The following is a 71,634-nucleotide window of genomic DNA, read 5'->3' on the forward strand; positions in this document are numbered from 1 at the left end:
CCAATCTGAACAAGGCCCTGAGTGGACATGGGCTCCCTGGTAAGGGGAAGGGTGGGGGAAGAAAGGAGGCTGTGGACAGGAAATAGTTGGGGGTAGGGGGGAGGCGTATTTCAATGCGGCAGCTGTATGTGACTTGATGCTGTCACAATGAATTAGCAGCACTCACACAAAGCCTTCCTCCTCTCGGCTCTGTTGCCAACACAGAGGCTGCCCAAGGCAAGCAACAGTGGTTCGTTGCCCAGAGTGCGAAGCGCCAATGAACACACACCAGGGTGGAGAAGCAAGCAAAGTTTATTTGAGATCTCAAAGCGGTGCAAGGAGACAAATGCCTCAAATCATGCACCATTACACAAGCGGCTTTTCCCTTTTTATAAGTTTTTTTTCTCTTTCTTCTTTCTCCCCCCCCCCCCCCCGTAGCAGTTACGTAAGTGCAGGTGCATTAAGTAATCTTGGCTGCGGCAGCTCGTTAGTAAGTTTTCCTTCTGCAAGTTATCTTGTCCTTCTGCTAAAGGTGCACAGGCCTTATCACTACTGCTTTAGCCCAGTTTTAGCTGTGCTGCAACTGATAACTTACTGTTACACATTTAATTTCACAGCTACTAGCATTCTAGATCAAGTAGAGTTCAACATGGAGGAGCTTTGGTTCACTGAGGCCTAGATTTTATGCCTAGTGGCACCAACACCTCTAAACTCTCCCAGGGCACTAAACATCACTTGTGACCAAATCTGGTAGGGGGGGATGTTAGAGAACGAAAAAGTAAAATGCACAAAACTTTTTGCCCCAAATAAACTGATCAAGTGCAGGTCTTGTCCCAGAGCGCCCTGCATGAAAAATGGGTTGAGCAGCAGTTGGTCATTGCTAGAGACAGCTACTCTGCACAGTATTTCAAAGGATCCCTAACTCCACCTGCTAACCCCACGCAAGGGTCTCTTCATCCTCCTTGTTGCTAGATGTCGTGAAGCCCAAAAGCATAACAAGGTTCAAAAAAGAATGAGAAGTTCTTGGAGGATGGGTCCATCAAAGGTTATTACCCAAGATGCTCAGGGACACAACCCCGTGCTCTGTAGTCTCTAAACCTCTGACTGCCAGAAGTTGGGAGTGGAGGACAAGGGATGGATCACTCGATAACTGCCCTGGTCTGTTCATTCCCTCTGAAGCACCTTCCTCTGGCCACTGTCAGAAGACAGGATACGGGGCTAGATGGACCATTGCTCTGACCCGATATGGCCTTTTTTATTTTCATATGTGGAAGTTGATGCAACCACAAAATGGCAAGAGAGTACCAATGACCAACACTGCTTGGTGGCACGGTGGTGAGCTGTGCTCTCAGGAGATGTTAATATGGAAGGTTCCATGGACTAGCAAACTAATTCACTAAGGCTGAAAAGCTGGGACAGCTGGTATTTTTCTGTAGTCTATTTGCAGCTGGATGTCTTGGCCTAACCTGCTTAGACTGTGGCGACCCTGATATTGCAACACCGTTGGTGTCCCCATTGCTGATCACTTAGCTGTGCTAGGGCTTATTTTCGTTCCAGTATGTACCTGTTTAGAGTCAGACTGACTGGATGTGTTACTCCAGTAAGAGGAACTTCGTTGCTTACTTCCAGCCATCCTGAACTAAACTGTTTCAAAACAAGCTCCAGCTCTCTGTCTGTCTTGCTCTTCTAGGGGATACTGGTATGAAGTTAAGAAAGGGCAAATTTAGGCTGAATATGTGGCAAAACATCGTGACAGCGCGATCTTTTCTATTATGGAATCCCAAAGAGAGGGGTGGAAGCTTCATTGCTTGGGGTATTTAAAAAGGGGCACAATCTTGCAGTGTCCAAGGGGAAGTGGATTAGATGTGATGTAAAATGTTTCTTCCATCTGAAACATCTCAAATTCTTATAAGTCTTGCTCCAGTTTGAGGCCTAGTACTCTGGGAACTCCCGTAGTTAAACTTAGCTGTCCCCATTGCCTAAATAAAGTTCTGGTGTTACCCGCGCTCAGCAACTGGACCCTGCCTGCTCAGAATCCATGTGGCCCTGACTGATACTGCTTTCTAATGAGGTCTGAACTGAAGCCCCAGGACTCCTCCCCATCCCAAGTGTGTGATCCATGCAGATAATTCACTCAAAGAGCTACAGTTAGTGCTGAGCTGACTCTCTATTTAGAAACAAAGTCTAAGTATTTCCCAGGAAGGGTACTCACGAGGAGTCTGCTGCATGCTGCTGCCTCACTCCCTGGTTAGGGGTTTGAGAAAACCATTTGTTAGCCAAACAAATGAATTGATTTCCCTGTTCCCTCGCCACTTCTCTCTGATACCTGAATGTCCTGGGACAGACTTGCTCATAACCTTGGGGGAAGTACTTTTGTGGGAGGTTTTTTTTTTAATGTTATGTACCCTGCTGCTTTGATCAGTCCAGGTACCTTGTGGTTTGGTTCTCTTCCCCTCCTCCCTGAGTGTTTTCTCCCTCTCCAATTTTATTTTCATCTATAAATGGAATGAGGGTTGAAGCCACCATAGGGAGGCTATATTGGAGCTCAGGAGTGCTTTCTTTAGTTTAGCTGGTCAAAAAAGCCTCTGGAAATCCTGAGTCCTGAACTTGGCTTGGGTATCAATGTTCACTGCTTGAAGATGTCACCATGGCAAGCTGTTGTACAGCCTGCCCGGAAGTGCTCATTGGGGGTCCCTGGACTATATTCGCTTCCATTTCTCTGTTCTCTTTCCACTCTCTCTACAGAGCTCTCTCTCCCCGTCTTTCTTTCCCTTCACCCCACTATCGCTATTTTTCTCTATCCTCCCACACCCCTCTTATTCTCTCCCTCCCTCCCGCACGTATTTCGTAATCACAGGTTGGTGTGTTGCCTTTGACCTCTTGATCCTGACTCGGGGCCAGGTACAAGTAAGCAGGGCTGGACACCTGGTGCCATTGCCGCCTTATTGCTTCTGGCCAAACCCGACACTTTCACTTTCCAGGTGGAGCTGCCGACACTCCTTGCGCTTACATGACTTCTGCTGCCTGTGTCAGAGGCTTTCCCTTTGCTGTACACAGGTTTTCCTGGCTGTCCTTCAGCAGCACTGTGATTCCAGAATAAGGCATGGTCAAAATCCACTGGAATCCCCTGTGGCCAGTATGCCGCAGTCTGCCATTGGCTACTGGGGTCAGCTCTTGAACTGCCCCCAGCTTGTTTGTTCTTCATTGGAATTAACTGAAGTTAAGCAAATAAAGCAGCAAAACCTATTGGTTAGAGCAGGGGTCTAGGAGTCGGGCATTCCTGCGTTCTGATTCTAGCTTTGACACTTGCTGAGGCAAGTCGCGTCTCCTTTCTCTGTCTGTTTCCCCCCATCTGTAAAAGGAGGGTAATAATGCTAATGATTTATTATTGTCACGGCAGTGGCACCCAGAGGCTGCCAAAGAAAGCTCAGGCCCCCATTGTGCGAGGTGCTGTGCATGCATGTGACAAAAAGATGGTCCTTGGTCCAAATTGCTTGTACTGGCCTCCCTCGTGGGAGGCGGGGGAGGTGAGACTTAAATTCCTCTTTGTGAAGTGCTTTTGAACCGTAAAGTGCTGTGTGTTGTTATTTAATGTGCAATGACTGGGACCAGATTCCTCGATGCCTGTTTGTCCAATAGCTGCTATAGCGCCGGACAGCTGGTGGGCATGGGAAAACAGGAAGCTGAAACCCACCACAGATGTACATGGCTTGTGGATGTATGAGGTGAAGAAAAATGACTCAGGCTTCCTCATACCTTCCTGGATTTAAAATCTCTAACTAGGGACAGTGAGGGTGGGGAGGGGAAATAAAGATCTACTTTTTAACTCAGTCTGAATATTTAAAATGCTCCTTACCCTTCCTCTGCCAGTGTGTCCTGCTCCACCTCTCCTTACGTTTTCTTCCATTCTATCAGGAAGAGGGTAGGTTTAGAAGATAAAATAAAAAAAGAGCAAGTAAAAAATCACTTAGAAAAGTTAGATGCCTGCAAGTCACCAAGGCCTGATGAAATGCATCCTAGAATACTCAAGGAGTTAATAGAAGAGGTATCTGAGCCTCTAGCTATTATCTTTGGGAAATCATGGGAGACAGGGGAGATTCCAGAAGACTGGAAGGGGGCAAATATAGTGCCCATCTATAAAAAGGGAGATAAAAACAACCCAGGAAACTACAGACCAGTTAGTTTAACTTCTGTGCCAGGGAAGATAATGGAGCAAGTAGTTAAAGAAATCATCTGCAAACATTTGGAAGGTGGTAAGGTGATAGGGAATAGCCAGCATGGATTTGTAAAGAACAGATCGTGTCAAACTAATCTGATAGCGTTCTTTGATAGGATAACGAGCCTTGTGGATAAGGGAGAAGCAGTGGATGTGATATACCTAGACTTTAGTAAGGCATTTGATACGGTCTCGCATGATATTCTTATAGATAAACTAGGAAAGTACAATTTAGATGGAGCTACTATAAGGTGGGTGCATAACTGGCTGGATAACCGTACTCAGAGAGTAGTTGTTAATGGCTCCCAATCCTGCTGGAAAAGTATAACAAGTGGGGTTCCGCAGGGGTCTGTTTTGGGACCGGTTCTATTCAATATCTTCATCAACGATTTAGATGTTGGCGTAGAAAGTATTAAGTTTGCGGACGATACCAAACTGGGAGGGACTGCAACTGCTTTGGAGGACAGGGTCAAAATTCAAAATGATCTGGACAAATTGGAGAAATGGTCTGAGGTAAACAGGATGAAGTTCAATAAAGATAAATGCAAAGTGCTCCACTTAGGAAGGAACAATCAGTTTCACACATACAGAATGGGAAGAGACTGTCTAGGAAGGAGTATGCAGAAAGAGATCTAGGGGTCATAGTAGACCCCAAGCTTAATATGAGTCAACAGTGTGATACTGTTGCAAAAAAAGCAAACGTGATTCTGGGATGCATTAACAGGTGTGTTGTAAACAAGACACGAGAAGTCATTCTTCCGCTTTACTCTGCGCTGGTCAGGCCTCAGCTGGAGTATTGTACCCAGTTCTGGGCACCGCATTTCAAGAAAGATGTGGAGAAATTGGAGAGGGTCCAGAGAAGAGCAACAAGAATGATTAAAGGTCTTGAGAACATGACCTATGAAGGAAGGCTGAAGGAATTGGGTTTGTTTAGTTTGGAAAAGAGAAGACTGAGAGGGGACATGATAGCAGTTTTCAGGTATCTAAAAGGGTGTCATCAGGAGGAGGGAGAAAACTTGTTCACCTTAGCCTCCAATGATAGAACAAGAAGCAATGGGCTTAAACTGCAGCAAGGGACATTTAGGTTGGACATTAGGAAAAAGTTTCTAACTGTCAGGGTAGTTAAACACTGGAATAGATTGCCTAGGGAAGTTGTGGAATCTCCATCTCTGGAGATATTTAAGAGTAGGTTAGATAAATGTCTATTAGGGATGGTCTAGACAATATTTGGTCCTGCCATGAGAACAGGGGACTGGACTCGATGACCTTTCGAGGTCCCTTCCAATCCTAGAGTCTATGAATCCCAGGTCCCCGCAGTGCCCTTCTTAGCCCACTGTTCCACACTCACACACTCTGCGTCTTAAATCTGACTTCTGCCAAGCTCCTTTGGGCCATCCTTTTAAAGAAGGGCCCCAAAAGGAGTAGGAGAACTTGTGGTGGCAAGATTGGGAGGCTAATGCTTTAAATAAACAGACAATAGAGAATACACTGGGAGATCCGGAGGCAGGCTTGAGTTTTAGACTACCAGCTCCTGGAGGCAGGGACCACATTTTCTGTTGGGTCTTGTATAGCACATTATCATCATTTGACTAATAATGAATAATAATAATAATTAATAAATGTATTGTGGTAGTGTCAGGACTAGAGCCCCATTGTGTTTGGCACTGTACAATAATAATAACACAGAAAAGAGAGCTTGGAGAACACAGAGTGGAAAAGGTCCAGATCCTCAAAGGCATTTGAGGTTTAAACTTCCACAGAAATCAGTGGACGTTTAGGAGCCTAAATACCTTTGTGGATCTGGGCCAAAATAACTATTTTGCTAAACAGTGGGCCCATTCTTCCTAACCAGGGACAGTTTGCAGCATGGACTTATGTCTCTTCAGGGCTCTACCACTCTCCCGCAGGATGACGTACCCTTTTTTTAAAAGCCACCAACTCTTATCAGATCGATAAGGCCCAATCAATGGTCTTCCCTTCTAACGATGTGTTGGGTTTGTTATCTGGGCAGCTGGCACCTAACAGGAGGCAGCTTCATATCTGTTTGTTGTAAAGAAGGCGAAGCAAACTGCAGGCTGGGGACAGGCGGTGGGATGTTTACTGTCAATACAGCAGGAGAGAGAAAGGAAATATAAGGAGCAGAGGCTGTGGACTGCAACCCAAATGAGTGATCTGAATGTAAACATAGCAGTACAGCTACAGAAGGAAAGTGGGTGGATTGACCTCGACAAGGGAGTGTTTCTCTGTGTTTTGAAAGGGTTAATAAATGATCTAGTTAAGAGTTAGAAAACAGGGAAATGTTTGTGGCAATCAGAAAAAAATGCTGGGCAAGAAAGCTCTGAATCCCCAACCGAGTCTGAAAGGTGCTTCGAATTCAGGCCAAAGGCAAAGCAGTGTTTGGGATTTTTTATATATGTATATATGTTAAGAATCACCATTTTAAAATAATAATAATAAAACCAGAGCTTGAAAAAAATAATTGGACATATTTTTTCCTAGTAAGTTGAAACACATTGTAACACAAAACGGAAAAAACAAGCAAACCTCCCAGCTTGTCTCCTCTCTTCTCCATCCACAGAGGAATTAGGTGGTCTTGGGTTTGCAAGGCAAGGAAGGCTGCAGACCAAAAGCTGGAAGTGGTTCTGAAACACTCATAGCCAAGCAAGAGAATAAAATTTAAATTTTGGAGCACAAGGAAGAACATCCTACCATGAAACCATTCACAGAAGAAGATGTGGAATTTTACATCCAGAATAAGGTAAGTCTTTGAATGTATGCCTCTTCTCTGTCTCCACAAGTAGGGATGCTCTTGAAAAGTTCAGAATTCAAGGGTTGGATGCTTGTCTGACTCTTGAGTCTTGGGACAAAATGAGGCTTAAGTATCATGATAATAAGATTTCTAGTGACATTTCCAATGCTTCCCTTTCAGAATCTTAGCAAAGGGTTTGGTTTGGTGGCCTCTTAGCTTTTCCCTACATGGTCATCCTGTCCCACTCAAAAAACAGTTTGTGTTTTGGGCTCTGTCCTCCAAACTTGGAATTTCAAATGTGGTCACGGCTGGAGTTGTTTGTGTTTAGACCTAGGAGAGATTCTGGGGCTCATCTTCATCCAGCCAAAAGCCCAGATTTGATAGAAGCAGGGCCAAAAATATAGCAGCAAGGTAGTCTCTAAGAAAGATAATGCATTTGTTCAATAATTAGGGGAGAGGTGGATAAAAATAGAACTCACCTAATCTTTTTCCTAAACCTCAAATGCTTATCTAAACAAGCCATCTAACCTTTTTAAGAGAGCTAGGCAGGAACCAGGTTTCAATTTCATGGGAAATGCTCCAATTTTTGAATTTTTTTCTGTTCTGAAATGGACCAAACCCCCCCCAAAATTGAAATTGCCTGCACAATGAGAAATTATTTCAGGTCAATCAAAATGTTTTGTTCCAATTCAACTTATATTATATACCCAAATTCAACAAAAAGTCATATTAAACAGAAAAGCGAGGCTTCTGTTTCAAAAAGGTGGAAATATTTTGCCCTTATCAGAACTCTGTTCATTTTTTTCTAAACTAAGGATCACTGACATCAACATGTTTTTGCAAAATGTTTCACTTTTGACAAATTGGTATTTTTCCAATGGAAAAATGTTCCATCCGAAAATTTCCAGCCAACTCTGCCAATTAGTACTTCTCGCTGTAAAGATTTCTGTTGCAGGGTGACATAGGAGCCGGAGGGCACGGTTGTGCTTAGAGAGATTTGTGGTAGTGTACTGCCTCATATGCAGTGGTACCAAGCACCAGAGGTAGCATTTAAATGAGGCCCAGAGAATTTTAGGTTCCACCAGAAGCTTCTCATCCCACAGAGAGCGACTTCTTTCCAGCAGCCTCCTAAGTGAGAAAGACGAGGTTTCAGTTAATAATCATTATTATTATGTATTAAATTATGTCCCTTCACAGTCTGTTTGTTAAAACTTATAATCATTCAATGAGCCAGCACAGATACCATGTAATAATTTATGCATGTTAACTTAAATGGCTTTTTACAACTGGGTCTATTAAATGTATGGATATTTCTATCCACTCCTCGGTCATTGATCTTCCTCCCAGGGGGACAGGGCAGGAGCCAGCCACCAGCCTGCTTGCAAGCTACTGCCTGCTTTTTTTCTGAATCAGTGTTGTTAACCCACTCCTGTAGCAAAGAAAAAAATCCAAATATGTATTGGATGGAGATGGAGGATGAATTAGACCCAACCCCAACTTGGTTCCAGATCCCAAACCAAACCTGTTTTTGATATCCAAAATATTAATACACCAGTGTTCAGTTTTTAACATTTGCTTTGACACTACCGAAGCTTGGATCTGGAAAGGGAAACACCAGTATATGGCAAAAGAGGCTGTTCGGTGCAGTGTTTTATAACTGTGATGGGAAGTGGCAAACATCAGAGATCACACAGGAAAGCCGCTTCTCCCAAGACCTCCATCCTGTTTCTGCAGACCTAAGAGATTCTGGAGCCTGAGGTTCATCTATTACTAGATATAGTAATAACCACCATGGCCCTGGTGAGTTTTCAGGCACATAGTACTCTAACGAAGAGTGAATCAGTGGCAGCTAAGGTGCAGAGGTCAGAGGAGGTGACTGGGAGAGTAGACCTGGCTTTTATTCTTGTTTCTGCCAGTGACTTACTGTGTGGCCTAAGGGGAGTCACTTCCGCTCGCTGAGCCTCAGTGCTGTTACTTCAAAATGTTGCGATTTCAAATCTGCAAATCGTTTGGTTGGGATTTTTGGCTGCAGGTTCTGGTTGGTTTCATTTTCTCCCAATTAGTTCTGCTAACGCTGGCTGTTGAGTTTCTGCTGGGCGTCTTCCTAACTGTCTCTATCCTCCTCCTATAAGATCAGGCACTGGGATGAAGGGAAGTGCAGTGAATAGTTCTCACCCATCATCCTGCATAATCATCCCTGGCTGGAGGAGTAATTAGGCATATGTTAATTAACTTACTTAGTAGTAGCAATGAACTAGCCTCAGAACGGTTCGGTATGGATTAGCCTGCATCCCATATTGACAGATGTGTGAGGATCATGTGTGGAATATGCCGGTGTCCTTCACTAGGCATGGTCTTGTATTTCCTTCTGTTAAACCCTGAATAATTGACTCTGGCCTGTATCTGGTATCATCCCTGTATGACCCTTGCACTTGTGCTGGTGTGGGATGGTTCATATTGGTTCTTATTTATCTGGTTTGCCCATCCTGCACCTCAGTTCATCCTCTACCTCCTCTGTTTCATTGAAACTGGTGATAATCAATATTTTGGCTGATACTGCTTGACTGGAGGGAGAGTACAGCAAGGCATGAACTTCCCGTGAGAGCTTGTGGTTGTGGTTACCGCTGAGATCAGCACAGAGGAGGAACTTCAGCACCCTTTAGGAATGGAATTGCTCCTATGCTTCACACATGCCAAGTTCAGACCAGTCAGTTGAGCTGTGTCAGCCTACGCCAGTGTTTTCTGTCACAGCATCAGTGGGCTTGACCCAGCAGAGAATACTTGAGCTACGCAAGCTCCTAGGAGACTGCAGTTCCTGGATCAGTGACTGGCTAGCCTACACAAAGGAAAAGCTGGGTAGTCTTAGGCCAAAACCAAAATCGGCCAAAGAATGGAAAAATTCCAAGATAATGAATTCTCTGCCTACCCTTCCATACTGTAATACATTGCTGAATGGCCTTATCTACTTTAGAACCTCCAGCCAGAGCTCCATTATCACCAGATGGAGTAAGCTGGCAATTATCAAGAGAACTCTAAACCTTTATTGCCCAGAGTTCTGTACTCACACGCGTGTGCACACACAGGCGTACACATATTTCAAAATGCCCCAGGTTCAGGTGATCTCTTGGCTGGAGATAGATTGTTTGCAGTCAGTCATGATGTAAAGTTACTTGCTTGATGTCTACAGGTGGAACGGCGACACCACCTGGTATCTAAGACAGTGGATGAGGTGCAGAAGATCATCCAACAGCTGACCTCAGCAATCAGCTACAGGGATACGCGATTTCAGGCCATCTCCAACTCTGGTGTGCACAACGAGAATTTTAGGGTAAGGGTGAAAGGTTAAGTGTACCGTCTGGTGAGCTGCATGCAATGAGTTGGTGGTTCACCCCTGTTCATAGTGGGCAAGTCTCCCTATCACAAACAAATACCATAATTGGCACATTGTCATCTTTGCTGGCAGTCTCACCAGAGAAGCCACGGTCTGAAGGGACTGTGGAGACTGAATTCCCTTGTTACTGCTACAGGAGGATCTGGCAAGGCAAGATTAAGGAGTTGGATAGTTTGCCTTGCTACTGCTGCCGTGTGTAACATGGATAACCAAAGGACTTCTGTCACCAGGGGAGGTCTCAGAGATTTTACTCATAAGCTGGAATTTTTCCATTTTCATCATGATGATGTAAGTTTGATGGTGTTGTGACAAAGTTCCTCCTCTACCTTGGTGGGTCCTGTGCTTATTGACAGATTTGCTCACCTCAGTGATCCTCCCCACAGTCTGGATCAACTCCTCCTGTGTCTGATCAGGAGTTGGGAGGTTTGGGGGGAACCCGGGCCCGCCCTCTACTCTGGGTTCCAGCCCAGGGTCCTGTGGATTGCAGCTGTCTATAGTGCCTCTTGTAACAGCTGCATGACAGCTACAACTCCCTGGGCTACTTCCCCATAGCCTCCTCCAAACACCTTCTTTATCCTCTCCACAGGACCTTCCTCCTCGTGCCTGATCACGCTTGTACTCCTTAGTCCTCCAGCAGCACAGCCTCTCACTCTCAGCTCCTTGTGCCTCTTGCTCCCAGCTCCTCACACACACTTCCTCTCCTCTGGCTCCCCCCCTCCCTGACTGGAGTGAGCTCCTTTTTAAACCCAGGTGCCCTGATTAGCCTGCCTTGATTGGATGCAGGTGTTCTAATCAGCCTGTGTGGCTTAATTGGTTCTAGCAGGTTCCTGATTACTCTAGTGCAGCCCCTGCTCTGGTCACTCACGGAACAGAAAACTACTCACCCCAGTGACCAGTATATTTGCCCTCTACCAGACTCCTGTACCCCACTGGTCTGAGTCTGTCACAGTGGGAAAAGTGAAACTTCCCCCTGGATTAGACTGTCAGATACCCACCAAAATAATAATGTTCACTCTCAACTCTGCCAGTGTGAAGACTGGTTATTTCACGTGGCTCTTTAAGTCAAAAATATATCAGTTTAATAAGGAAAGAATAATAATAAATTTGAACAGACCCTTTCATCGGAAGAGCATTATGTTACTATAGTTATGCATTATAGACCCCATTACTGAAATGCAGCCACTTCTAGGGTGGAACAAAGCAACTGAGTAAAAGCACAGAGGAATCTTTGCAATAGTTTGGGGCAGAAAGTGAAAAAAAATACTGTATGTAATTGAAGCTTCAGTGGGCATTTGGGGAAGCGGAACATTATTACCTGAGTTGGAATTTAGCTATGCTCTGGGGCACGCAGTCTTAGTCATTCTTAGGTCATTTTTGAAATACGGCATCTCCAGCAGCACAGTACTCCACGGCAACAGTATTGATCCACAGAGAAGAGTGCAACATTCTGAACCACAAACACCACTTGGTGCATCATTCAGCTGCTCCCCCATATTGACCTAGATGAATTCCGCTTAACGTGTGAGATGTGGCAAGATCCCAGTCCAAGATGGAATGACTGCTGAAGCCTGCAAAAAAAGCAAGATAATCTTTTTGGGGGGAGTAATCAGGAATTACTATAGGTAAACTTGATCTGCCCAAGTGAGACCCTGAAAACTTAACTGTCTATAAAGTGGCCAGTGTATCATCCATATTTAACTAAATCCAATGCTAAAAATCTGCATGTTATAGTTAAGTTTGGGGCGGGGGGAAGGGGATGTAGCTGTTTGTTAACTATATTGTGTAGGAATGGAGTTTTAAAAGATGTATTTATAAGAGATTACAGTTAGCTCAGGGCACTACCTACTCCTGCTTCCAAAACAAAGCCCATAAAGTTATTGCTGTGACTGCCTCTGGGAGAGTAATATGGTTGAAAAGATGTCAGAGCACATGCCAGTCTGTGTTTGATGCTGGGAGTGGACAACGGGATGGATCACTCAGTGACTGCCTGTTCTGTTCCTTCCCTTTGAAGCATCTTCCACTGCTGGAAGACAGGATATTGGACTAGATCAAAATGGACCATTGATCTGACCTAGTATGGCCATTCTTATGTTCCTTTCAGTAGAACTTTTGGGAAGTTGCTCTTGGGAAGATCTAGACATCCATGTTGTACTTTAAGCATTCCTAACTGTGTTCTTCCAGAAATAGACCTGGACAAGAAACTGTTTTCCTGTCTTGGGAAGATTTTTTCAGATTTCCCATCCTGAATCAGGACAAAAAGTCAACGTTTGCAAATGTTCACAAACTAAAAATCTGGGGGGAGGGAATCAGTTTACGTCAACTGAAACATTGATAAAATAGAAGATTTGTTTTGATTTTGACCTTTTTATTTTAAAAACTATTTTTAGTGTACATGAACTTCAACCTGAAAATGAAAAGTCATGTTGAACAAAAAAAATGGAACTTTTCATTTCAACAATTTCAAAACTCTTTCAGAAAAATTTTCAAGAGGAGGAATTTGTCGAAACTGACCCTTTCTAGTTTTGACAAATTGGCATTTGTCAAATGATTTTGTTGAAGAATTACTAGTCAGCCCTACCCAGAAACTGTTCAGTGCAAGTATGTCAAAGGCTCTTGCCAAAGCAAATCTCATCTGCTCCCAGTAGCCAGATGCTCCAGTGTGGACATGGTTTATTCTTCAGAAAAGGGCCTTATTTTCATCTCCCTGCCCAGTATTTACATTGTTTATTTCCTGTGCCTGCCAGTGGGAGTTCTTCAGAGATAGCAGCTATAACAGGCCCAAGAATGTGACTTTATTACAGGTCAGAATTTCAGAAAAAAACAATTACAGGTAAGTAATCACCTCATATACCCAACGAAAAGGGAACATACTCCATGATTGTCATCAGGAAATAGTACTCTAGTGACTACATCTGTCCAGTTGGTGGATTGCACAGGGAGAGATTTAATCAGGTCTCAAGCCTTTCACATACAGGGTCACTGATTCAGATATTATTGCCTGTACAAAAGGAGTCCGAGGTCTCATTTCAGTTCCTAGTGGTGAGATTCCAGATTGCAAAACCACCATCACACAGTTGACACCATATTGGTGGCCTCAACACAGTTCCTATGGATTGAACAAGCTGTAGACATGGGACTCCCTTCCCGGAGTCGGAGTGATCAAACTGGGGCACATGGGACAAGCTTGAGGGGCGTTGGTGAGGCAGAGTTGGGCAGCTTAGCTCCCTCTCCAGAGCTATCAGTGTGGCACTTCCCACCAGTGTATTAGCTCTGTGGACAATAGCTGGGCAACCTTTTCTTTATTATTAGGCTCGGCGGAAACTCCAAAATGCTGCAAGAACTAACTGTATGGCACATGCTTTCTCTCCATGTTCTGTATACTTCTTATTTTCCTCTCTGCTTCTCTCAGGATCAGCCAGCTTTACTGGCCAAGTGGTCCACTCTGCTTCGGGGGAAACGCCCATTCCACCCATCTGTCCAGGTACAAATACCTCACACCGACTCCTCCAAACAGTTGCCCCCATGCCTGCTTCATCCTCACCATCCCTCTTCTCCAGATACAAGATCCCTCACCCACATAGCCAGCCTCTCCTCTGACCTTCCCAGCCTCCTTGCAAGGGAGCTCGGAGCACAGGACCTTTGTTTCTAACTGACTACTTCTCCTTCTTGCTATACCCTAAGGAATGCTTTGCATTTTGCCTGGAGCCCAAGGGCTGGGCTGAATCTAATTTGCATAACTTTAGCAACTGTTTTTAATATAGAGGAATGGGCCACAGACTACATGTGCCAGCATAGATTGCTCTAGTTTGCTCCCAGTGACTTTGCTCAGATAAAAGTGGCACATGGCATGCTGAGGCTTGTAGTACATACAGGCTGCACAGAAGGTCCATATGAAAGACGAAGGTGGGTGTGAGTCCTATTCAGCCAATGAGCTGAAATGTGAATGCACCTATTCCGTTATTGCTTACTCTTGGGATTCTGTCTGGAGTCTTTTGATATTTGGTGTTTTCTGCTAAAGCCCCATCTGCAGGAGTCTTGTGATTCCATGAGACTCCTAGATTTCATCTGAAAAAAGTACATTTCTAGTGCTCACGGTTGTAGAGAAAAGCTTGAAAACACGAAAGGCAAATATAAAGAACCCCCCAGATCATTACTATTTTGTTTACATCTCATGATCTCTTATGGCTCGACTCATGATTTTTGAAAGTTTGGCAATGTGGTTGTTCAATATACTGGGGCTTGCTCACCCCATCTCCAGCCTTCTGAACAGTGAGATTGATGTATGATGAGCCAGCACAGATTCAATGCTGTGTCATTCACTGAGGCCCTGCTGTTATTTTAAGCCCAATTTTTGAGGCAGGAGTGATCATGTGGCACAAAGCAGCCTTGCCCAGAGGCCATGCACGCACAGATTCTCTCCTATCCAGGACAGCTTGAAGAAGTGAGATTTTAAAATATCTCATTGAAACACACCACAGGAGAATCCTTCATCATGAGAGAGAGAGGCTTTACAACACTTTAAGAGTAATTCGAAGTGATGAGGGAATCTCACTTTGATTGAGCAAGGCTTAAGCTGTGGCTGAGTTCATATTAGGATCTGGACCTTTGTCTTTGGCTCGGATCACTGGACCAGTTTTTCCTAGCCTGAGGATCGCTGATAATTCATTAGGAAAGGAGCATTTGTGGTTCCCAGGTGCATCAGAACAATTACGTTACAATCAGTGTGAGCAAGTAAAAGTAGACATCCTAGAATGGAAAAAGGCTGCGAAAAATTGATTCTGTCCTGCATGATTTTTTTCTGTGCAGATGTGATTAAGGAGATGCATTGTAAAATAAGCCAGTCATCCCGTGAAAGCTGCTGCATTCTGTTCTTATGGAGTGTAGCATGTAGATCCTAAATTGGCTTAGCTGATTTCTCAATACCCAGAAACAAAAATATTTCTTGTGGGGTCCATTTTATTCTGAAATTTCCTGTGGTGACTGTCCTCTTTCCTCCTCCTGTCTGATGAACTGGATTTGACTAAACAAAGGTTTCCACCATTGCATTTGCAATTTCAATGCTTCCTGCTGGTGGGCTTTGTTTAAAAAGACCCGACCGTGTTCAGCAGCAACACCCTAAGTCAGTGGAGCTACCAACAGTGTTACGACAGTGCTTTGGCTCATTACTGCAGAATGGCGTAGTGTTTTGTTTAGCTTGGGGTAACCACCTTCCAGCAATTGCTGTCAGTTTAGATTCTGTTTCTCTAGTAGGTTTTCCCCTAATAATGTCAGGCTGAGTTATGATTACTGATAAGCAAAGCTGAAAAGCTTCAGAGTTCAGACTGGTAAACGTCTGGATGTTTTAGCCATGTTATTTTGGCCAAGAGAGCCAAAATGGTTCAATACTCCAAAAACAGTGTTAGGAAACAGTTGTTCAAATTCGGAGTAGCTAATAGGTTTGACTATGTTCATTCCCCTGCTAATTCACTAGTCATAAAGAATTTTTTATAGGAAAATGGTTGTTCTTCATATGAAGACTATATTGATATGCAAGCAAGACTAGTGGCTATTGGTTATTTATCAACTTGTTTATTACACTCATGTTTTAAAAGTTTGTCACCCAATCAAAGAGCAGAAACAATTCCATGTGACATATGTGACCAGGCTACTGGAGTCTCTTCCCGGCTCTGCCACTGACTCACTTTCTGGCCTTGGGAAAGTCATTTCACTTTTCAGCTGCCCCATCTGTCAGATGGGGACAATATTTCCCTACCACAAAGCAGTCTGTAAAAGGCTTATTTTACTAATGTCTTTAAGGGACTTTGGGATTCGTGGGTGAAAGGGGCTAAAGAAGTGAGCATTGACATTATTATTACTACTAACAATCTCAAGGCCAATCTCTAGAAATAATACTTAGGTAATAATTTACACGTATCTTGCCTTCTGTCCTAGCATCTCTCTCTGTAACTGCATCTTTTGCAATTGCAGATCTAACCGTGGAAGATTATGGCTCCAACATAGGGTGAGGAGGGGAAGGTAACAAATCAGCCAACGATGTTCCAATTTGACGCTGATAGCATTGCCCATGATGGTCACTTCAGCTTCCTTCTAATGACAGTTTTCTCATTTTGTGAACCTAAATAGCACATGGCTGACACATTCTAGCCTCCAGCCTTATTCTAAGACAGTGTCCTAGCCAGATAGGCTCCAAGTGGAACCTATCTGCACTGAGCTGCTTCCATTCCAGTGTGACTTTCCCTTTTTCTCAGAAGCCCCAGTGATTCTACCTGCTGTGACCATGTTCCCCGTATCCATGTTGTAAATCTGCCCTCATTTCCTCTCTCAATCTCTCTGAACTCTTCCAGGTCTTAGCACCCAGCCACTTCCTCATCACAATCCCACTGCGTGGCCTGACAGGGTACCGGGAGCGTCAGGTACGGCACTGGCGGTATTACACCGTACATGGGGCAAAGCTCCTTTCCCCGGTACGGGACCCAGAGGAGCTTCAGCAGTGGCTGGAGGTGGAGCAGTTCTCAAAGAGCCTGCAGCAGTGGCATGAGACAGAGGTGAACATCGAAGGTGACCTTGTTCCAGCCAAGGTCCTTGCCATCTTCAGGGAGTTGATGGAGAAGTCAATTACCTCCTGTAACCTCTCCAGTGAGTTGAGTGGGAAAGGTGTGAAGGGAATCCGCCTCTCAAGCGCAGTCCTCTGATAGGGGACTGTGATTGCTATCCATAGCGGGTGTTTGGCCACTTGCCTCACTCCTTGTGAACAGAGATTGGCTCACACACCCCAGAGCTGAGAAGACACTGACCCATGATGAAGATGAGGTCCATTTGCACAAGTAAGATCTCTTGACCCAGGTTCAGATTACAAGCTCTCAGTGCTCAGGGATGTTCGGATTCTGTTATGAATTTGGACCCCGTCTTCCCTCAGCACCACCCCAAAAAAGCAACCAACATTGTCTTTTGCCTAAATTTTCAGAACCTGCTTTTCTGCTGGGCCAGAAACTATGTGGGTCCAATAGGCCTTCTAGGCTTCTCCAGCCCAAACTGCAGAGCTTCCCTGGGGTGTCCTTGTGCCCTCTGCAGAGGGCAAGCACTGGTACCTCTTGCCTGCAAATGTCTTTAAATGAAGGCAGCTGAGGTTGAAACCTGTGTCAAAGGCCAGCTGGTGTTTAAGTCTGTTCCTTTCTGGGCCTAGACCAATCAGAAAGACACTCTGTGATGGTGTGGATGAAGGTTAGGACAGTGAATGGGGAGAGGATTGGGAATGTTACTGGGAAGCAGGGGCATACCCAGGTACTTTTGACATGGTACACCCCAGGGCTCCCTGCTGCCCTCTCCCAGACAGCTCTCCCATGGGGGCACTCACCGCAGCTCTTGAGGCTGTCGCTGAGTGTGTCCTGTGGGCAAAGCAGAGGGGACATGGGCTGTGTGGGGTGAGGCTGGGTAGGAGCCTGGTGCAAGAGCCAGCCCCGTGGCAGTGGTGAGCAGAAGCAATGCTGGCTGCCATGCTGCCCCTTCAGGTTTGGCCCCATGGCCACTCAATTATGGTGGGGTTGAGAGTGGCAGGGCCAAAAATGAGTGAGTGACATTGTGACCTGGTGCATGGGGGTTGCAGTGCCACTCAAGTTTGGATACAGGGGTTGTGGGGCCAAACCTGAGTGGTGCTGCAACCCCCGTACACCATGTTGCAATGCCGCTCACTCAGTTTTGGCCCTGCTGCCCTCCCTTGATGATGCAGGGATGATGGGGTCAAACCTCAGTGAGCAGTGGGGCAACCAGCAACCAAGCACCACTGCTTGGAGGTGAATATTCCCCAACAGAAGCCTGAGGCTTTCATAGCTTTGCAGCTTGTGATATTGAGCAGCTGGGTGGCAGATCTTCTCCTTTGAGCAAAACCCTTTGTTATCTTTATTCAGACTTTAGACCAATACTGGCTATGCCCAGGCTGCTCCCACCCCATCCTGCTTTGAGGCAATGTCATGGGGGGTCACTTGCAGCAAAACTGATGCTACCTCTCATAGGCAGCTCCAAAATATGTGTTTACATTCCAGCCTTCCATACAAAAGAAACTGAAGAATTGATTGCAGATGTGATGTGCTTTGTGCTGTGTTTTAAACACTCCTTTAGAACTGTGGCTGCAGTCACTTCTAACTGCTAGCTTAAGGGAGGCCACCTTAATAATAATAATAATAATCATACTTCGCAATTGTCATCTTTGAAGCATTTTACTGGCTTCAACTTATTAAACCCACACCCTCTGGTGTGAGTAAGTATTATTATCTCCATTCTTTAGCTGGGGAAACTGAGGCACATTGGTTGTATCTTGTCCAAGGCTGACCTCAGACCATGCTTTCTGTCTTCTAAGGATAACTTTACCTTTCAGTGGGATGACACTGCATTCCAGCATTGCAAACGCACAGATGCAACTTTCCCTACACAGATGTAACTCTGGATTTTGATCTTGCAAGATCCTGGAGAGACCTGTTAAAATCAATCTCAGTGTTCAACCAATTCATTTAGCAACTCATTCCTATAGCAAATATTTATTACTGTTGAGGGGGATGGAATAGTGAGAAATAAAAAATACCACCACCAAGCAGATGCTATGGCTTGGCAGAAAAGTCAAATGTTTTGTTTTCTTGCCTCAGATATTTTACTTATGTGGAAAGCAACGTGTCAGGGTGAAAACCTAGCATTCTTTAAAGGAACAGCTCCCAAACTGTTGGTTCATCAAAGATGTCTGGGCATATGGTGCTGTCTCCTCTGGAACATGACAGATGGCAGAAGAGATGGACTGAAGTAGGACTGTGTGCTTAACTGTTTTCAAATAGGACAAACTCTGCCAAAGACAGCTTAAGTTACCCGAACACTTCCCTGATTTCACTGTTGCCTCTTTGCTGCGCAGTAGCAGATTTGGAGGCTTTGCAGTGCCTCAGTTTGCCATTGTCACTTCACACGGGTCAGACTGTCCACTGGAGTTGGCTTCCATGTAAGTTCCCAGCCAGACCAGAGTATGCCTAACTCACACAATATCCTTAATAACCACTGGGGCAGAGATAAGCCTCATAAGAGAGTTCATGGATCTGGACTTCCCCTAAAGATGAGGAGGTCTTAGAAGCTGAGGTTTCAGTTGAGACCCTTCTCTACTCAGACTGTGGCTACATCTACACTACAGCATAAAATCGAAATTACTGAAACCGGTTTTATAAAACCGATATTATAAAATCGATTTTATGCGTCCACACTAGGGCACATTAATTCGGTGGTGTGCGTCCGTGGTCCTAGGCTACCATCGATTTCTGGAGCGGTGCACTCTGGGTAGCTACATTAAAGGAATGAGACCAATAACTTCGATTTCCGTCCACACTAACCCTAAATCGATATAGTAATATCGATTTTAGGGTTACTCCTCTCGTTGGGGAGGAGTACAGAAATCGATTTTAAGAGCCCTTAAAATCGATTTAAAGTGCCTTGTAGTGTGGACGGGTACAGAGTTAAATCGATTTAACGCTGTTTAAATCGATTTAACTGTGTAGTGTGGACCAGGCCTCACTGAGCTCCCTTGCTTCCTCTTGTGTCAGTGGGTTGTTGATGTTTAGGTTGCAGCAATTCTGCTCCTCTTTATCTTAGGCTGGTCTTACGGTTTGCTTGGCCCCACACAAAGGGTCGAGGTTGAGGGGGAAACAAGATGTTGAGTTGCTGCCTCCTCCTCCTCTTGTCCTGGTGCCCCAGGGGGATCTAGGTGGTGAGTTGTTTTCTTTGGTCCCATTGTTGGAAAGTGAGAGTTGAAGCAGGCCCCTGAGCAGCAGGGTTCGCAAGGGATACAGAGCCCCAAACGGCCTCTTGCTTGGCCTGAGCAGAAGGTCAGCCGTGTCTTTATCATCTCCTCTCGTCGTTCCTTCCCAGGTAAAGTCAGTATTCTGGAGAGTTTCAGCTCGGTGGTTCGAGTTGCTGTGGAGACACCAGACTCCCAGGTAGAGGTGGAGCTGGTCCCTACTGTGGAAATCCCAACCTGCTGGCCTGAGAAAGCCCGGTGGCCCCGCTGCTTCAAGCGCTGGCCTCCCCAGGAGAAAGTGCAGTGCATCAAGGTACAATGCAGGGGGTGCAGGAGGGGGACTTAAAGGGCCAGTAACGCTGTGAAAGGTCTGACCATATTGTCGAAAACCTCTCACAACTGGGAGCTGGGAAACCTGCTGGAACTCTCAGAAGATATCAGTGTTAAATGGTTCTGAGCAGCACAGAGGCCGAGGCACACCCTTGTCAGGGTGGCTTGACTCAAATCAGAACAGCAGAATTTTCTACCTGCTTGTTACTCACTTGGCACAGATGTAAGTAATGACAAGATGCAAAACGGGGAGAACGAGCCTTTTATGGGGAGGATGAGACACCATTTTCCATCAGGCACTGAGAGCTTTGTTGACTTCCATAGTCTGCAGCTAATGCTCCCTGGAGGACGATGAGTGCCAAGCCGTCAGTACTGGATTTCCAATTAGTGGCATCAGTCTCTTCCTAGGTGGGTCAGTCTTAAGGTTTCAGATCGCCCTGTTCTGTATCTGTCTAAAATGATCTTCCTGACCTGAAATCAGACCTTGAGAAAGTCATGCTTCTTAAATGCCCGGAAGGGCTACTTTCTTTAGTAAAAACATCTGTATACTTAGAAATGCTTATAAGTGTACTAGTTTTCTCTAATATTAGTGTTTGTGAATCCTGTGCAGGTTTGATAATGTATGGAACAGTATAGACAGATGTTGTGCAAGACTCTCCATGCCTCTCCCCCCCCGCTCTGCCAATGCCTCTCAGTCCTGACCAGCACTATCCTGGTAGTTCTGGTCTTATCACTCTGCCTCTTACTGTCACACACACCCCCGCCCTTCTCTGCACATGCCCCTCAGTCTCGTCCTGCCCTGTACATGGTGAGTCCTGTCTTACTCCACTGGCAGAGCTCTGACCACCTCGGTCCTGATGTAGTGAATCTCCTCCTGCTGTTCTAGTGCAGGATTTCCCATGTAACTCAATTGTCTTTTCATCCTGACCTGCAGTGGGCCCTGCTGTGCCATTACCACATTCCCAGACAGTTCTGCCAGTGCAGCACTGCTTACAGCTCTCCCTTCTCCTTTGGAGCTGGGTCTCTCTGGGGTGAGGAATAGCCACATGTGAGGAACTGGCCTGGTTTGATGTGGACAGACATTCACTGGGAATTAGGAAACCCAAACTTGCTGTCCCTTGTACCTCAGTCCATAATGCACAACCAGGTCTCAAGAGGTAACAGGCAGGTGCAGTGGATTCTTCCCTTATCCTCCCTTCATGCTGCTCTGAAGATAAGTTTGCATCCCCCCCTTCGTAACTTTTCCCCCATTCTTCTGCAGTCATTTGGCTTTAATCTCCTGGCCCGCTCCAATTACCACTGGCAGCTGGACTTCTCCCGAGCCGAGCGCATGCTGATCGAGGGCCTTGACGAGGACGGTGGCTGCCGCATGAAGTGCTTCCGGGTCATGAGACAAATGAAGGAGGATGTCTGGTGTACAGGAAATAAGCCAATCCTGACGACCTATCACCTACAGGTGTGTATAGCAGGCAAGAGTGGTGAGGTCAGCAGAGAGGAGTTTAGGACGGGGTGGGGGAATATACTGTCATTAGGAGAGAGCAGCAACCAAACAGTGTCTTTGCTGGGGATGCCTGTAGCAACAATTGTAATACAATAATTGGCCTAAGTGACTATAGCTCCCCCTAGCTAACACCGAAGGTAACAACCCTCACCACATTACTCTCTTTTCCTTACATGGTGTGAGAATTGTTGTTTATCTATATTCCATACAAAAATATTATGTTAAAAGAACATTGTGGTTGCACGGTTACAGGTAAACACACAAAAGTCAGGCAGTCTCAGCATTAAGGCTGCCCATGCTACCTTAAATCCACATATGCATTACAATACAGTTTTCAACTGCATGATCACACACTATTTCTTGGCCAATATAATATATTATACTCTATGTTCCCTGCTACAACCTAACCCACTTTGCATTTTTACTGAGACTTCTGTCTGAGGAGCTCAAAGTTTCTACTCGGTCATGCTCACAGCACCCTCTCTGAGGTAGCAAGGTAGGTACAGAGGTAGGAAACAAGCACAAAAAGGGGAAGTGGCTTGCCCAGGGTGACACAGTGCATGCCGGTGGTGGTGGTCACTGGATCCAATCCTGCTGAGGTCAGTAGTGACTGAAAATTGTTCCCAATGGATGGCTGTTTGTTGGCCTCGCTAAATGAATTTGGTGGGTCTCACTCACCAGCCCGTGGTGAATTGGTGTCCACATAGTAAAACCCATCATTGGTATCCTTGTTGGCATGGTAATTAGAGAGGAGGGCCAGGATTGATTTAGCATGATCCCTCTGTGTCGGACGCGGGGGTAAAGTGACAAGAGACGCTTGCGTTGCCATTGCCTTCAGTCTCCAGGGCGTCACTCCAGCACTTTTCATCAGCAGTAAAATTACCTTTGCTAATTGTGTGAATCTTTGGCAGCATCCCAGTAACATCTCTCCTTCCTCCTCCCCTTCAATCTGCCTCTTGCAGATGGTGCTGTTCTGGACGTGCGAGAAGTACCCGCATGCCAAGGACTGGCGCTGCTTCTGGGAAGGCTTCCTGCGCATGGTGAAGAAGCTGCACAAGTGCGTGAGCCAGCACTTCCTCAAGCATTACTTCATTAGGGGCACCAACCTGCTCAAGTATGCCAACACCAGTGACCTGGACCTAGTGGCTGGCAAGCTCGCCGTCTTCCTGGAGAACCCCGTGCTCTGCCTGGACTGAGGCAGGGAGAACCTGATCTCTCAGTCTTGTTTTACACCCTAGTCCCTCTTGTTGTCTGTAGTTGTTCTGCCCTTTCAGTAGATGCTGTGACTTTGAACCTGAGACATGTGGCACGTGCAGTATGGAAGAGACGAGTCAAACTGAAAGCAGTGAGAGGACAAAACTATCTAGAGGGTTTGCTTGATGCCCAGTCATTGCAATTTGCTTTCTACAGCTTGAGCTGCCTGTCTTGGAGTCATTGCCATCCAGATCCCCAAAACAAGCCAGACCAGATACTGCCCCACTGTTTGTTACTAGTCCTGTGGCTCATAGGCCAAAATGCAGAGTGGTCTAGTGGTAAGAGCCAGGGAATAGCAACCAGGACACCTTACTCTGCCACCTACTTGCTGTGAGACTTGACTCCTCTATACTGCCTCCTTGCCCATCTGTAAAATGGAATTAATACCTACCTACCTGACAGCATTGTTGTGAGACTGAATGAATGTTTGTACAGTGCATTGAGAGATGCAGATGGAAACCTCGGTACAATCACAAGGTGTTATTGTTACAGCCAGTCTGTCTCACCTCCCTCCACAATTAAATGTGGGTCCCGCCCTCACTGTAAAGAGAGTTTAATTGGTAAGTGTTGAATAGTCCAGTTACTGTTTTTTGCCTTTCCCTCATGGTCTTTTTCTCTCAAGTTTTTCTTGGGGCAGGCTCCCCGGGTTTGCCTTTGCCACCTGTGCTAGTGCCATGCCGTCAGCCCCCTGGTGGTGTTTGCTGTGACAGAGCTCTCAAGCACACATGGCTCTGCCCAGCTGTCTGGGGGATGAACTGATCTCTCACCTTTTAGCACCTGTATATTTTTGGGTGCTGTTAGAGACAGAAGGAGCATTTTTTCAAAGGTTCCTAGTTGCAGAGGATTCCAGAGCTTTCTATATATAATATATATAAAAAAATAAAGTGCTAGTGTTCTGAGAAAAGAAACAAAAAGAGTTCTAAAGTGAATGTTGTGTTTAATGTTATTAAATTACTCAAATTACAATAAAGTGTTTTATTTTCTATTACCGTAAATTGCTGGCTGGATTATAACATGCTCACATAATTTAAAAAGAAACCTTCTCTTAGCTATCATGGCCAGGGAATCATCCTGAGCTCTGCTCTAGCCTCTTACACTCTTTTCGTGTGATTTGGATGATTTAGTTGGTGTTGGTCCTGCTTTGAGCAGGGGGTTGGACTAGATGACCTCCTGAGGTCCCTTCCAACCCAGATATTCTATGATTGTAAGCTCTTTGGGGCAGGGTCTGTCTTTTCATGATGAGTGCATACAGCACCCAACACAATGATCCTTGATTGGGGCAGCGAGGCCTACCACAATATAGATAATAGTTAGGGCTGTCGGCTAATCGCAGTTAGCTCACACGATTAACTAAAAAAATATTAATCATGATTTTAGAAAGTAATCGCAATTAATTGCAGTTTTGATCGTACTGTTAAACAATAGAATACTCATAGAAATGTATTCACTATTTTTGGATGCTTTTCTACATTTGCAATATATTGATTTAAATTACAGCACAGAATACAAAGTGTTACAAATATTTGCACTGTAAAAATGATAAACAAAAGAAATAGTATTTTTCACCTCATACAAGTACTGTACTGCAATTTCTTTATGGTGAAAGCACAGCTTACAAATGTAGATTTTTTTTGTTACATAACTGCACTCAAAAACAAAACAATGTAAAACTTTAAAGCCTATAAGTCCACTCAGTCCTACTCTTGTTCAGCCAATCGCTAAAACAAAGAAGTTTATTTGCATTTGCAGGAGATACTGCTGCTGGCTTCTTATTTATGTCACCTGAAAGTGAGAACAGGTGTTCGCATGGCACTTTTGTAGCTGGTATTGCAGGTATTTACATGCCAGATATGCTGAACATTCCTATGTCCCTTCATTCTTCAGCCACCATTCCAGGGGACATGCTTCCACACTGATGACACTTGTTTAAAAAAATGTGTTAATTAAATTTATGACTGAACTCCTTGAGAGAGAATTGTGTTTCCTGCTCTGTTTTACACAAATTCTGCCATGCATTTCATATTATAGCAATCTCGGGTGATGACCCAACATATGTTGTTCATTTTAAGAACACTTTCACTGTTGAATTGACAAGATGTAAAGAAGGTACCCATGTGAGATTTCTAAAGATAGCTATAACAATTTCAGAATCTGAAGTGTTTTCCAAAATCTGAGAGGGATGAGAGGTGTGGAGCATGCTTTCAGAAGTCTTAAAAAAGCAACCCTCTGATGCGGAAACTACAGAATCTGAACTATCAACAAAGGAAATCAACCTTCTGCTGGTGGCACTTGACTCAGATGATGAAAGTGAACATGCATCAGTCCACTCTGCTGTGGATTGTTATTGAGCAAAACCCGTCATCAGCGTGGACACACATGCTCTGGAATGGTGGTTGAAGCATGAAGGGACATATGAATCTTTAGCACATCTGGCACGTAAATATCTCGCAACACCGGCTACAGCAGTGCCATGTGAACACCTGTTCTCACTTTCAGGTGACATTGTAAACATGAAACAAGCAGCATTATCTCCTGCCAGGGCCATCCCTAGCTATTCTGGGGCCCTACGCAACCCCTACCCCCCGCGGGGGGGGGACAGGCCTCCGTGGGGGAGGAGTGGGCCCCAGGCCTCTGGGGGGGGTGGGACCACCTCCAGCACTCACCAGCGGCACAGCTGGGGTTAGGTTGCTGCACATCTGATGCTGGTGACTGCAGCCCTGGCCCTACTGCAGAGCTCAGGAGAGTGGGGGCGGGGCTGGGCAGGGGTGGGAAGAGGTGGGGCTGGGGCAGGGGCAGAGGCCCTGGGGAAGAGCCAGAGCAGGGGCTGGAGCAGCACGCAGCTGCGTACTTTGGGTATGGGTAAGGATGATCCTGTCTCCTGTAAATGTAAGCAAACTTGTTTCTCTGAGTGACTGGCTGAACAAGAAGTAGAACTGAGTGGACTTGTAGATTCTAAAGTTTTACATTGTTTTATTTTTGAACTCAGTTTTTTGTACATAATTCTACATTTGTAAGTTCAATTTTCATGATAAAGAGATTGCACTATAGCACTCATGTTAGGTGAATTGAAAAATGCTATTTCTTTTGTTTTTCAGCACAAATATTTGTAATAAAAAACAAATACAAAGTGAGCACTGTAATTTAGTTACAACTAATCAGGAAAGAGATCTTGGAGTCACCGTGGATAGTTCTCTGAAGACGTCCATGCAGTGTGCAGTGGCAATCAAAAAAGCAAACAGGATGTTAGGAATCACTCAAAAAGATATATCTTTTTGCCCTTATATAAATCCATGTGTAAAGGAGTGGACTCACCACTGTGGCGCCTCCTGCTGCTCTGTTCCATGAATTAGCTTGTTCCAGCTCCGGAATGCCCTCTGCAGGCCGGTGATCCACCTGTCCTCTGGCCCCCGTGTCCCTCCCTGGACTCCACTGTCTTTGTAACTGGAGTGCTGCCCCTGGCAGTACCCATCAGTCTTAGGGTCTCCCCTCCCCGGGGAACCCCCACCCACTATTCCCACCTCGCCTCAGTATAAGGCTACTGCCAGTCATCGTCTAGTCCCCGCGCCCTGGGGCAGACTGCAGTATCAGCCTATTCATCACTGGCAAGGTTGGGTTCGGACCTGCTGCCTTTGCCTACCCCTGGGCTGCCATCTGCAACCCCCAGTACCTGTTAGTCCAATGCTAGGCCACTCTTATGTTCTTATGTACACTTTATATTCCATGTTGTAATTCAAATCAATATATTTGAAAATGTCGAAAACATCCAAAAATATTATGAACAGTGCGATTGTGTGATTAATCGTGATTAATTTTTTTAATTGCTTGATAGCCCTAATAATAATCTGTTTCCAGCTCCCTCCCCTCTCTCTCTTTCCAGTCCCTCCTTCTCAAAGGCCATCTCTGACCCAGCTCTCTCTCATATCCAAGGCTGCTTTTCACCTATGTCTGGCCCTCTCACACCCTCTCTCCCAAACTCTCACTTCAGTTTTAACTTTGATAACATCACTGACATGACAAGGAATACAAGTGTCATCCAAGCTAACAGCCCTGAGTGTCTGCCTCGAAGGAGGTCTCATGGATTTGATAGGCTCATTTTTGTATTGCTGTCCATTTCTCAGGTGGTAGCAGGATACCATCATTCTCTGTCCTCCAGTTCCATCCTCCCACCCCAGATGGCTCTTTTTCACTGCCAGCCCCTTTTCCCCAGAACTTGTTCTGTCTTGTTTAAGGCAGTCCCCCTACAGCACCTGCCTGTCTCTCACCTTCTCTCAGCACTCATGCTGGGAAGGGAATTCAATATGGGTTGGATAAATCAGGTCTCCGTTACCAGGACCAATGAAGATGACTCTGCCTGATGTGATCACTACACTCGGGGAAAATTTGTTTCATCTCCATGATAGGTCCTTCCCTGTGGGTCTTTTCAGACCTTCCCCCTTCAGCATGCATGGTATGCACATCTCATGCAAGCATGCAGCTTCTGCTTATACAGGAGTCATTACTGCTCCTTCAGTGTTTTTCTTGTCATCTCCACCACCCTTTATAATTCTGCAAAGCTGGGAGAGGGGTTGTATTCAGTTACAACCCCTCCTCTGCCCAGTCCCCAGTTGGAGAGAAGAACGGAAATGGGGAGCTTCCAAAATGGCTATAAAGAGACCTGTCCATTCACCACACTGGCCTCTTCCCCCATCCTACAGTCACCCACACAGTGAAGATGAAGAGAAGATGACAATGGGGCTGCAAAGAACTTGAAAAGTGATGTAAGGGGCTGGAGAACACCAAGTTTCCACCTATATTGGTAATTGTGGACTTGCAGCACCCTCTATCATCAAGTTGTGGTGTGGCCAGGAATTCTTCTTATATAGGCCTTGGCTACACTGGTGATTTACAGCACTGCAATTTTCTCGCTCAGGGGTGTGAAAAAAACACCCCCTTGAGCGCAGCAAGTTACAGGGCTGTAAAGTGCCAGTGTAAACAGTGCCCCAGCACTGCAAGCTAATCCCCATGGGGAGGTGGAGTGCCTGCAGCGACCACATTCGCACTTCAAAGCGCTCCCGTGGGAGCGCTTTGGAGTTTTGAGTGCAGCCAAGCCCTAAGTCTGTGTTTTCTCTCTCCTTGATTTAGAAATGGAAGCAACGCACCTTTGAGTTTGTTCAAGTCTCATAGATCAGAGCACAGGGTTGAGAGTTTGGCCGTTTATCAAATCCAGTTCCCTAGCCTTTGAGGTTTGCCCCATGCCTCTTTCTCAGACAGGGCCGGTGCAACCATTTAGGCGATCTAGGCGGTCGCCTAGGGCACTAGGATTTGGATGGCGCCATTTTCTTCAGCAGCAACTGCGGCAGGCGGATCTTCAGCTGCCCCGGTTGCCACCAGAATTTAGGCGGAGGGAGCTGGGGCAGGGGAGCGCAGGGAGGGCTGCCTGCAGCAAGTAAGGAGGTGGGGGCAGCATGCAGGGGAACTCCCTGCCCCAGCTCACCCCTGCCCCGCCTCCTCCCCAAGCATGCCGTGGCTGCTTCACTTCTCATGCCTCCCAGGCTTGCGGCGCCAATCAGCTTAGGTGCCGCAAGCCTGGGAGGCAGGAGAAGTGAAGCAGTGATGGCGTGCTTGGAATGGAGACGGAGCAGGGGTGAGCTGGGGCGGGGGGGTACCTCAGGGCGGAGGAGAGGAACTGCTGGGTGGGCGGGGGCACAAGGTGGAAGTTTTGCCTAGGGTGCGAAACATCTTTGCACCAGCCCTGTTTTCAGAGGTGGGTAGGAACTACTTTTCCTATCCAATGAAATCTCAAAAAGGTTCAAAACTTTTTTTTCCATTCAGCCCTGGGATGAAATCAAGAAGTTTCAAAAAAAGAAAAGACACCCAGCGCCACCCCATCAGAGTTTGATTCAGCACAGGGATGTGAACATGGGTGTCATACAGTCCAGGTGAGTACCTTAGCCATTGGATCACAGAGTCTGTCCATTGCTTTTTGTGGCCCAGTGAATATTTTAATAATTTATACAAAATAGAACAACTCCAACAGGAGTGATTGATCAGGCCCCACTCCAGAATAGCCTTTTGGTTAGGGCACTCCTCGGCATAGGAGTAGTGGTGTAGACCAGAACAGTGCAGGAGAGGTCATGTTAAGCGGCAAATGCCATTTGGAGAAAGCCATTTTGTTCTCCATGGAGTAAAAGTGAAGGTATGCCATTGCAGTGCAATCTGGCCCCACTACAGCCCAGTCTAGAAGAGAGCCAGGTTCAAGTCCCTCTTCTGTCTGGCTGACAGGAAGAACTTGAAGGTCTCCCAGGTGAGGGTTCTAATTACAAGGTATTGCCTAATCTCTGAGATGCGCTCTGGTTTTGACCAGAAATTCCACCCTGGACCCAAGGCACCTTCCCAATGGAAGTTGCATCAAAGCAAATATGTTTCAAGCAAAAAGTGTCAGTTTTGACGCATCAGCGTTTTTTGTCAAAATTTTTGTCCAAAAGTTCCCAATCAGCTCCCACTCATTAGCCTTTAGAAGATTGCCTGGGTGCCACATGGCTGACCCCTGTGTTTGGAAGGCTTGTCATGCAGGAAGCACTGGTCCCAAGTCAAGGAAGGCTTGTATTAGTATCCCATGAGGCAGCTCAGAGCAGGGGTTTGTGTGGGGGGAATCAGGGCCTGTCCCACATCTCTGGTGCTAGGAATGAATTCTGAGAGCCACGGAGCTAGGCCAGGGGCCTCGTACCTATTGTACCACCACCCACAGAAGACGGACGTGGCATCTTGTGGATGAAGGGCTTAGTGGTGGTCCTCTCCCTTCCCCCACCACTCATATGGAGCCTCTGCTGCTACGGCACGCAGCAGCGGTTTACCAATACGCACCACTGCCATATGGTAATTTATGACAGGAAGTGAAGCAGACTGAATCCACTTGAAAGAGTAGAAGGGAGTTTAAGTAAGCAGAATGTTGGCCTGAACAATGGACTCTGATTAGGAGACCAGATTTGATTGTACTACTCTTATGAAAAGTAACTGTGGGATAACCTGTGATGCTATATGGAATATGGGAGACATTTCAGGATATTGTTGATGCCAATAATATAAAATTACAACGAATCGGACCAGATATGCTGTGTAAGCTATCTGTGAAAATGTCACGATTTGCCAAGTATGATAACCTTGTTTGTATGTTTGTATCACCTTTGTATTCTGAGTTATAGATATCTAGGGTATCGCCGTATTTCCAAACTTGTGCTGTGTTTCTGGGTGACACCCCCAGACAGATTGGCATCAGCACTGCCTAGCCGGTTCGATGGCCCATCAAGGCTCATCAGCTGTACGATGAACCCATTGAAAAAGCCAAGGACTGCACCTTATGAGTCAGCAAGACATGCAGGGGAATGCCTGCCTCTGGACAGAACTCTAGGCTTTTCCATGCCATGTGCTGTGAAGCTTGTGTTTGGGCCAAAGGCCACATGGCAAAGGATATAAAAAGGCACCTGCATCTTCTCCATTTTGTCTTCATTCCTGCTTCTTACCTCTCGAGGAACTTTTCTACAAACTGAAGCTCTGAACAAAGGACCAGCAGTGCAAGTAGGGCGGTCCAGTCCTCTTCACCGTGCCGTATCAGCAAGGTATTTATAGCTGGTACAGTGTACTGGAAAGACACAGGAGGGTTTGAGCTCCTCTGATGTGGCTTTACTGCCCCCTGCCCTTCCACAGAGCTGCATCCCTCTATCTGTACAGCAGCAGCCCTGCTGGAGGACAGGGTTAGGGGGCGAGGCTGGGCGTGGTACTGCTGCCGGAGGAGCTGCCGATGTTGTGCTCCTTTCCCTGCTGCCCGTCCCAGTGGAGAAAGGGGCAGAACCTCCAGCCTCCTCTTCCCCCACCCCCGCGGGGCTGCTGCTATACAGATGGAGCTGGAGGAGATGCAGCTCAGTGGAAGGGCAGAGGGCAGGGCTAGGGGTTCTGCTCCTTTCCCTGATGGGACGGGCAGCAGAGAAAGGAGCAGAACGCCTGGCAGCTCCTCTGGCAGCAAGAGGAGGTCAGAGAGCTCCTCCAGGGTGATGTGGGATGGATCATGGGGAGGGGACAGGGAGAGCATGGGGGCCCCAGGCTGGGGGCGGGAAGAATCACATGGAGGGTCATGTGGGGAGGTCACGTGCCCCCCTGTAGCTGGTGCCCCCCCCTTGTACCAGTAAGAAATGAATTCTACTTGCACCACTGCAAAGGACTAAATGATCCTTTCAAACTGTGGGTGTGTTCTAGGGTGACTTTCAAGCCAGCAAACTCACCAACACTGCTAAGAATCTGGTATATGGACTTTGAAGTCTCTGTATGTATGTGACTGCTTTACCATTTAACAACGCTCTTCTTGTTCTTTCTTTTATAATAAATCTTTAGTTTTAGACACTAAAGAATTGGCTGGCAGCCTGGTATTTTGGGTAAGATCCAAACTAATATTGACCTGGTAATGTAGCCGGCCTTTTGGGATCAGAAGAACATTTTGTATAGTGAGCAGAGTTTCAAATAACTTCTGCCTGTCCTGGACCTGTGTGCTGATTGGGAGTCCAAGCATTGGAATGTAATAAAGGGGGCTGTGTGATTTCTTTTTTGATTCTTGATAACCAGTGTGGGGGATCAGGAGCACAGCTTGTGACTGGTTGGTGAGTTTAACTTGAGTGTTAACCAGACGTCTTTCAGAGAATCTGCTCTCCTTTTTGCAGCCTGCCCTGCCCTGGGCATTTTCAGTGAGGGCTACCCAGGCACCCTGGGTCACATGAACACAATTGGCCAGGACCCTAATTTTACATCACATCTGAAAGAGGCCAATTATGCTAGTCCACGAGCTCCATTCTGGGGTAGTAGTTCTATACTCACGCAGTGGGAGGAGTAAGGAATTCCTGGCACTATTTCAGGCGGCTGCTGGGCTTTTCTTGAAAGTGAGTCAAAATCTTACCACGCCCAGCTTGACTTAGTATATGAGTTTTGATTAGATTACAACCTGTGCTATTATGGCTGTGGGGTGGATTGGCTCCATGTCTGGGGTTAATCAACACAGCTATGCTGACTGACTTGAGTTGTGGAGGTGGCCCAGGCCCTGTGTATCCCAGGGCACAGTTTGGCCCTGTTAAGTGGTGAAGGAGGCAGAGGAATAGCCCATTAATGAAGGTATCTTTGAGCTGGCCAAGATCTGTGGCAGACCCTGGCCTCTATCGCAGCCACTTCTAAAAGAACAAATCACAATTATCAAGTCCCTCCAAAAGGGTTTTTATACCCACCCTGCCCCTGGATCTCTACTAGTGACTGCAGCACATGAAAAAACAAAATAGCACCAGCCTTCTAAGTTGATGCCTGATGATAAATATCCAAAGAACCTATCCTTATTTGGAAGGAAGATAAATTCTACTAGCCTCCAAGTTCACATAGCAAATTATCAAGCTTTGCTAGTGAAATCTGATCACCTTGGATCAGACAAAATCTTCCAGTTTGTGAACAGACTTACACAGGACTCAGAAAGAGGAAGTCCATTTATACTGAAGGTCAGTTGATTGCCAAGACAGTGTTGTTTGTAGCAGCAGATGCTTTTGACATAGCCACAAGGACAAGGGCTACTTCTGTCACCATGCACAAGGCATCCTGGCTGCAACCATTAGGCAAACCAAATAAGGTTCACATCACAACTGAGACCCTACCATTCAGAGATCATGATCTTTTTAACTCCAATATTGACAACGCACTCCACTCCACTTGAAACCAATGGGAGTTAAACACCACCTTTGAGTATCTGGGTTTAGGCCTCTACACTCCAGCCCAGAAGAGGTGGGTTAGGCCTCAGACCTTTTACAGGAAAGACCATCCTCCTTATATTACCAAAAAAAGTCCTTGGAGGGAGAGAGAGCTGAGTGGTTTGAGCATTGGCTTGCTAAACCCAGGGTTGTGAGGTCAGTCCTTGAGGGGGCCATTTAGGAATCTGGGGCAAAAATCTGTCTGGGGATTGGTCCTGCTTTGAACAGGGGGTTGGACTAGATGACCTCTTGAGGTCTCTTCCAACCCTGATATTCTATGAAAACTTCCCAAGAAAAGACCTCAGTACCAGAGAAGGAGAAGTTCAGCCTCAACTACTACTGCTGATCACACAACACCTGGCCTGAGGAGCAAGTTTGAGTCTGCCCCCATATGGCAGCCATCTTTCTTTCTGTTTTGTATCCACAACGCAGCACCTTCACAGAATGAAATGAACAGCAAGAACAAGAGGACACTCAATGAAATCTTGTCTCCTTCATTAATTAGATGGTTAAAAGTCAGTACATTACCCAGTGAAGTGCTTGTCTACTTGGCTCTACAGATCATTACAGTTTGGCTTTTCCATGGCACCAAGAGTTTTTATTTAAATGCCTATCAATCTTAGCAGCTCATTTGTGAAGACAGGGACTGCGCATTTACCTATACCTCAAAGATTGGCTGATTTGGGGCAAATCCTCTCTTTGGGTTCCCAGTTGTTGACAAATTGTATAGCCAATTGCTTGACCACACTCTGCTTCATTATGAAATACACTCAAGAGACCAAATAACCAATATCAGTCAGGTTTATTGCTCTAAGCCAATAATAATATCGTACAGGAAAAAAGTTCTATTCGATACCAGTCTCTGGGAAGCCATCTTGTTCCGCAATGTTACATTTACCTTATGCAGAAGGTGAGCTCCCAAAGTTACACAGTTCAGACAGGACTAGTTATTTTACGAGTTATAAAACTCTTGACACATCACTAAAATCCAACCCATCAGTGCCTCCCAGTTCCTTGACTTATGTTCCTTTCCTCATTTGTTCTGGATATTAGCATTCCAGATACTGGTCTGTGAATGTATCTCCTAGATTTGTACCAGAGTAGAACACACATATATCTTGTCCTTTTCCTTTGGGACATTCCAGTACTGATCTGTGGGAATAACTCCCTAACTGTTGCTATTGTAAAACACTCATATATCCTGATTCTGACAATTTTCCTATCTACTTAAGCCAAAACTTACTTCAGCTAATGCCAGTTATTATGGGATACTTAGAACAGTTGTACAGAACTATGAAAGATATAGGCCAATTTGGGCTATATAACTGTTGTTAACAGTGTGTGTGTGTGTGTGTGTGTGTGTGTGTGGTGTACAAGGTTAAACGGTGAGCTGACGACCAAACTTCTCATAGTAAAGAAGGAAGGTGCTGATTTGGAAGAGTGAGTCGCTGTGCTAAGGACCGGCCTAAGAGAAGCAAGTGAGAGAGAAACAGTTGCAGAGCTGCATGGCACTGGTGGAGCAAACTGAGAGAGAGATGCAGCTTAAATTGGATGATAGAGAAAACAACTTGAGAAGGAACAACATCAGAATTAGGGGATGGCCTGAAAACGCTGAAGGAGGATTCCCAAACTGGGGTGTAAACACCTTAATTGTGGAGTTGTTACATCTGAGCTCCCTGGAAGAAGTAAAAGTGCAGAGAGCACACAGGGTACTGCTTCCCCTGCCTGGGCCTTGTCGTCGTCATCATCACCATTAGCAACCCAAAAACCTAACTGTGAAATTTCATGTCAAATCAAATTATGAAAAAAGCCAGAGAGCATTCAGAGCTCATACACATAGGCCACAAGCAGCACATTTTTCCTGACCTCTTTGACCTAACTTTAAAAAAGAGAAGAAAGCTAGAGTAAATTACAACAACATGCAGGAGAGCATATATCTGCTACAGATGAGGATTCCCACTGAAACTCTCATTCGGCTTCCAAATCAGTATTCTACAGTAAGAGACTTTAAACATGTAAAAGTCCAGTCCAGTTGCTTGGGATAGAAATCCAAACCTCGGCTGTACAAGAAGACTGTCCGGAAGTCGTGACTACAAATAAGCTTCTGAAAAACTTTTGGGTGGCACACGGTGAAACCCAGGAAAAAGAAGGTAGGAAAGAAAAGACAAAAGACTTTAGAAACCGTACTGACAATGGTAGGAGTGAAGCTGAACAAGAGACCTTGGATACCTGAGGAGTAACCTAGAGACTAGCCAGAAAGAAGTTACTTGGGATGAGGAATTGACCAGTAACTATATTAATGTCATAGAGAAAACTGTATGAAATTTGCTTTAACTGAGGTGATCTGTAATAGCTGTGTTCTGTATTTCAAAATGTAGAGGGAATAAAGGACAATGAAGGGGGGAATGTAGAGGGGAATTCCAAGGATGAAGGATAATGAAGAAAAGAGAGAGGTGATGTGAAAATCCCTCTGGGTTCGTGCGTCTGACGAAGTGGGTATTCACCCACAAAACTTATACTGCAATATGTCTGTTAGTCTATATGGTGCCACAGGACTCTTTGTCGCTTTTTACAGATCCAGACTAACACGGCTACCCCTCTGATACTTTATGGGTTCAGTGTATTTTGATAGCTGGGATGGGTCTGTGTGATGTTATCTGATTACAATCTAACCATATAGATCATTGTTGCAACCATTGTTATCTATTTGCAGCAAATATTGTACAAAGGTTGTTGAGTGAGGTGTCCATGAAATGGTTATGATTTGCTGGTTATGATTCTGCTATCTATATGCATGTATCATTTTTGTATGTGTAGTTATAAGTATTGGATCTATACTTGGATTTCAAATGTTTGCTCCTGGGGTAACACCCATGAAGTAATTAGTCAGCACATCTTGGAGGGACTATTAAAATTGAGTGGCCCATTGAAAGAACATTTAATTAGCAGTGGACCATGGGAGATGCCTATCTACACTTAATGAAATTTCCTGCTGTGACTAGGCTAAATGCATGGACATGTGACATGATCATGTGACTCCAAACTCCATCTTGTTGCTGTAACTTTCCACAGTAAGAACAATGGGATGCTCTCCACCTGGCAAAAGCTATAAAAGGCCCTGGAAACACCTCCATTTTGTCTTCAATCCTGCTTCTTACCTCTGGAGGAACTTTGCTACAAACTGAAGCTCTGAACAATGGACTGAATGACCAGGGCCGGCTTCAGGCACCAGCGAAGGAAGCAGGTGCTTGGGGCAGCCAATAAAAAGGGGCGGCACATCCGGCAGCAATTTGGTGGTGGGTCTCTCAGTCTCTCTCTTCCTCTTTGAGCTGCTGCTGAAGTGCCGCCGAAGAGGAAGAGAGCGGGTGAAGGACCCGCTGCCGAATTGCCACAGAAGAATGAAGCGGCACAATTCAGCTGCCGCCGAAGTGCCACTGATGGACTTTATCTTTTTATTATTATTATTTTTTTGCTTTGCCGCTTGAGGTGGCAAAAAACCTGTAGCCGGCCCTGTGAATGACCCATCCAAGCTTTGGATGTACTTCAACTGTGAATATTTGAGAAGGGATGAAGGCAGCAGGCTGGGAGGAGCTAGATTGGACTTCCCATTAAGTGAACTAGCATGGGGATTCAAACGGACCCACCAACAAATAGATGCCCAGATGAAGGGCCAGCAGTGGAACCAGGGCTCAGGTATGGGGAAGGAGATAGCAGGTACCTGTTTTATGTCTCCTGTCCTGAAGGCCAGGGAACTTAAAGAGTGGTTGGAAGCAGCAGAGCATGAATTGCAATACCTCAAGTTCGAGAAAGAACAACTTGCCACAGATCCCCCGTACACCCAGGAGGAAAAAGGACGTTTACTCTTCATGGTTCATGAACTTGAGACTGAGGTAGAAACTCTGCATGCAGAGACAGAAAGGCCTAAGCATGCAGGGACCTTGAATCCAGGCAGCAAAGATAAGACTGCATGTTGCCCGGTGAGGCTGGGGATGTGATTTTGCTCCCACTGTATAAGACTCAGGTTGACAGGAACCATGGGATTGTGATGGAGGGACTATGCTAGGGTTCTTGGAACTGGGAGAACAGTGGTATGTTAAAAAACTAAGAGGAATGTTTTGGTTGGTCTGGGGGAATATTGGGGTCCTAGAGTGTGAAAAACAATGTTGTGTAAAAAGAACAGAGAAAAAACCTGGTCCTTGTAAGTAGAACTGGACCCTGCACCGTATGTCAGAGCAGGTGAGCCCAGTCCAGCTAATTAAATGGGGCTAGGCTACACGTTGGCCTATAAAGGGCAGGAAATGAGAGGTGGAGGGAGGAGTGACTGAGACATGCTGTGCTTTGGGAAGGGAAGCCAGAGTGGAATGGAGTCTGGTGGTGGGTCCCTGAAGCAAGGGGCCAGGTGCACAGGGAACCAGCCCTGGGATTGCTGCTCTGGGAAGGGAGCAGAGCTGACAAAAACTGGGAAGCTGCCAGAAGCAGGAGCGCCAGAAATGCTTGGGATGGATAACCCTGAAGTCTGCGACAAGGGAGTGAGTTTCAACCCAGTGGCACTTTGCAAAGTGAAGTGCCATTTTCTCCTGGATTTCAGTTGAGAGCAACTCTCCGGACAACCCTGGCACCACTACCCCCTGCTTGATGTGGGAAAAAGGCATCCTGCATTGATTTAATAAGGGACAGGCAACTTTTTATATAAATAAGGAACATCCCTTATAATACAGAACTTCTGGGAGCCCTAGCCATGTGTGTCTCTAATATGAGTGCCCTTCATTTGGTTTTTGGCAAGCAGCTCTTAAACTGGTTGCAAACGCAACGCTCCCATGAGGGGAGCGTTATCTGCATTGCTGTTATGTCTCTAACCTAAAACTGGGATAGGGAGGATCATGTACTTGTCTCACTCTTATGTCTCTATCCAACAACACAGGAGGAGTATTTGCAATGCTGTGATTTCTCTAATCCCCCGCTGTTGTCACGGCTCTAGCCAGACAGGAATGGCAGTGACAGAATGGTAGTGTATGAATGGCTGCTATCTTGCAAACTCACCACAGGGTGGCAATATCTCTTCACTGCGGTGACACATCTAAACCAGCATTTTGGGCTTGGCTACACTGGAGAGTTGCAGCGCTGTAAACCCACCACCAGCGCTGCAACTTACTCACCATCCACACTTGCAGGGTACATACAGCACTGCATCTCCCTGGCTGCAATGCTGGCTGTACTCCTGCTCTGCCTTGGGTATAAGGATTGCAGCGCTGGTGAGGCAGCGCTGCTCCGCAAGTGTGGCCACCAAAAGCACTGTAATTGGCCTCCAGGGTATTAGGAGGTATCCCAGAATGCCTGTTCACAACAAACCGGAAGAGTGGCTAAACTCCGGGCTCCCCAGAGCTGCTTATCTAAAAAACAAACACAGCTCCTGTTTGCTCGAGAAGAGGCAGGCAGGGGAATTGCTTTGGAATGTTCACAGCTGTTTGCTTGAGTAGGGAAGCCACACGGCGGAGGGGGAGGGAGGAGTCCGTGTTGGAGCAGCTGCTTATGTGGTCTGAAGGCTATTTAGGAGTGCATAATTTGCATTTAGTGAATAAGAGATGGGTGGGGGAAGGGGTCGAAACTTTTAAAATGATTGAAGGTTGGTGCTGTATATCTTCCAGTCCTTAGAACTTGCAAGGCAGGGAGCTGACACAATGTCAGCTCCAAAAATCCACTCTGTCTCCCCCACGCTCCCTGTGACACTCCACCCCACCCCCCTCTTTTGAAAAGCACGTTGCAGCCACTTGAACGCTGGGATAGCTGCCCACAATGCATCACTCCCAACAGCGCTGCAAATGCTGCAGATGTGGCCACACTGCAGCGCTGGTAGCTGTCAGTGTGGCCACTCTGCAGCGCTTTCCCTACACAGCTGTACGAAGACAGCTGTAACTCCCAGTGCTGCACACCTCCAAGTGTAGCCAAGGCCTTTGTTGGCAGTTTCTGTGTTACTGTTATGTCGCTGTCTCACCAAGGGGTGGCCCTGTCTCTGCGTTACTGCTTTGTGCCTAAGCTTCTGAGCAGGTGCATCTTCTGCATGGCAGTTACATCTTTAATCTGCCACAGGGAGGCCATCCTCCCCGTGTTTGTGGTTGTCTCAGGAGCGCAGTTTCTGCCTTGCTGTTTACTCTAATCCACCCACATGGGGAGAATAACTCTGCATTGCTGTTTTGTATCTAATTCAGGGGTTCTCGGGACAAATTATTTGGTGGCCTCAGAGTGCAGCCACCAACTCTTGCTGGTGGCCCCTCTCACACTTTTTCCCCTAAAATACTTAATTAGCTTTAGGAAAAGCAAATACATATGCACATCTACACGTCCAAAACAACGCTTCCTCAGCTCTCGTTCACTCACGCCCCTTCTCTACCTACGCTACATTGATGACATCTTCATCATCTGGACCCATGGGAAGGAGACTCTGGAAAAATTCCACCATGATTTCAACAGCTTCCACCCCACCATCAACCTCAGCCTGGACCAGTCTACACAGGATGTCCACTTGCTAGACACCACGGTGCAAATAAGTGATGGTCATATTAACACCATCCTATACCGAAAACCTACCGACCGCTATGCCTACCTTCATGCCTCCAGCTTCCATCCCGGGCACATCACACGATCCATTGTCTACAGCCAAGCACTGAGGTACAACCGCATCTGCTCTAACCCCTCAGACAGAGACCAGCACCTACAAAATCTCCACCAAGCATTCTCAAATCTACAATACCTGCACGAGGAAATAAGGAAACAAATCAACAGAGCCAGACGTGTACCCAGAAGCCTCCTACTGCAAGACAAACCCAAGAAAGAAACCAACAGAACTCCACTGGCCATCACATACAGTTCCCAGCTAAAACCCCTCCAATGCATCATCAGGGAATTACAACCCATCCTGGATAATGATCCCACACTTTCACAGGCCTTGGGTGGCAGGCCAGTCCTCGCCCACAGACAACCTGCCAACCTGAAGCACATTCTCACCAGTAACTGCACACCGCACCATAGTAACTCTAGCTCGGGAACCAATCCATGCAACAAACCTCGATGCCAACTCTGCCCACATATCTACACCAGCGACACCATCACAGGACCTAACCAGATCAGCCACATCATCACCGGTTCATTCACCTGCACGTCCACCAATGTAATATACGCCATCATATGCCAGCAATGCCCCTCTGCTATGTACATTGGCCAAACTGGACAGTCGCTATGGAAAAGGATAAATGGACACAAATCAGATATTAGGAATGGCAATATACAAAAACCTGTAGGAGAACACTTCAACCTCCTTGCCACACTATAGCAGATCTTAAGGTGGCCATCCTGCAGCAAAAACACTTCAGGACCAGACTTCAAAGAGAAACTGCTGAGCTTCAGTTCATCTGCAAATTTGACACCATCAGCTCAGGATTAAACAAAGACTGTGAATTGCTTGCCAACTACAAAACCAGTTTCTCCTCCCTTGGTTTTCACACCTCAACTGCTAGAAGAGGGCCTCATCCTTCCTGATTGAACTAACCTTGTTATCTCTAGCTTGCTTGCATATATATACTTGCCCCTGGAAATTTCCACTACACGCATCCAACGAAGTGGATATTCACCCACGAAAGCTCATGCTCCAAAACGTCTGTTAGTCTATAAGGTGCCACAGGATTCTTTGCTGCTTGTCCAAATCATTGGAATTTATTTATTGCTAGCTAGTAAGTCTGTTGTGAAAAGTGATATTTACAAATGTAAGCAGAGTCAGGATAAGCTCTACCCTGACATCTTGTGGAAAGAATTTCAGAGAGTGTATTTGCATAGGCACGCCTACCCTATCCCAGACTGCTGAGCTGTGGCACTGCTCGGTGACAAATGACTCACCTTCAGTTGGGTGGTACTTGCTAGACAAGGGTCATGGGTTCCAAACCCAGTGAATTGAGAGAGGCTGGGGACAGGTTTCTGTGCCTGGTGGTGCAGTCTCCTTGTGGAGCCAGAAGCACCAGTTCCACCCCCTTCTCTCTCCACTGTGGAATGTCAGAGTTGATTTTTTTATTCCCTCAAGAATCTAAATACAGGTTACTGAGCTGAATTCACTTTGGGCTAATGGTGCACTAGCACTGGGGCTCCCCTACTAAGAGCTGAGATCACTAAGAGTTGAAATCACTAAGAGCTGAAATTACTGAGCTGAGAGCACTGAGTACTGTACTAACTAGTGGGGGAGCCTGAAGCTATACTGTGGAACAGAGCAGCTGGCGGAGTGGAGCAGTTTTGAGGACGGCAGATCACGGGACAGCTGGTGGCAGCAGAGCGGCTGGCAGAGCAGAGTAGCTGTGGGCTGGGTGGAGCGGCCCACAGAGCGACCGGAGCCGAGCAGTTTGCAGAGAGAACTGGAGCAGCTCATGGAGCAGAGCAGCTGGTGGAGCGGAGCAGTTCCTGAGGACGGCTGGAGGAGCAGAGTGGAGCAGCTGGTGAAGCGGAGCAGTTCGTGGAGAAGGCGGAAGCAGAACCCACGGAGAGGCAGGGCAGTTGGCCCCTGACCACGTAAGGTGCCCCTTTCTACCCAGGCTGGGGGGAGGACCTCTACAGATAAACTCTCGAACTCTGGGGTGGCATTGACCAGAGACTTTTGGGTTGTTGGACTTTGGGGTGATTGGACTTAAAACCCTAACGGGAAAAAGGACAGTGCCAAACGTACTTGGAGGTGGGGTTTTGTTTATGGTTTGTGTTATAACCCTGTTTGTGGTGTTTCTCCAATGGGATGCCGCACTGATTCCTTCCTTTATTAAAAAGATTTTGCTACACTCAGACTCCGTGCTTGCGAGAGGGGAAGCATTGCCTCCTAGAGGCGCCCAGGGGGGTGTGGTATGTGGGTGTCCCAGGTCACTGGGTGGGGGCTCGAGCCGGTTATGCATTGTGTTACTGAAACGGAACCCCTGGATACTGAACCCGGCCCTTGTTGCTGCCAACTCAGAGGGGCAGAAGGGTTACACAAACATACAAGTATCACTTTTCACAGCAGACTTACTCAGCCCCGGCAAATCTGGGGACAACTTAAGCCCTGGATGGTGGCACCGGGGAGGCAGTGGGGGGCCACAGCCCAAAGCTCTGTGGCCGGAGGACAGAGCCCGGAGCCTGGGGCCTGCCACCATGCAGCTGGAGCCCAGGGCTGGAGCATGAAGCCCCGTGGCCAGAGAGCCTGCCATCCCACTACCCCAGGATTGAAGCCCAAAGCTGAGTCTCACCATCCCTGGGAAGGCAGGGAACTCACCAGCTGCTCCTCTAGCATTGTGCCCCAGGGGTCTCCAGAGGGGGCAGGGCCCAATCCCTGCTGGTAGTCCCAACAACCAACACTAAGGTGGTGTATCCAGGAGCACCAGAGAGGGGGAGGGGCCAGAGGAGGCTGTGGCTGCATTTGAGAAACGCTGAAAATTTCTAATCCTGCTTGGGAAGGTAGTTTGTGCGTTGTTATGTCTCAAAGACACCACCAGGTGGCAGTGTTTCCACCAATTGTGCTTATGGCTTCATCCCACCCTGGGATGGTGGCAGTCTCTCTGCACTGCAATAAGCCACCAAGCAGAGCCTTCCCTTCCCATGGGAGATGAGTGCACAAACTCAGAGCTATCTCCTCTGCCAAGAACTGAACTCAGACCAGAATTTTCCCCTGCCAGTAGGATGAGTGGTCTGTGACACTGCTTGTGGACTGCAGAGTCCTCCCATGCTGGAAGGTGTGACCCACTGACCCTAGAGCCCTTCCCTCAAAGAGGGACTGAATGCTTAGACCCCAGAGCCTTGCTCCAGTGTTTGACAGCTTGATTCTCAGTGCACTGCTCCAGCAGGAGATGATACACAAGACAGAGCCCTGAACTCTCCCAGGAACCAAGCACATGATCTTTGCTGCCCTCTCAACTCCAAGGGGCATGCTGTACAGTCCTGCCACTTGATGTCCCAAGGAGTAAATTGTGTGTGTGAGTGGAGCGATGCCTGCCTCACTATGCAGCTGTTGCTGCACTTCTCTTCGGGCAGGGAAGTAAGAAAGGAGCGCTCTTGCCTGGTGGGGACTGTGTCGCTGCCCTTGCTGGTTTCTTACGACTCTGTGTGCAGCCTAGAACCACCTCTTTCCTTGTCTGTAGCATCTTGCATGTCCCCACCTGTTGTGTGGGAGAATGAGGTTTCGTTCCCCGCGAGGGACACAAGTACTCTCTTGAAGGGAAAAACCATTCTATTCTGTCTCTCATTCCCATCAATCAGATGTTTGGGTTTGGCTGTTGGAGTATCTGCCTCTTCCTCCTCCACCCTCCTAATCCTCCCTCCCACACAAGCACCTTTAGAACTCACCGAGTTTGCTAAAAGCTTCCCCTTAGCTTGGCAAGAAGTGTTCTCCTGAGCTAGTCATAACCTTAAATGTTGTGGCTTATAATTGCCCTGCCAAATCATCTCTTTGGTGCAATGGACTAGCAAGTTTGGTGGTGGTTTGGTGCCTAGTGAGAGGCAAAAATGAAAGATTTGGGGGGAGTGGGGGAGGTCACGTGCCTCCTCTCCAGATTTAGTGGGAGGCTGGCAGGGATGCCCAGCCACGAGAGGGCAGTGCTCCCCCTGGCAGCAGCACGTTGTCAAGGCAGTGTGAGGGAGGGAGGAAGCCGCAGGGCACCTGGCTGCTGGCTGAGCTCCTCTCCCCCCTACATGGGGCTACTTTGCCTTCCTTGCTGCTGGAGTCCCACACATTGCCTCTGCCTCCACTCACGACTCACCTTGGTGGATGGTGGTTGTCTAAGGCTTGGCAGGTTGAGATGGCAAAGGGATTGCTAGGTAACTGAGAGTGAATGGAAGATAACAGGTTGGAGAAATGAAGTCTGAGGGCTTGAGAATTATGGACATAGTCTCCTCACCAGGTTTGTAGTACTCATCCTCTTGCAACAATGCATCCACCTTCATGTTTCTTGTCCCCAGCTGGTAGATGACCACAATCTTGAATTATGTGATGCATGCCTACTGCTGGTTAAGATGCCTGGTCATTTTTAGGTATTGCAAGTGTTTGTGATCCATCAGAATGTGGACTGGGAATCTAGTTCCCCCGGAAGATGATGCCATTCTTCAAAGGCTGCTTTGATGGCCAGTGGTTCCTTGTACAAGATGTCATAATTCCTCTCTGTGGGAGTGAGTGTTCACAAGTAAAAAGCATGCAGGTGAAGCTAATCATTGGGAGCAGTGGGTTGGGAAAGGATTGGCCCTGATCCCTCCTCCCCCTGGTGAAGTTTGAAGCATCTGCCTCCACCATAAATGGTCTGGCAGATTCTGAGTGGATTGAGATGGGAACGCAGATGAATCTGGTTCAAATTATTGCAGGCAGCCTGTGCTTTTGGGGACTATAGAAACTGGACTCCCGTTCACAAGAAAGCTGTGAGAGGAGTGGCCAAAGCAGAGAATCCTGGGATAAGTCATCTACTAAAATTAGCAAACCCATGAGGCATTGGATTCTGCAGACATTCTTCAGTGCCTCCCTATCAGTGATGGTCATCACCTTGTGTGGGGCCATTGCCAGTCCCTTGGATGAGATAATATATCCAAGAAATTCCAGGGTGTCCCTGTCAAGCTTGCATTTTTTTCTGGCTTGGCATATAGATGATTCTGGCATAGTCTTTCAAGAACACTAAGCATGTGCTTGTCATAAAGAGCTGGGTCTTTGGAGAAAATCAGGATGTCATCAAGGTAGGTAATAAAGTGGTCCAGCATATCTCAGAATATATCGTTCATAAAGTGTTGAAAGGGTTCTGGAGTGTTGCCCAGGCTTAACGGCATGACTAGGTAGCCGTAGTGGCTGTATCAGGTATGACAGGCAGTCCTCCACTCATGTCCCTCACACATGCACTCCAAATTATAGGTCTGGAACAGATCTAACTTTTGAACATATGGGCTGCACATAGCACGTCTAAGAGCCTGTTGATAAGGGGGAGCAGGTAGCAGTTTCAGTCCCAGTGGTCAGAGCAGGCGTCGGGAGAGCCAGAGTCAGTAGTTGGAAGCTGGAGCCAAGGGTCAAGCTGGGGGCCAGGTCACTTACCTTTTTATTTTTTGTTTCTTTGGGGAAATTAATCTTTTAAAAGGACAAATGTGACATTTCTTATGTGTCGTCGTACAAAGAAAGCTAAAGGAGTAAAATGAACGCCATGTTTAGACCATGGGGAATTCTCAGCAGTAATGTCCCCTTGTATCATTGTTGACTCGCCAGCAAAGCTGAGTGCTCCTCTGTACCCATGAACTCTTACAGCCATGGAGTCACTCCATCATAAGATTGCCACTGAATTTCTGTTATAAGCTTGCCTTTCAGTATCCTCTAGCTGTGGGAGCCTTTACCATCCTCTTCAGCCTGACAAACCACCTCTGGTTTGGTAGAACAGAACTCCCGGCCAGCTGGTTCCAAGAGACTTGGGGAAGGGGCTGCAGGAGCAAAGGGCGGGTGTGGTGTCCTGTAGCTCAGACCTAATCAGATACAAGTCTCCTGTTCTATCTGCCTCTTCCTTCTGCCCTACCGTTATAACATGGGAGCAAGAGCAGGCTGAGGGCTTGGGTAGGAATATTAAGCTAATATCAACTAAGGCCACTTTACTTCTGAATGAACATGCAGGACCTCCTGTAGAACATGTCAGAAGCCAAGATGGCCAGCAGGTTCACCTTGAGGTAGATCAAAGGAAAAGTTTGTCAAACAAGTGCCACGTTGGGGGGGGGGCGCAGGATGTCTCCTTTGAAACTAGAGAGTGGCGGGAGCAGGCAGGTATGGGTCCACTGATCTTCCTCATGCTGTGGGATGAGAACCGCAAGTGGAAGTGTAGGGGGGGATATGTGGAGTTCATTCCTATCCAAGCTCCTGCAGCAGTGGAACTCCTCAGCACTGTTTGGAGACATTTCCCTTCCTTAAAGCCCGAGTTAATTTGCTCTTCCATAATCCACTTAGCCAGAAACTCCATTGCCAGCTGTTTCAAGTACACGTCAGAACAAACTGCCCGATAAGATAAGCAGAACTAGGCACTAGGGAACGGAAATGAAGCTACTTATTCTGTGAGGAAACAAGTTAAACAGGAAGTAAAGAAAACTGAGGGGAGAAGCTGGATTATGGGTTTGCATTACTGCATCTGTAAATGGGTGCTTGAAATGGCCACACGAGGGCTGTAGAGGCTTAGCCCAGTTCTATTAGATCCTAGTCCTGCAACAATCAGTTTTTTTCTCTTATTCTTTCAACTAATTTCTTTAGGTTCCCTGTAACTATATTTGTAAACATGCTCAAGGACCTCCAGCTCCAAGGTGCTAATGGGGTCAGAGTTAGCATGGCTGCTTGGGAAGAAAATGACCAGAGGTAAATTACAGCCCAATGCAAATAAATTGCCTTAATCTCATCTCTCTCTGGCCCCTCCCACTATGGCCTTCTGCTACTATCAGTACTGCCCCCACCCCCACCCCCACCCCCACCCCCAGGTGTTCAAAAGTCATGAGCTGGGCCCCAAAACTCACGATTGTCTTAAAAAAACATTAGATTTGGGTGGATTTTTTTCTTCTTTTCTTTCTGGTTCTGGAGCCTTTGGTTTACATTTGGGTCCCATTTTCAAGTGTTACTCTGACCCATTTGCACTAGAAATGTTTTTAAAATCCTAAAAGCTGAGATCTTCATCTAATCACATGACACCAGGAGTTTGAGCTTTAGGGGGAAAAAACACCAAATATCACAAGATTTGCAATAAAAGCATGAGACAGCAACACGGGGCCATGCCTCTGGCTGTCTGGGATTTATATTTAGGATATACTGTACACAACACAAAGCCATATATTATGCACCATCTGAGGGAGCCACGTTGTTTTAATTAATTGCCTCCCTAATTACAAATGTCCTCCAAGGCAGAAGCTGATGGAATTTCTTGATTCCAAGAGATAAGAACATAAGAACGGCCATGCTGGGTCAGACCAAAGGTCCATCTAGCCCAGTATCCTGTCTTCTGACAGTGGCCGGTGCCAAGTGCTCCAGAGGGAATGAACAGAACAGATAATCATCAAGTGATCCATCCTCTGTTGCCTATTCCCAGCTTCTGGCAAACAGAGGTTAGGGACACCATCCCTGCTCATCCTGGCTAATAGCCATTGATGGACCTATCCTCCATCAATTTATCTAGTTCTTTTTTGAACCCTGGTATAGTTTTGGCCTTCACAACATCCCCTGGCAAGGAGTTCCACAGACTGACTGTGCATTGTGTAAAAAAAATAAAAAACTTCCTGTTGTTTGTTTTAAACCTGCTGCCTATTAATTTCATTTTATAATATTAGATAAACTTTAAGAGTTTCCACTCCACCTTCTTTAAAAACCACAAAACCAAGTTCCAGGTAAAAATCTGCGTTCTTGCACTACTCATGCCTGAATTGGCACTCACAATCCAATAGCTCAAATGTGTACCTGAAATTCAGTTGCAGGTGCAAAAAATGCACGCACAAAGTTTTGTAGACACAAGTGGTGCCTGCAGAAAGAAATCCACCCTTTGGAAAATGTAATCCCAGACATCATCTTCAGAGCTGCTTGTTGTACCTGAGCCCCAGCTGGCTGGAAGCTGTAGGGGAGCCCTATGGTTTTCCTGAACAGTTTTTGTTTGTTTTTCTCATGAAAAGTTCACAAAGTTCCAGCCAGTTCTAACCTGAGCCATGGCTTTTCTCTCCTTTAGTCTAGCTCTGTTCCTATGAGTGACTGGCCTTTTGTATATAACCTGACCACACCTGCACCTTGCAGGATGCCTCCCTTGTCACTGGCAGGTCTAACTTCTGCGGAGAACATACTGTACCAGCTCATTTGTGATGGACATCTGTACCTTCTTGGTCTGTTACATTCTTCAGCCCAACCCCAGAGAGTTTCTCTCTTTTATTTTAAACTAGTGTGTCACTGGGTTTATTATTCTAGATAATTTATGTAGCAACTTTCCATAACAAATAACCAGAGCTAACAAATGGCTGGTGACCTTCCTGGGCCCAGTTCTTTGCACACTGCTTTCACTCTTTCTCTGGAAAAACCTTGGAGCCATTCTGTGGCCTGCACACACCCCAAGTGAGTCACTGGGGACCGGGGGAAGGCACTCTTCCTCCCTTTTCTCTTGTAAACCAGATCCTTTCTAGCCATTTGAACAGGCTCCAGGTTTCTCAAAGCTGCAGTCTCACTCCAGGCCAACTCCTGACTCCATTCTCAGCAGGCACAGAGCCCTGCCCCATCTCCATGGCCTGGTCTGGCTCCATGCCCAGGGAGGCAGAGTCTCTCCAAATGAGTGACATCTGGAGAGGCAGGGAGGAGGCTGAGCTGTCCCCCTTTTCCATACCACCATTGTCAGCTGGCAAGGGGTGTATGTGTCCAATAACCTTCCTTCCCAGAGCTATTGTACCATAATACAGCAGCACTGTCCCAACTCTGCAGTGATCTCCAACCCTACAGCTCCTAAACTTACACCTCTTTTCACTCTCTTGGCTGTTGTTTCTCCTGCTACACTCCTCTCTTCTGGCTCCTCAGGCCCCTGCCTAGGAGACAGTGCTCCACCAGCTTCGAGCTGACTCTCACTGAGTCTGTGTCTGCATTGCACCCAGGGGCGTAATTTGCAGCTTGCATTAGCTATAATCTAACTAGCTCACTAAAAACAGCAGTGAGGACATGGTGGCACAGGCTAGCAATGCAGGTATGTTCTTGGGAAGCCAAGCAGGCTTAGACAGCCCCCTCTGAAGCTCTTGTCCCTGCAACCTTGCCGCTACTTTTAGCGAGCTAGCTAGACCACAGCTAGCACCGGTACATGTACGCAAGCCGCTAATTACACCCCTGATTGCAGTGTAGCTGGAGCCTCAGTCTATCAAACTCAGGGGTGATGTTGCAAAGGGCTTGCAAGTTTCATCTTGGTATGTGGGTGTGAGTCTACACCTCTCTAAGGGCTTGCCTACACATGGAGTTATTCCAGGATAACCATTGTGCTTTAAATTCACACCGGACCTTAATCCATGTTCCGTGTCAAGTGTAGATAAGCCCTAAATCAGTATATCAGCAAGGCCCTGGAATGTGCATGTCGAGGGTTCTGGAAGCATAGGACCAGATTCTCCTGTGCCTCTCAGGCGGTGCAGCCTGGACAGGGGAAGGGCAAAGATGGCTTAGTGCCACTTCTGTGCACCCTGAACTCTGGGCTCAGCGCCCACTGTGATTTTAAACAGCCCTTGGGATTGCTGCACATTACAGCAGCTATCCTGGCCACCAAAATAACCAGAGGGCCATGCCCTCCAGTTGTCCTCCCATCCTCAACATAAGAGCCAATTTGTACCTATGGAACTCAGTGTGCTTTAGGGCATTTGTTACAGTGCTTCTCTTTTCCCGAGGCGATGGTTACAGTGCTGTCTTGCACTAGACTTTCACTGCTTTCTTGCTGAGTGACTGACATTTTAGTAGCTCAGACTGTCGTCTCAGATGCACTGTCTGGAATAGAGGAAGCTCAGACGTTAACTGTAATTTTTCTGTAATGTAGTTAAAATTGCTAGACAGTCTGTTATAAATTACCACTTACTGATACCAAAATCACAATGCTCTGCTTGTTTAGACAGGGCCTTATGTTGGCTTCCAGGCACTAGTGGCCACATTTTCTCTATCCCTTTTGGGACGGAAACACTTCTCTCTCCTTTTAAGAAACATGCCAGAATTACTTTTCTCTCCTTCTTCAGCAAAGGCAACTATTGGTAAATATCAACAGCTTCACTCCCTGTGGATTAAATGCATGAGCTGACTGTACTTTGCTGCTATCTGCGCTAAACCACATGGTGAGTCATAAGATCACGAAGATACGCTTCTTCCACTTAGGCCAGAACAGTTTGAAAATATGAACCTGAATGCTCAAACACTAAGAGGCAAATAAAAAGAACCTGCAGAATGATTACTTTGTAAAATCTCGTGATTTTTAAGCCAGTCTCATGATATTTCAGGGCCTGATTCCTGAATGCTTGAGGTTGGTGACGCTCCCCACTGCTCCAGCTACATCCAGGAGTTCAAGTGATACAGTTTGCATCATGGTAACGAGGATAGGGATCCTGTGTGGGTTACGAGGCCATTAGGCTCAGGAGATTTGTGGGTATAGCCTTGGGTACCATTTTTCTGTCTTGGATTTTCTGTGTCTGAGGAGTTTACAGAGGATTTTTAGAAGAAAATAAGACTTATGATTGTGTTAATTAGAGACAAACAAACAGAAAACCTTCAGTGCCCAGAAGCTGAGTGCTCAGCTAGTCTAAACCCCCAGGCTTCCTGCCTGCCCATTTGTTTCACCCGCCTATTGTATTTTGTATTAGACTAGGTTGTGAGCTGTTTAGGCCAGGACTTTCTTATTCTAGATGCTCACCAGAAAGTCAGTTGCCACAACATTTCTAGCCCAATCTGGCAAATTAAGGAGGCTTGGAAAGTTTAGACAAGCGTCACATAAGCCTCCCCATTTTGGGGGATGGGTCCAAGCTGAATCTCTGATGTGCTTAGAGATTGCCCAGTTTTATAGGGAAAATGCTGTACAGTCCCATCTAGAGGTGGAGTCATACAGCACACACAGCAATTCACAGCCCACTGGGATGTTCAGAAAAGGTGGGGAATTTCCAGTGGGGACAGTCAAACAGGATGGGAGGAGTCCGGTGGAGACACTCCAATCTGGATGTTCAAAGGAATTCAGGAGAGCAATGGCTTCAAAACACAGTCCAACTCCGACCACACAGCAGTCTAGTAAATGCCAGTCACACCAGACTTCTGTAATCTGGCTTTCCCTACAGGGAACACTGACGCAGCCTTTCCATTGACAAAGCCCAGAGCCTTGCGTTCTCTCCGTCTACCACCACATGAGTGACTGGGTGACTCCGGTCACAAAGAAACCCTACACCAGTGGCATGCGCTGTTCCAGCTCAGTCCATTCATCTGAAGGATGCTGGGAGGACTAGGTCAGTCCTCAGGCTGCCTGCGTGGTTTACATTCCACTGGCTCCCAGCCAAGGAAAAACAAATTGCAACAGTCATGTAGGGGTAAGAGAAGGAATGTGTAGATGGGATGAAATCCACCAGAAAAGTTGCCAATGGCCCACCTAATCCTGGCTCCCGGCCACGCTGGTTCAGACCAGTGATCCATCCAGTCTTTGTCCTAGTCCCCTGCCATACCAGAACAGACAAATGGAGTCAGCAGGGGTGCACGCAGACTGTCAGATGCTTTGGAGGAAGGGATGACCTCTTCATAATGCGCCCACTGTAATCGTGCAATGTTATCCCACAAGCTGATGAAAGAGTGAAATAGGAGTCCTCCTTGAGCCAGGTCACCAGTTTATGCCTTAGAGCAGCTCTGAGATGAGTACCCTTGTCATTTTGCCCTATCCTGTTCTCCGGATGAATGAAAATCCACACCCAGCCTCTAGCAAGAGAGAGAAATGTTTTTCCATCACATGCTCATTACACTCAATACTGACCACCTGTAGAGCTCTCACTGCTGGCCACTGCTTGGTAATAAATCAGTACCTCTTAATAGGCAGCATAAACATTTGGATCCTTTTTATTTTCCATTTAGATGCTCTCTCTGTATGGATTTCATGGCACGACTGGGTTGCCCTGTAAGAAAAGAACATCTGCAAGACAGGGAACAGTGTCCATGCAGAGTGCAGGCCCTAGGCTAGCTTCAGCTTATTGGGAAGGGGAGAGCACAGGTAGCTCTATACCATCTTTGCATTCTCCTGATCCTGAAGCCAGTCAGGGGCCGGGCTAGTCCCCAACATAATAAGCAGCTTTGGGGCTTCTCTAAATTACACCTGTCTGCCGACAGGCCCTAAAGGGCCATTCTGGCAGCCAGAGATCGCCTGGGCATTGGTATGGCCCCTGGCCTGCTCTGCGTCACCCAAGTATTTTCCTTACGACAAGGAATCTCCAGGGAGCCAAGTAAGCTGGCATTCAGGCTGGAGCGGACTGGAGTGTCAGGCAAAGCATCCGGAGAGAAGGTGAAGATCCAAGCCTCTATATTTGAAGCTCATGCTTAATGAAAATTGATAACTAATTAGCCTAAGGGAAATGAGCCAAAAACATGTTGCTTTGCACCTTGTGTCCCTATTCACACCTGTGCAGATTAGTAAACTCTCCTGCCCTCACGAGTGCCAGGGGAGTTCTGAGCTCATAGCCTCGTACACTCATGTTTGGCACATCATTGGTGATATAAGATGCTAGACAATGGGGGAATCAGGCCCACTGTGTTTGCAGTTCCTTGCACCCAGTGGGGTGTGGAGGATTTAATCTCCATGGCTCCCTTTATCACATGATTGCATCTTATCCCATATCAGCACTGGAGGAAAAGGAAGGAAGGGTTCCTCGCCCTTCTCCGCACGCCCAGCCAAAAGACCACTGCTTCCAGTGAGGTAATTATGGGCCTGACCTGCAGGGTGGTTAAGGCCCTCCATTCCAAGGACTTCTGTGGAGGGTGAGAGAATACTACACTTTATGGAATAAAGTTAGTTTATCACGAGGGTAACAAGTACAGCAGGCGTGGAGGCCAGAGGCTTCCCTTTGGCCTGGGGGAATTCCCGGATGGCCCCAGGCAGGGCCAGAGTATTGCTCTGCTCTATTGATCTCCAGTTGCAGATCCCTGCGGCTGCTGTAAATTTGCCTGGGGACCAGACTGGCCCCGGGTTTGGCAGAGAGGCCAGGGACGTAGAACTAGCTTAAAGCCACCTTTGCACTCCCCCTCTTGAGCCACCCTGGGCACAGAAAGGGTGGGCACAAAGATCAGGCCTGCAAAGGGCTTTTAAGGTATCTCCTCCAGGGCTTTTTAGTTTTCAAGAGTCTTTTAAATAAGGGACCGAAGGAGGTGGAGTCAGCCAAAAGGGGCACAGAGCTGCTGAGAATCAGCATCACCCCGTAGAACAAAACCAGACCTGCATTTCTGAGAGTCCCCTCTCATTCCATGGCATTGTGACGCCTCTGGAGAACAAGGGGGGAAGGCCTGAGATTAGTCATGGAGCAGGGGACCAAGAATCCTTCTTTTCAGAATGCAAATCCCTCCTTGACTTTGAAAATCCCACCAGAGGCCGTATCCACCATGTGTTCTAGTGGGATAACACTTACCTCCTGCAGCCTTCGGTTATAGCCTCACTCCCTACACTACCTCTGCCGTGTAGAATTCAGCCTGGTTTTGTGTCCTGGGAGCAATGCTCAGGCAGCAGGTTATTTTTAGTGAGTGAGCTTTCCTTCTGCTTTACAAATATTGCCACCCTAGGGTTTATTCCGTATTTTGCCTCTGCACCTCATGGCTCCCCTTCTGAGGTAGGGACACCCAAAATGCAATCCCAGCTGACTTGCTGTGTGACTTTGAACAAGTCACTGTTGGTTGTGCCTCAGGTTCCTTATCTGTGAATATAGAGCATAGCCTGAGCCAAACACCCCAGAACTTTGAGAAAAGCATATATGAGCATCATATATTTCCACACATGTCCAACCGCACAGATGTACAAGCTATCATGGGATGTGCACCTGCTGCTGCATTCATTTTGCCCTGAAACTTAGGCATTGGGGGAATTTTATTGGATGTCAATTTTGTTTTCCAAGGACAGCAAGAAGACAATGTTGGGCAAGTGGCTAGGCAGAGCAGAGACCAGTGGAGATGAAAACGTCAGGGTTTTCAATCTTCTGTTGTAGGCAGAAATGATTGAATGGCTTTTGCAGCTGTCTCTGCTGCAGTAGTTCCTGGAGGAGGGCTCCCCTTCTGCTCCGTAGGGATGCCAGGTCCCTCTCTCTTACTTTCTTCTGGTTTGCTGTTAATTTCTCTGGCCTAATAAACCATTAGGCACATGCAGGGGAAGAGTCAGAATAAATCAAGGCTGGATCAAATTGACTGAAACACTCCCTGCCTTGCACAGGAGCTAATGCAAAAAGGTTCTGATTTTGGGTTCCCACTGTAAGGCACTGGTAAGAATTGTTGTTATGGGGAAGCCTAGAGAACACTGTCACGGATGGTGATGTTTAGGTTTAGTGTAGGAAGAAAAAGTGAAGTTTTAGGTTTTAGTCCACATAGAATTGCCAGCATTCTCCTGAGGAAGAGAGAGAAAATGGCAAATTTCCTAAATGTATATCTCAGCATTAGCTGAACACAAGTTTGTGGGACACAGAAAAGGTACTTCCATAGTTCCAGGGCTTTCTCCCTACTGCATTTCAAAGGCAAACAATGGAGGGGTTAGACTGCCTCAGAAAGAGGCTGCAAAAATAAAAATAGTGCATGATCTTATCATTAAAGACTCTAGCAGAATGCATAGGCATCAGGAGGCCCGTGTAAGATTGCACAGGCCCTTGTAACAACACCCAGCACAAATATTGGTGCTTTTCATTCATGCTTCCCAAAAGGGGGTGAGTCTCATTATACAGATGGATGCAGAGAGAAAAGTGACTTGGCCAAGGTGAGTTGACAGCAGAGCTAGGAATAGAGCCCATGTATACAGAGTCCCAGACCAGTGCAATAGCCACTAGGCCATACTGCCTCTCCCCTAAGTTTCCTATATAATACTTAGTCCTGCCTCGAGAGCAGGGGACTGGACTAGATGACCTCTTGAGGTCCCTTCCAGTCCTATGATTCTAGCAGGAACCCACAGGACTCTTCAGCATTATTATTGGATGCTGCAGTATTTGGGACCATTACTGCAGTAATTCTGCATGCAGGAGAGGAAGCCATCCCTTTATGTGAGGGGAGACAGCAGCTTTGCCATATTCTAGCACTCCCTGGTCATCTGCTGGTGCAGCTGAATGATTGTATCTCCTCTGAGCATTACACCTGCCTTTGCCCCTCTCTCTTCTACCTTTTCTCACTAACAATGACTTCCCCTTTTGTGCTTTACTGATGGCACCTGGCACTGCCAGTCCCCCAGGGCAGCCTTTTACCCACTGGTGTTCTGAACTGCACTGAGGATCTGAGATCCAGAGTAAAGCTCTACCCCCAACCCTGGAAAGCTCCCACTCCCCTACCCTTATATGAGCCTCAGTCCTCCCTATTCTTTGTGTTTCCACTCTCACCCATCAAGTTCCTTGGCTGCTCAATTCCTGCCCTCACCCTCTCCCCCTTGTCTGCCTCTTTTCCTGAGAGGGAGAAACTATTTGAACAGGGCCCCGCCTTCTCTCAGGGGAGTGCTCTGACCTCTGGATTAGGCTGTGGGGCTTCTCAGTCTTTCTTACTGAAGTTGCCCCACTTTAGCTAATTGAGAGACCAATGGTCAGAGCATTTAACTGAAAGATGGTATTTCCCTATTCAAACCCTTTCTCCTCAGGCAGAGAGGAGGAATGGAACTGGGAGTCTCCTACATCCTAGGTGAGTGTCCGACCCATTAGACTAAAGGTTATGATGGGAAGCTGTCTCTTGCTTCCCCCTCCACTCCTAACAGGTTCTATGGATTGCAGTGTTGGGCCTGTAATTTTTCTAGGCACCTATATACCTTTGAGAAGCTGGGCTAAGTGACTTGCCCTAGGTCTCACAGAGTCAGTGGCAGAGTCAGGAATGTTTCCTCTTGCCTAGTTGCCAGTTTTCACCCCACACTCTCAAAGTCTGCTACAGAACACAGCTATCCAGGCTCAGAGCCAGCCAGGTTCTACCAGGCAGCAGCCTAGAGCTCCCCCCTGCGCTAACCCTAGACCATGCGTCATTTAGATAGCGCCAATGCAAATCCAAGCTGGGTCCATGTAGGAACAGTGCTGTGTTTCTCTGAGATTCTGGGCGTGGTTGTGATTGCTCCAAGCAGTTACTTTTACTAGAAAAGAGAAGGCTTTTGTCTTGCCCTGAGCTTTGGCGGTTCAAAGCTACCTGTGAACTCCATTTGCCTTTGAGACAAGGGGGGCGGGAGGGAGTATCATGCTTTGTTTTCCTTTTCTTTTCCCATTGCCTGAATGAGTGATTCTGCTGGAACACTCCAGCTCTCTGGCTTATGGTTACATAAATACACAGATTGTTATCTAAACGAGCACATTTATCTCCAGAACCTTTTCCATGAACATAGGGAGCAGGAACCTTTATAGTCTCTCCTTAGGATTTTTTCCAGTTGCTTTACACTCATTCCCCTGGCTATGGCTCCAGCCCACTTGGCTTCTTCCTGTTCCTCGCTTGTGGCAGCTTTGGATTTGTACGTTTGTTCTGTTGTTCTTTTTACTGCTGTAAACTGAGTGAATGAAACTGATCAGAGAAAGAGAGACACATACAGGCAGAGAGAGACAGACAGAGAGACACACAGTATACACAAGCATAGAGTGAGACACACACACACACACACACACACAAGTGCAGAGCGAGATGCACACATATGCACACACACACACAAGTGCAGGGAGACATGGTTCGGGGAGTCTTACACACACACAGCTGGAAAGACCCTCTCAGACTTTGACAGTGACACCGGCACAAACACGTGCAGAGCCAAAAGGTGCTTAGCTCACCGCCTCTTGCAGCCCAGAGCAGATGCTGAGCTTAGCTCCTGTGCCCTGGGAGTTCAGCTGCTCTCCCCAGTGAGCTAAGGGCTGAGGAAGCCCTTGTTTATGCTGCTGGAGGTGATGCAAAAGCTGCTGGCAGGGAGAGAAAAGAGACTGTATTACATCAGGGAGGAAGCTTCTCTCAGCCCCTTCACTGTGCACCACAGCCGAGAGCTGGCTCCAGACAGGGAATGGGTGTGGGGATGAATTAGCCTCTGTGAGGCAAATAAGGGGGACAGTATTGAGTTTTTCACGGCCCCTTTAACCAGGGGAAAAGGAGCATGGTTAGTGGATTACATCTTTCCCTATTGACTGAACCTAGACAGCCGTTGCATTCAGCCCGTACGGTCACATTCATTTTCAGCCAGTTTCCCACCCTTGTCTGAGCTAAAAAAAAAATCTGAGCAGCAGCAGCCTTGTACAAATGCATCTTTGTAAGAGTCCTCATCTTCCTTTTGGCACCAGCCAGGGAGGCCAAACCACTGTCATTTGCTGTGACCCATTAGTGCTGCCGCTGGTGGCTTCCTGCAAACATTGTCTCTTTCTTTATTAAGCAGACAGCCGAAGATTTTCTTGGCACAGAAGCCCGAGAAATAAGTGGCAACACCCTTGCTGCAAACTACAGTAACATCCTCTCATTGTTGGCATCACTCAGCAGGATTATTCAGCTGCCCTGCGCCGACTGGCGGCTTCAGGCTTCCACCAGTGAGTCAGTGTTGCCATCATGCACGCAGGTTTCCTGCTATAGTGCTCAAGGAAAGACCCTTCCCGTGTTTCTGACCAGAATTTTAAAACAATTGATGCACAGCTCGCTCCTGAGGAATCCACTTCAGGGCTTTAATGAGAACCACTTGTGGCCAGGAGAGGCGTTACTAATAATCAAAATATCATGGAACACAGCCATTTTGATTGTATTAATGGCTGGATGCCAATTCTACCCAGCCTACTGGGAGATGAGCCCCTATCAAAACCATGGAAGTAAAAAATATCCCTCCCAAATTTCAGATCCATACTTTGTAACTGATTTTTAAAGGTATAGCAGCTCGAAACAAACCCTGCATGAAAACACCCCCGAAGTAGGCAGCGGTAATGAAACTGGTCTGTCTAATTAGGGAGCTGAAGGTTGGTCTGTTGTCGGTGGTTGGAGAGATTCAGGTTTACCATATTGCCTTAGAAGTGTGATAATTTGGGTATTCTGCTCCTCAGACCAGTGCTTCTATAAAGAAGAAGAATTAATAGTAGCACGAGTTAGCATTTGTATTCACCACCGTCCCAGATCAGAGCCCTGAATCTGCTCTACTTTGGGTTTAAGGAAGATTTGGATTTGAATCTCAGGATCTAAACCTGCCTCAATGATATTGGTTTTGGATCTGACTCAAAATCAAAAGGGGCCTGTTGTCCAAGTTGGATGAGACCAAAATTTCAAGAGACCAGCTGTCCTCGTGGCACTTTGACCCAAGGTGAGGCTAAGGCTGAACCCAGTCTGTATAAAGTGGGGAAGTCTGTACAGTTCTGGCTCACCAAGCCCTGAAGAAAGTATTCAATGCCCCCATGAGCCTTGTCACCTTAGAATCCACCCCACTTCAATAGCTACTCATTATGGCAGAGCAGGATATGGGAGTCCTTGGAAATCTACCTCGATACCCAGTCATGAGGCCAGATCAGTAGAAGGAAAGCGTGAAGCCACAGGGGAGGCTGTGTGCGGCTGACCGGTTTATGTTCACAGCATGTGTTTCCAGTTCACAGCTACCTCCCACAGTGGCGTCTCTGTGGACTAAGCTCTGGTACCAGGCAAAGAGGTTTGGATGTCGTTTCCATAGTAACAGCTCAGCTGTTTCTTTCTGCTCCACATGGTTCACCCCACTGTTCACCTCCAGGTACACCATACTGTCCAGTCACAGATTCAGTGTGGGTCTGTACTATCTCTGGAGAGCCCTTATAAGCAAAAAGACTACCATATGCTGCAGGGATGCCAGAGTATATTTTATGCTGTATCTTTTAAAGAGAGGTCCACTGGAAAGGCCCTTTCCCTGCCTGCAGGGCATATGTTGGCAGTTTTCATCACTCATTTTTCATTCCCTCGCTGGGAGCTGTGCTTCTCGATGTCACCCATGTGGCTTTGGCAAGGGAAGAGGGAACTGCCTTCTCCACAGAGGTAGTTATGTCCCCGCCATGACCCAAAGACATGAGGAGGATGGCCCTGCCCCGCCATCCTGAGTAGGCACAGCGGTAATTACAGTTACTGGCCCACAAAACCCACTGGGTAACCCGCAGGAGTCACTCAGGCCTAGTGTGTCTCCTCTTTCAGCTGCACTAATGACCCCTTCTACAGCCACAGTATGGTTTGTGTGAGAGAGAGGAAGAATAAACAGTGCCTCATTAGCCTCATTTCCATCCCGTTTGCCCAGACTTGGTCTCCTCTTGCTTAACAGTCACCTCTGTCCATAGCAGAAACTCACATCCTATTTGTCCCACGGCTCTCCTCTCTCCTTTTCCACACTCCTTGTGCAGTTGCAGAGGCTAGGCTACCTAAGGGGGCCCAGCCGTAGGTGTTTTGTCACCCATGGTGGAAAATGTTTTCAGCACGCCTTCTCTAAAAGGCACAAGCAAGAAAAGAAAATGGGAATTTGCTGTGATCAGCACCCAGGGTGCCTGCCCTGATTGTTCGGCCCTGTTCTGAAGGGTTTGTCAACACTGGAGAAATATGCCAGGGTGAACTGCACTTGTTCCCCTGCAATCAACTGAGTGGACCATGCACCAAGACACAACAGTGTTTTGGTTAATTGTCAGGGTGCAAACAGCTGGTGGAAGTTACCCTCAGAATCTGTAAACTCCAATTCCATCTTAGCTGACTCAGACTCAATCCATTGAGTGCCAGTGTGGATGTGTCCCTTGGACATAACTGATGGGCGTTCACTCCGGCAGCTGCTCTCATTGACTGTGTTTACACTAGAGTTTTAAGGGGTGTTTTTACAGTGAGATTGCTCTTTCAGACCACTGGTGGTTACTCCGAGCCAGTGCCTCCAGAAGGTTTGCTGCCTGGAGCTGAAGCAGGAGGAACAGAGCTGGAAGCTGCTCTCCTTATGACTCCTCAGCAACAATTTGCTCCTCCATGGAATAACCCACCCTGCACCTTCCTAGAGCAGCTCGGTACTTGCTGAAGGCTTCCAATCTATCTGCTGACCCAGCCCAATGCTGTTTAGCTGTGAAAGCTTTCAGACACCGGAGAAGATAACTGCACTAGTTATGCACATCACGGGTGGAGAGACAGCTATTGCAGCTCCAAAAATAGCAGCAGAGAGATGGATGTTTGTAAATTCTGCTCTCTGTATTTATCTAAGAGGACGAGGAACAGCAGTGGCTGGTCACCAAGGGGTCGTTTTCTTTCCCAGAAGGATTTTTCATTCTGTGGATCATCTTTCCCACATAAAAATCACAGATAGTGAAGAAAAGAAACATAGTCCCAGCTGAACCCAGTCAGCTTGTGATTGACACGTACAGAAAGTGAAGCTGAAGGCCAGGCTGACGAGAGTGCCAGCTGGGAGCAGAGATGAACCAAAAACAGAGCCTAGCCTCTTCTTTGCAGGAGAAGTGTGTCTGAGATACAGCAACCCGACACTCCTGATTTCACATCAATCGTCTTCCGTTCGCTAAATGTATGTATGAGCAACTACTCAGGCAACACAAAAAAGGAGTGTATAATCAACTGAGTGAAACAGGGGGCTGGGAGTCAGGGTGCCTCATTTTTTCCCCCCAGCTCTTTTGCAGACTTACCGTGTGACCTTGGACAAGTCATGTCACCGCTCCGTGCCTCAGTTTCCCCATCAGTGGAATGTGGATAATAATGCCCAACCTTACGGAAGAGGCTTGATCACATGTTTTCAGATGAGTTAATGATCTTCCTGTGGAAAAAAATCATAGCTTCACCAGTAGGAATACTACTTCATGACAGTGCCAGCTGTTCCAATGGAGCCTGCCCCTGTGCTGCCAGATTTTTTTCTGTCTCCCTTTTCCCTGTGTTTAATTATTGTTATTTTTATTTTAATCTAGTGTGGGGAGCCCTAATCATGGAGGAGGACCCCATTGCACTGGGTGCTGTAACAACAGAACAAAAAGATGGTCCTTGCACTGAGTTTACAACCTAAATAGACAAGAAGACATAGGTTACGGGAAGGGGTAGAACACACGAGGAGAGTGAACAATGTGATGGCAGCCAATATTATGTCTTTAAACTGCATTAAATCCTGGTGTGTTCATTTATTCAAAATTAAAGTGGCTTTAATTTGATTTATCTTGATTCACTTTGGAAATGAATTAACCTAAACCAAATTAAGACCACTTTAATTCTGAATGAGCATGTCCACATCGGGGTTTAACTGAGCCACTTTCAGTTCAAACCTTTAGTTAATTCAGAATAACAGAGTTACTAGTGTACTTATCAGTTCCCCGTGGCAGTTGCTTGCCTTCCACTGGTTTGTGATCCAACAGTCAGGTTGGCAGGGGAAGAATATGGGTTGGGACTGGAGGAGTGGAAAATTAAGGAGCTGTCTGCTGGGAGGTTGGGTGGGGTTCTGTATGGGCTAGTAAGGGATCCTAGAGAGGGATGGAGGGGAGGGAGAGAAGGGATCAGAGAAGGTGTATACAGCTCACCGCTGTTCTAAGGGGTAACATGATTTCTGACTCACAAAATTTTGTGTATGTGCCTATTTCAATAGGCTACCTGTGCTGCTGAAAGCAAGAGTGGGTGTGCAGGAACTCCATTCCTAGTCCCTGTGCCTGTCAGAGTCACTAGCACAGTAGAAGCAGCCTCAGCTGTACCAGGATCCTTAGGCAAAGCAACCCCAGAATAATTTGCCTTGCTGAGCTGTCATATGGCTTTCAGAGACAGTTCCATTAGTAGCACTTATTTGAGACCCAACAGGTGACCCTCTTGTAAAATGGATATTATCATTCCATGGAAAAGGCCTTTGGCTTCCAAATGTTTACTTTCCTCCCCCTCCCCCATCATGTAAAAAAGATACTAGCTATTATTTTTGTATCACCGACCCAATACAATGTCACAAAGTTATAGAGTTTAGGGCCAGAAGGGACCACCAGATCATCTCCTCTGACCTCCTGTGTTATCACAATGCTTCGAGCCCTCGTGCGTCACCTGCTGGCAGGTAAGTAAATAATCATTTCTACCTGAGCTGCCTGCTAAAACATCACTAATGAGGTTGACCTGCAGGCGAGGGGGCTGAGAAAAGGGGAGCCATATTGTTTTCCAAATATTCAAAAACACAAAGAAAAATGGAAAAGGATGTCGATAAATTGGAAAGGGGGAGGAAATGGTAAGAAAAATGAATCATGCTGGTTTCAGGCTTTTTAGGAAGAGGCACTAACTATTACATTTTAAATGCACTATTTAGTCTTTTTGAAAGTTCTTGATGTTGTCTTGTTAGTTTGATTCTCTAGCAATGTCACTTCTCATTTTCACTGAAATGTTCTCCTCTTCTATGGCTCCTCTTCTTTTTTGTTAGTGTTCTGCACTCCTGAAATCTATGAAGCACAGGAACTTGCACTTTGCCACATGAGGCCATCCTGGTAACTTGTGAGGAGCCAGGGGATCATATTTAAGAACAACTTGCATAGAAACGTAGACCTTTAAAAATAACAAAAAAACAAACATGCACTCAACCCGACTCTTTGTGGTTGAATCAGCAAGGAGAGCTGAAAGTAGCTTGTCAGTTGAGTTCCCCAGCAACAGAAAACGTGTAGTTCTGTCTCTCTCAGATATTTCTAAGGTGTTGTCTCCTTGGTAGCCATGTGCTGATCAGATGATGGGCACTTTCCTTGTTACAGTGACAGGGCAGCCGCCAGTTACATTTTAGGACCTCCCGGGCTACAGTTCAGAGGGCTCCTATATGGAGGTTCCTTCCATTGTGCCACTAGAATAAAATATTAGTCGTCAGAGAGCAGTTAGACATGGGGGGGAAAGGCCCTGTGAAACTCATGTGGTCAATGTCATTATGAGTATAACTCCATTGATTTCAGTGAAGTGACACTAGGGATGAATTTGGCTCATTTACGTCTGTAACTCATACTGCTGCTCTGCCTAGAGCCTGACTTCCAGGGTCATGTGATAAAAAGAATCACAACCAGCTACCAATGTTTTAAAAGCGCTAAGCTAAAGGCGATGTGATATTTCAAAGATTTGCAGCCAACTCCACTGAAAAACAACTACATGTTTTGTCCTTGTCTTTGCGAGGCCTTCATATTTACAAGACTCTCCATGGCCAGCAAATTGGATACTATAGGGAATACACTTCCTTGATTCTCTAGATTCATTCAGCGCCTTCAACTTTCGCTATTCGTGATATCTGATATGATACTTATACTATTAGTGATATCTGGTGCACTGGGCTTTTCAGGAACAATGGGTATAATTTTGCTCTCTTGCTCATCCTGATGTAAATCAGCAGAATTTCCATCATTGCAGTTACACTGGTGCAAAATCAGTGTGAGAGGAGAGAGAGACTTTCTGTTTCTAAGAACACATTTCTGTAGCACCCTTCCTCCAGAATAATCCCAAAAGGAGTTTCAGAGTGTGTGTAAAGGGATCACGTCATCCACCCCCTGAAATGCAACAACTTCTGGGATGGAAGAGCAACTGTTTAACATCACGTAACAATGCAGCATAAAAATATAGGACACTATACATCTTTCAGGAGGCAGAATAGAATTTCCCAGACTGGAATTTAGCCAGAACAGCAAAGCTAATTCTATGGCAAAAAGAACCATAAAATCTTTTAATGCCCACAGCTGGACACAACCTGTTTTACATAGGCACTCCTGCAGCACACCATCCCCTGTCACCATGCTGAAGCAGTAAATTCAGTATTGGCTCACAGGAAACCTCTTTTTTAACCACTAAAGCCTCCTAGAGCATCTTTGGCCATGTCTTGTCTAGGAAAAATGAGTTGAGGTCAGACTAGCTCATAACTAAGCATGACCTAAACTCAGCCTTTTTCCTAGAGTTTGGTACAGCACCTTTAGCTCAATTTTGGCTGGTCAGATCATACCATAGGCAGGAGCTAATGGTTTTCACCTTAAATCTCCACGAGAAGAAAGGTTGAGTTTGGGGTGGTCTTAACATGTTAGCTAAACTCAGCCTAAACCTCAAACTTTCTCCTAATCAAGACAAATCCACTGTGTTTCTTGGAGTTTCCCATCCAAATAGTGGCATAGTCCAACCCTGCTTTGCTTGAGTTCACACCTTAGGGCTTATCTACACTTGGAAATTTAACTGTTTGAGAGTGGATTAAACTAAAATTGGAAATGGGCACTCTTATTCCAGAATCAGAGTATCTATATGGGGGCTTATGTTGAAATAACTATTCCAGAATCACTATTCGCTATTTTGGTAAATTTCCAAATGCAGACAAGCCCTTAGGGATGATGGAGGTAGGCTAGTAATGCTTTCAAGTGGACACAAGTGTTAAGGCTATTGGAAACCTTCCCATCACATTTCCAGTCAGGAGGACGTACTAAACTATACAGGCTCCAGATGGCATTGAGTGACCTTCTACCAAGAAGAGTACTTATAAGGGAATTGCTACTGGATCACTGACTGGTAACTCTGAGGACAACTTCTTCCAACCTGGATAAGGACAAAAATAGCCAGTTAATCACTGGCAGGAGAATGAACAAAGAGTCCATGAGCCAAAATGAGAACGCCTCATTGGCGTGCTTCTGTAACACTCAGCAGCTGAGTTCAAGCTGTGATCTAAGCATCCAGCCACGGTGCCTCTAGCTAGCAGTTTGACTGCACCACACAGACCTTTGCTCTCAGAGGCTCCAGGAGGCACTTGTCCAGTTCAGCTGGAGGAGTAATAAAGGATGGCTATTTCAGGAGCAGAGAGAGGCTGGGAAAATATAAGCAATATGAGATTAAATGAAACTCGAGCTGGATAGGGGCAGCAGCATAGGGTAGGATTTAAAGTGACAGTGATCTAAAAAGTATTTTATTCTTTTTGTCATCCAATGTCCTCCCACCTGAATATATAGATTGATTAAACATAATAATGTGCAATTGCTATACAGTACTTGCTATTTTCAAAGCACTTTAGAGCCATTAACTAATTAATCCCCACAACTCTATAGGGTGTATATTATCTCCATTTCACAGGTGGGGCAATTGAGGCAGAGAAGTAAGATGTCCTGCCTAAGGCCGCACAGCAAATCAGTGGTAAAGGCAAGATTAGCATTCAGGAGTACGTGGCTCATTCCAGTCCCTTCTCATTGCAGAAGTGTCTAGAGTAAGATCATGCAGCCTCCTGAATACTAGTAAGACCTGAGACCTAGTAAGACACAGTATAAGATTTTTTCCCGTCAAGCTAAGCTCCAGTATGAATGAACCGTCCAACTGCCCAAGCTGCTAGTGTCTCTCTCTTGTCCCAATTAACATTTTATAACTCTTCTCTATAACTCTAACACTGTAATTGCTGTGCTCATTGATATACAAGTACAGGACTGATCTAGAGGAGAGAGAAAATGGGAGTGAGTTTATGGAGAGATTCATACATAAGAATCTCTCTCTCTATTGGCATGCTCAGAGCTCACATTCCTTGGAAGAAGGAAATGGTGAATTATAGTTTGACCATACGTAGATGCACTGCTGGATACCTCTAATCTCAGCCTTTGGTGGGATTAGTATTCCTTAGGTTCCCTGAGATAACTTCCTCCACTCAAATAGCACTTTCCATCCCTTCCCACACTTTTGCTACTACAAAGGAAAGAGCATTCTCCTCTGCAGCTCCTGCATCTACAACAGTCTCCCTGTATCTCTCCGCCTCATTGACTTCCCATTTCCCTCCAAAGCTCAACTGAAGATCTCTTCCCCATTGTCTATATCTCTTAATTTTGACATCCTCTGTTATGAATTGTGTCTGACGAAGTGGGTATTCACCCACGAAAGCTCATGCTCCAATATGTCTGTTAGTCTGTAAGGTGCCATGGGACTCTCTCGCTTTTTACAGATCCAGACTAACACGGCTACCCCTCTGATACCATCACTCTAACAGTAGTAATTAAACCGGTGCAGCACTATGGATTACCGTTTGGAAGACCCTAAGTTCCCCAATGGTGTTTGGAGAGGGAAAGTGCAGCACCTCCTGTTGGTGACTGTTGCTGTCACTGCTAACCTCTGGTCTATGAGCTATGCCACATTTGGCTTCTAGGTTACAGTGCCTCCTGCTGGAAAATGGTACGAGAGACCTTATCTGGTTATGGAAGGGTCATGTAGTGAGATTTACAACAGGTCCACTGTACTGGAGAAGGGAGTTCTTCTGCCCAGCTGTCACCTTCCTCCGACTTAAGAAGCAAGTGAGCTGGGCTCCTTTTCAGTGGGCTCTGTTTGATCTGCACACAATTTTCTGACAGGGGAAAAGGTGAAATAAAAGAGCAGGAAAACCATCCCAGCTTCTAGTGCAAGGGAATGAAGCAAAGTTTCTGGGGAAGTCACAAGCAAATATCTTTCCAAATGGACCAGGATTGAAGCAGAAGGATGGTCTAATGATTAGGGTATTAACCCAGACCCTGGAAGATCTGAGTTCAGTTGACCGTTCCACCACAGACTTCCTGTGTGATCTTGTGCAAAACACTTTCTCTCTTTGTGCCTTGACCTCCCACCTGTAAAATGGGAATAGTATCAGTGGTGTTGCAAGGTTAAATACATTAAAAATTGTGAGGGCCTCAGATACAATGGTAATATGTCGTTAGGACAGAGTCTGACTGCTCTGCAAAGAGAATATTTGCCTCCTCATTATAAAATGCTGCTAATTCAGATCCTTTCCTACAAACAGGCACGTTACAAAGCAACGAGTTACATACCACCAGTGCAGAGACTGTGTGAACAAACACGGCAATCATTCTGCATGCAACAGCTCCTAGCACACAGGGATGTGTGTGTGTCTCATGCTGACTGATTAGAGCTGGGTGCAGAAAATACTTGAGAACACTAAAGAGCCTGGGCCTTGAAGAAGAGAAGAGCAACGAGCTGGTGAAGAACAATTAGTTACAGCAAACTGTTAAGGAGTGAGAGGAGGTGTTTAAAATCAGTTGCCTCAGTCTCTGGGCTTGCTGCTGGGGTGGAGAAGGGAATAGAGAAGAGTGCTACTGTGAGATTGGTGGCCTGACTATGGAACCCGTCTGTTACAGGTGCCGCTTGTCTGGGGCAGCAGTTTGTATGCACATTCTCCTAGCTCTGGTACTTTCTTTGCAGCAATCAACTGGGTGAAATCAAGGGGTTCTTTCTATCAGCCAGCAATACATAAATCATACCAGAGAGAGGGCACCCTTTAAAAGGACCGTCTCATGATCCATGCCCTTGAAGCTTAACCCAGAAGTTCACTGGTTTATTACTGTAGGTCTGCTTGAGAGCACTAAAAGGATTTTTTTTCCTTATAGAGTGGCTCCCAATGCCTGAATTGCATAAACTGGCCAATTATTGTAGGGTTGCTCCTGAGCATTGGCTTGTGCCTGCTGGTTTGTTATTGTAGGGTCTCTAATGAAGCCTGGGCCACTGGCATCAATGATTATTTTTTGCTAAGACAAGGCCATCCTAAGTCTCTTCTGGAAAAGAGAAACACAAAGGACTCTGCAAGCAAATGGGAAGGAAGGAAGGAAGCCCCGTGTTGGTCTCCACCTGATTTTGGTATCACCCTCTTTCAATGAATCTTCATGGTGAGGAGTTCTCAGCCCACTACCCTTGTCGTGCCCCTTCACCAAGAGCCAAGTGTCACCTCCCGCTTCTCAACTGCATCTGTTCAGTATCAGATTGAAACTGGCTCTTCCTGCTTCCATTGCTGTGTGCAATGTAGTTGAAGCCACGTGAGAGAGCAAATGAGGGGAAGAGGAGAAAATAACAACAGCTGGGGGCTCAAGAGGAAAGGGAACACCCCTGACTGGGCTCTGATCAAGCCTTCTCCTATAGGTGGCAGAGAGACCATGACTCTCCTCCAGCTCTGTACCACACACAGACTATATGTGGTACAGCCCCAAATGACTCTTCCTCAGCTAAATCCTTCTCCCTCGGTTGAGCCTTGCATGCAGGTAGACAGCCTGGTACCCAGCTCCTGTTCCCCACAAGTGCCCCTGTTAGGGTAGCCAACTTTCTAATTGCACAAAACCAAACACCCTTGCCCTGCTCCTGCCCCTTCTCGAGGCCCACCCCTGCCCCGCCCCTTCTCTGAGGCCCCACCCGCCATTCACTCCGTCCACCCTCCCTCCATCACTCCCTGGCTACCCTCATTCACTTTCACTGGGCTGGGGCAGGGGGCTGGGATGCGGAAAGGGATGAGGGTTCTGGGTGGGGCTGTAAATGAGGGGTTCAGGGTGCAGGAGGGGCTCCGGACTGGGGCAGGGAGCTGGGGTGAGGGTTCTGGCTCAAGGTGCAGGCTCTGGGGTGGGGCTGAGGATGAGGGGTTTGGGGTGCAGGAGGGGGTTTGGGTTCCAGCAGGGCGGTTTTACCTCAGGCAGCTCCCAATTGGCAGTGCAGTGGGGCTAAGGCAGGCTCCCTGCCTGCCTTGGCTCCATGCGGCACCCAGAAGCGGTTGGTGTGTCCAGCTCTTAGGTGCCGGGGCAGCCAGGTGGGTCTGCGCAGTGTGCACTGCCCATGCCCGCAGACACCAGCCCCGCAGCTCCCATTGGCAGTGGTTCCCTGCCACTGGGAGCTGTGGAGCCGGCGTGCAGAGCGGATGCAGCGTGCAGCGACTTACTGATCACACCTGTGCCTAGGAGCCAGACAAGCCAACTGCTTCTGGGAACTGTGCAAAGCCAGGGCAGGCAGGGAGCTTGCCTTAGCCCCACTGTGCCACCAACCAAACTTTTACTGGCCTGGTCAGCGATGCTGACCGGAGCTGCCAGAGACCTTTTTCGACCGGGCATCCCTTGTCCCTGTTCTTGCCTGACTGTCTATTTACCTGTCTATCTTAGAATTATTTACTGCCACTCTTCACTGCAGAATCTGAGAGACCTGAACACATAAACAGCAATAGCTAAGTCCCTAACTGACTTCCTAGCTGCACCCGCTAGTTAATTTTGCAGATTCAACATCAGTTTCTGTGCAGCTGTTCTCTAGGCTCTGTAAAGCAGGGATGCCTGGCTAAGGGCTGCCTAACAATGGGGAAACTGCTGTGTTTTAGGCCTGGCCCCTCATGCATAATGGTGGCCCCTTTTTAATTGTGCTCCTTTTGCAGCTGTAACCTCTGCCACCATGAACACAATGACCCTCATGCTTCAGTCACCCTCCAACCTTTCTGAATTTCAGGTCTAAAAAAGACAAACTACACACGTGAGGCTTAATTGTGAAGTCAAATAGGGGGCAATTCAGTCCATTCCCTGGCTGTGTAGTTAAGGGGGAGATTTCACAGGGCCTCAGCCAGCAGACTGAAAGACAGTCAGCCTGCAAAGACGCTACGTTTGTAAACAACAAATATCATTAGAATCCTGGTTCTACAGCTCCCAAAGCACAGGCCTCAACCACTCATGCTGCCTGTGAGCCTAGTCACTAGAGAACAATATTACTCATGCTCTCATGCACACAGAGCAAGGACATAGCAAGTAAAGCATGAGGGTAGGGGATTATAATACAATCACACATAACAACATAGAGTATACAATCAGAGTAACCTCCCAGAAGTCATTGGAATTGCTCCAGATTTATGCTGAAATAAATCCTAGGTCTGTAGTACTAGCACAGGCACAATGAACTGATTGAGGCTGGCTGCCCAAGGATATAGTGTTCTGTATAAAGTATGACACAATAACATCAACTAAAGGAAACTGTTCTCCAGCTGTAAAATCATGGGACCGAACAACACAATAGCCGCAGGAGGACACGGGTTTCTCTGCTCTTTCTCAGCGTGTGCATAAATAATCCAATTCCACAGGAGGTTTGTTGGATTCCCATAAAGCCAAAAAAACAAAGCCAGTTCCCAGTTACATGGATAATAATAATTGTTTCCCAAGCAGTATAATTATTATTTTGACTATAAGAAAACTGGGAGGGAAAGCACAGACATAATGTTTTCCTTACTAGCTGAGAGAGAGCAGTTTTGCTATTGTTAGAAACATTGGCTGTTGAACAGTAGCACGGCTGCTGTTATAACGTCTCACTCAGGTTTCTCCTGACCCTCCCGAGGAGCTAGCCAATCAGGGAGCTGAAACCAATAACGTGAGACTTAAACCATATAACCATTCCCAAGTCTTCCCAGCTCCAAAGTGGAAAAATGCGCTGCAAAAATCTGCCTGGAATTCACCACGGGCTGTCAGATTAAGGGGAAATCTCTGCATTTAGTTTAGATGAAATTTTTACTTGTGTGGAAACAGTCCACACAACATGCCACAAGCACTGCAAGTAGCACTGGAAGTTCAGAAATGGGCAAATTTCAATTGTTTTCAGTTTGGCTACAAATATTTTGCACATTTTGAGCAGAGAGAGAGGGCAGTTGTTTTTCATTTGTAACCTATGTACCAGAATCTGAACCCAGATCTTTTTCTAGACATGACCCATAACATTAGCTGATCTGCGGTTTTGATAACCCACAGGCAGAAAAGCAGATCAGGAATTTGAGCAGCTCAATCATGCATGGGTGTTACAGTGAACCGGTTAGATCATGCTTCTTGGCTACAAAGAATTTAATTTGCAGCACTAAGAAAAATGACGCTTTGGGCAAAATACTGCTCTGATAGGTAGGAGCTGGGCTGTTAGGGAGCAGCAGGTGGTAGGGTGGTGCCAGCCATACACATTACTCATGAGAGAAAGGGCAGAATGACACAGGCCAAGCAGCTGCATTGCACAGTGGAGAACACATTGGTGAGCCTTTGAAAAGGAGCACCATACTCCCTAGCTAACACCTGCTGCTAACACAGGGTGTGCACTTGGCCTCCCAGGTCCGATGGCCAGAAGTGTAAAGCCTTTGCTTTTGGGAGCTGTAGGTGCCCTAGCTGGTGAGGTTGCCAGATCACCCATCCCCCATCCCCCTGCCATGTCTTCAACTACTGGCTTGTGTGGAGTGGCTTCCCCAGCTCGCACACCCATCCAGCAAAGGGCAGGATTTGGCCCTTAAGGAGAGGGCATGTGAGATGAAGTGGGACTGTTCTTAACGTTTCCACTGAATACTGTAGGGGTGCCTCAGTTTCCCCTATTCATTTCTTAAGTCTCTAGGTGGTGGAATAAGGGGGTGTAATTGTTGCGGAGCAAAGGGTCAGCGTACATAAATGGCCAACACTGTATCCTGGCAGCTAATGGCCTTGGCCCTTCCCCCCTGCAAGTTGATAGCTAAAGGTGCTGTAGAACAAAGGAATCAGGTGACCTTCTGGCCCAGGAAAGGGACAAAGCCCAGAGGAGGAGGGGTTGGAGGGTGAGTCAGTTTGGGGCTGGCTGGGGATGTGGAGTGAGTGCAGATGTGGGTGTTTGGCTCACTAGCCCTCAGAATGGACCCAGCTGAGGGGTCCTGTTCTCTGTACCTACAAGCTCTGTTTTAGACCTTGTTCCTGTCATCTAATAAACCTCTGTTTTACTAGCTGGCTAAGAGTCACGTCTGACTGTGAAGTGGGGGTGCAGGACTCCCTGTCTTCCCCAGGATACCACCTGGGCGGACTCTGCTGTGGGAAGCGCATGGAGGGGCAGAGGATGCTGAATGCTCCAAGGTCAGACCCAGGAAGGTGGAAACCATGTGAGCTGCTTGCCCTGAAGACAGTCTGCTCACAGAGAGGAGACTTCACCAGAGTTCTGACTGGCTTTGTAAGGAGCAGTTCCAGAGCATCGCCCGGGGACACTGTGACAGCATGATAAAACTGAATAAACATGTGCTCACTTGCCAGCTCTGGAGACTAAGGTCCTCTACTTATCCTTAGAGCTGATACAGTCTGAACAGTGACAGCACAAACTTCCCACAATGCCCCAGCTGTGTGCCTCTGCCCTGGGGACTCCCTCTAGGGCTGAGAGAAGTCTGATTGTTGAGACTCCCTTTAATGAGGAGAAGGTGGCTCACTTTCCTCATTTCCCATATATGCTGATAAAAAGGGCTCTATAAGGTGTTATTATTGCATAGGTATTATTATTGCACAGGATACACCAGCCATTTTGACTGCATTGTGACAAAATAACACTGTGGATGGAGTGAGACACTACTGTGATGAAGTGTTGTTGGCATTACAGCCAAAATGTT

The 71,634-nt window shown here is 46.7% G+C and overlaps 1 protein-coding gene across 6 annotated transcripts; it reads left to right on the forward strand.

The window, feature by feature from the left end:
• Nucleotides 1–6,213: 6,213 nt before the first annotated feature.
• MAB21L3 (mab-21 like 3) lies at nucleotides 6,214–24,132 on the forward strand. Of its 6 annotated transcripts, none has more exons than XM_030533822.1 (7): nucleotides 6,214–6,404; nucleotides 6,774–6,953; nucleotides 10,132–10,272; nucleotides 16,680–16,971; nucleotides 20,230–20,411; nucleotides 21,690–21,884; nucleotides 22,892–24,130. In XM_030533822.1, exons 2-7 carry the CDS (start codon nucleotides 6,906–6,908, stop codon nucleotides 23,123–23,125), a joined length of 1,092 nt encoding a protein of 363 aa, XP_030389682.1. In that variant the 5' UTR covers nucleotides 6,214–6,404; nucleotides 6,774–6,905; the 3' UTR covers nucleotides 23,126–24,130. The 6 variants fall into 6 exon arrangements, with proteins under 6 accessions (XP_030389682.1, XP_030389691.1, XP_030389714.1 ...); XM_030533831.1 differs by having other exon boundaries at nucleotides 6,214–6,373; XM_030533854.1 differs by lacking the exon at nucleotides 10,132–10,272.
• The last annotated feature ends 47,502 nt before the right edge of the window (nucleotides 24,133–71,634 follow it).

This window comes from Gopherus evgoodei, chromosome 1, assembly GCF_007399415.2.
Source record: "Gopherus evgoodei ecotype Sinaloan lineage chromosome 1, rGopEvg1_v1.p, whole genome shotgun sequence".
Classification (NCBI taxonomy): Eukaryota; Metazoa; Chordata; order Testudines; family Testudinidae; genus Gopherus; species Gopherus evgoodei.

Bases quoted from the DNA above. Each gene is read 5' to 3' on its own strand.
- MAB21L3 (XM_030533822.1), top strand. From the start codon at position 6,906: ATGAAACCATTCACAGAAGAAGATGTGGAATTTTACATCCAGAATAAG. The intron at 6,954-10,131 runs GTAAGTCTTTGA...TGATGTCTACAG, and splicing joins AATTTTACATCCAGAATAAG to GTGGAACGGCGACACCACCT. The intron at 20,412-21,689 runs GTACAATGCAGG...ATTCTTCTGCAG, and splicing joins AGAAAGTGCAGTGCATCAAG to TCATTTGGCTTTAATCTCCT.